This window comes from Lutra lutra, chromosome 3 (assembly GCF_902655055.1).
Source record: "Lutra lutra chromosome 3, mLutLut1.2, whole genome shotgun sequence".
Taxonomy (NCBI): Eukaryota; Metazoa; Chordata; class Mammalia; order Carnivora; family Mustelidae; genus Lutra; species Lutra lutra.
In genome coordinates this window covers 10,837,411-10,909,499 of record NC_062280.1, presented here as the reverse complement: position 1 = coordinate 10,909,499, position 72,089 = coordinate 10,837,411, and the positions used below count along the sequence as shown (strand labels likewise).

At 39.3% G+C, this 72,089-nt stretch overlaps 1 long non-coding RNA gene and 1 pseudogene across 1 annotated transcript; both read left to right on the top strand.

The window, feature by feature from the left end:
* Positions 1 to 40,313: 40,313 nt before the first annotated feature.
* On the top strand, positions 40,314 to 45,395 carry LOC125096033 (uncharacterized). Its single transcript, XR_007126035.1, has 3 exons — positions 40,314 to 40,378; positions 41,677 to 41,769; positions 45,240 to 45,395. It is a non-coding gene; the product is annotated as an uncharacterized LOC125096033 (long non-coding RNA).
* A 2,068-nt stretch (positions 45,396 to 47,463) lies between these two features.
* LOC125096498 (uncharacterized) lies at positions 47,464 to 47,623 on the top strand (annotated as a pseudogene).
* Positions 47,624 to 72,089: the final 24,466 nt, after the last annotated feature.

The window sequence follows — 72,089 nt, the reverse complement described above, 5'->3', positions numbered from 1 at the left end:
GCCAGGCTCTAGGTCAGCCTCTCGGTGAGACTTGCCACCTTCTCCCATTACCGCACAACCTCGTCCTTCCTTTCCCTACTGACTGGGTAAAGCCTGACCATCAGGGCAGCCCCAGCATCTCTTCCTCTTAGAAACCTTCCCTTACTTTTCTACGGGGATCAGAGACCTCTCCTTTCACTCTCTTTGCAGGAAACTTTCATGGCTCTGTGACACATTTATCAAACTCCTCTATAGTTATTTCGCTTTTCGTTTCCTACTGACCAACAGGGCCAACTTTCATGTCTGCATCTGCATTTCTTAGCTATCGTTGTGCCACATGGGCCTTTAATGAGTTGGCTCAGGAGAGGAGTGGATGATCAGATAGGTAACTAACAAATAAATTAGACAAAGAAGGAGTCATAAAAATACATCAGAAGATATTTTGGAAGAGGAGAGAATGGTTAATAGCATCATCTTACACCTATGTTACAGGCTCTGGGAAATGGGAGAGGGAAAAGCACTTGCTCTGACAATAAGGCTGTCAACGAGAGCTCTCGGGGTTAACGATCAGCAAGTGGTTTGACCAGAAGCCACAGGAAAGCTCAGGCAGCATGGTCAGGGCCCTGAGGGTTATGTGAAACATGGAGGCCTTGGATGTGTTTAATTTAAGAAGTCCAGTGACGATGAGGATCAACCATGACCTTGAGGTCAAGCAAAGACTTCTAAGAGTGTGTGCAGATGTGCATGGACACACACACACACACACACACACACACACACACACAGACACATGCAAGGGGAGAAGCAGTGATGAAAGGTTCACTAAGGAGCCACTACAGAATGAAAGGGTTCCTAGGGACTGGGAAGTGGGCTTATGTCCGTGGCACCAGTGCGCAAATACTCTACAGAAAGGATGGGATTCTGGTTATAAAAATTTCAGGTTGAGCAGAGAAGAGGAAGATGAAGCCCTACAAAAGCAGGAGGGGGGACCATCTCCAGGAGGGTGAGGTCTGACTGGAAACACCTGCCTCAGGAAATAGGCACGAGGCTGAACGGGGTAGGAGGTGGAGACTGAACTGGAGTGAGTACCTGGGAAGTGCAGAGTGGATTTACCGTCAAGTGCTTCCACCTATCACCACAGCTCTAGGGCTAGAAAGGGACCAAAAACCAGTGTTCAGCGTTAACAAGGCTAATCCTCCCAACCTCCCATGTGCTTTCCTTTTCCTTTTCTATGGAACATCTTTAGCACCTGTGTAGCTTCTGCGTCTTGCAAATCCGACCTGTAGAGAGTATCGGTGCTTAACCCAGACACTTGCCTTGGCTTAATGTTTAGTCTTCTGGGTTCACATCCCTCGATCTAAACAGTCACATGTCTGACCCTCCCCTGCCAATACACGCCAAACGTCACACATCGCTTATTCTGTTCCTCTGACACTGACGGCTCCAAATTTGAAATGACATACATTCATGTTTCTTACTTTGTGTGTCTGTGTGTTAAACTAGGTTAAGGTTGGGTTCTAACTCGCACCTTTGAGGGCAGCCATAAAATACTGTCTACGGATATTTTAAAACACCCTGTCCTCAATTTTCCACCTGTGCCTTCACCGTCTTATAGCATCTTCCCAAGATCTCAATAACTTATTTTGAAGCTGGAATGGGTGGGTGTTTCTCACAGGGTTCAAAGCAAACCTGATGTCGGTATAATCCACACTCTGCAGCCGAGCAGTTAATTCCTGACATCAGACTGGCTATGCTTAAATGCTGATCACTTTGCCACTTTATAGGAGTTTAAGCGTGACTCTTCCTCTCTCGGCCTCAGTTTCCCCATCTGTAAGGTGGAGACTAGAGTAGTGCTATCGCAGGAAGTTATTGCAAATATAAGTGAGCACGGTGCTGGCACATACGAGTATTCAACAACACACATTCCTGAACAGTAGAACAATTTTAATGTTTTCATGATTTAAAAGGCCAGCTTGCCTTTGTTGAGTGTCACTTTTGTAATGGTTTAAAAATAATAAATAACATAGATCCCTCTTCCTTATCGCTTAACCTGGTGGAATAACGGGTCACGTCATGTGAGGCCAAGACCATCAATGTCTGATACGTTAAAAAATCTGGAAAATGATGTTGCATATTTGAAATAGTGAAAATCTTTGATAGTGAAAATCATGTGAACCGTCACAGTCAAGGGTTCAGGATTTAGCATTACAGAATTGGGGACGCAGAGCCGCCTTTTCAAATACAGTTGGTAAGCACACACTGAAGGTATGAGCTGAATGACCACTGCCTGGTTTGATGTCATTTTTTAGCGGTTGCCAAAGAAATGAAAGCTCTGTAATTTAGGGTGAGTGGCCTGGGAAAGAATAAGCAAACTAAAAATTGTTAGTTGATTTCAGGGAATGAAGTCGGTCCCCTGGAATCAGTTCTCCCTAATATTAAGTGACTCTCAGTTGCTGCTCCAGAAATCGTGACAATGTCTTTGAATCTGGTTTCTGTGAAAAGGCTGGGACTTATTAAACCCACCACAGCCCCAGCTTTCAGGACCATATTAGGCATTCATGAGAGCCTTGCTCCACAGAATGTGATCTAAAGGCTGCCAGAGCGAGTGGCCACGCTGCTGTGTCTAAGGATATCATTACTGGATTACTTCTATCTATAGATTATTTTAAAAGGTTCTTTAAGCAAACTGTAATTTTAAGCCTATTTATGTGCCTGGCATTGAAAAACAGTAAAAACCTGGGTCACCATCAAACTTTCTAGAGAGAGCACAACATTTGCAAAAGTATCAACAGAAAGTAGCCCATTGAAGTATGAATACAACCAGAGATTAGAGAGCGAGGTCCTCAACTCTAGAGATATGTATAGGCTTTATAATAAAATCAGTTTGAGTACAAAACCATGAATATGTCATGATATATGGATATTGTCAACAACAACAGGCCAGATGATTTAAAAAAAAAATAAGAAAAAGTCCATCATCTGGTGTCATGGAACACCGTTTTCTGACTCCAGTTTCATTTACCTACCCATTATTTCTAACTCCAAGCTCATCATTGCAGAAGAATTTAGAGTTCTCACAGCATTCTCTTCTTTGAAGAAATGGAACAATTTTTTTTTTCATCCACTGAATAGGCCTTTGATTTAGTATTACTATTGCTGCACTAAAAAAGAATTTAACTACTTTCGACTGTTGGAAGATGCTGAGGCAGATTTTACCAAAGGCACATGGTAAATATCAACGAGCTGCCTGTGTATCTTAGAAAACTCCCTTTTAGGCAACTATCAGTGAATCATGAAATATTTAGGGACTCCGACTGTGTCGAGCCCAATGCGCGGCAGTTACAGTTACAGACATAACAAGACAGGCCCCTGGCTCCTGATACCGTCGAGCTCATCACCTCTTGAGGAGGGCGTGCAAAATCAAAGGATAAGCGAGCTAGAGTCTGAACTTGAGTTGAGCCCAGAGCACCATGGGAGCCCGGAAAAGGGGAATTAACCCATTTCCGGCAAAGAGATAATACCTTGGATGAGAAGCCCTTTAAAACCCTTTTAATGGGATTAGGGAATAGTTCTCTCCTGTACGTTGCACATAAATATCTCAAAGCTGTAAAATTTTTACCTGCTGCCTCCTCCCCCAAATGACTATTTCAGCTAGGCAATTAGTCCGACGGATCTGTAAAACAAACACCAATTCTTTCTTTTCCTAATAAACTTGAAACGAGAGAAGCGACCCCGATCTTGGTTACTAATGTCAACACTCGAGGGCTTGCAGCTGACAAGAAAGAGCAGCAAGTCATTCTAGAAGGTGTGGATCCCCGCGCCTGCTCCCGTGGACTCGTGGTGGGTGTCCTGCTATGGCCATCGATATTGTTCCTTTACCCCGTGACAAGCATTTAACTGGCAGTCTGATAAATGCCACCCACAAAAAAAGCCTTCGGTTCTTTCTCTCAGGGTTCTATCATCAATTATCTTACCGTTCAGAAGAGCCATAAAATATTCAGATTGCTGTGCGATAAGAAGCCGGGGATGTAAGCCATTGTGAGGTAGCATATGCTCAGCGGCAAACGCTCGGTGACCTAGGAAGTGCATCTTCCTCTCGGAACACATGCCTTGGACAATCTTGACAGAAGTTCTGAAGTGGCAACCAAAACACACTTCCTTCTCGACAGATGACGCATCCTGTCATTTCTTGAGGAAAGTGATTTAATCGTTTCAATGAAATGTTCTTTGAAACAAAATGAAACATTAGCAGTTTGTGCACTTTCTACCTGCTTCTAGGCTTCTTCCACTCCCGAGTTTTGGTGATGACAGGATACAGGGAAAGGACATCAAAAGCTACACTCTGGCTCTCTATGAGAAGTGTTTCAGAAATATATTTCTAAAGGTAAGTATAAAGTCATTCTCCTTCCTGGCCTTCAGTTTTTTCGTCTCTCGAATGGTTCGGAAAGGAGTCAGGGACTAGGTGAGCCGACCTTCTAGGCTTCCTCAGGACTATTTTTATGTGAAATAAATAATCTAAGAAAAAGTTTACTTAAAAGTCTTGCAGAAAGAAGACTGGCCTTTGTCTTAGGAGTCTGAAAAGTTAAAACTGAAGGGGAACTACAGGAATCCTGTGACTGCCGAAGCCGGTACTCACAAACCCGCCTCTTATTTGCAACGAAGACTGGTGGAAATGACCGGCTGACAAGGAGAACTAAAAGAGGCAAATGTGACAAAACTGGAATAAAGAAGCCTCAGGAGTCTGGCATCTTGGGTTCCCATGTGGCCTCAGACACCACTTGTGGCCTCGGGGGCTCCTGCCCTGTCAGAGAAATGAGAGCTCTCTCAAGGCTTTAGAGAAAGACGTGGAAAGTGAAATGAGAAAAAGGACAAGTAGGTTCGAAGGCAATATTAGTAACAAAACCAACGAGCAGGACTCAGAACACACCGCTGTGGTTCAGGACTTAAGAATTCAGGCAGCGACGATTCTGAACTTACACTTCAACTTTGGTACCTCACTCTGTTCATTCCGCTCACCTCTCTGTACCTCACTTTCCTAAACTGTCAAAGGGATTTAATAACATTTACTGCATAGGGTTGCTGTGAAGACTAACCAAGGTTTGCATATAAAACCATTCTGGGGAGTGCCTGGGGGGCTCAGCCATTCAGGGTCCTGGGATCAAGCCCCAATCAGGCTCCTTGCTCAGTGGGGAGCCTGCTTCTCCCTCTCCCCCTGCCCCTCTCCCTGGTTGTGCACTCTCTCTCTCTTAAGTAAGTTAATAAAATAAAATAAAACCGTTCTGGTAAAAAAAAAATTCTGCTATATCAAAATAGTATACATATCAGCATATAAAACTCATTCCTGGTGATTTTAAAACTGTAATCTCATAGTCTTATATTCAATTCACACTCTGGCCTGAGGTGGACCATGTGGAAGCAGGAACAGACCACAATGTTACACATTTTGGATACTTGTTTCTCCTTCTGCTTTCCATTCCCAAACCCAGACCCCGGAGCTCTCTCCCTTCACTTCCAAAGCATTTCTCTCCCCAGCTCCATTAAGAGGACAGGCCCATTTTGCCACCTGCAGGTGTGCCCAGCCTTCACACAACCTCCTCCCTGCTCTGCCTGATGCTGGAGGCCCACACCCCCCACCTCTCTTCAGCCACGCTGCTGCTGGTAAAGCCTGGGCCCTTCAAGCTCCGGGGCTACCTGAGAGAGGTAGAGGATTGAGATGTGACATCATTTGCCTTCTCACCTGCCTCCTCTGGGGAACTCTGCACCCTGATCTCTCTCCCTCTCTCTTTTTTTAAAGATTTTGTTTATGAGGGAAAACATGCTTACGTGAGCACAGGGGTGGGGGTGGGGAAGAACAGAGGGAGAGGGAGAAACAGATTCTCCACTGAAGTAGGAAGCCGGTCATGGGGCTCGATCCCAGGACCCCAAGATCATGACCTCAGTGGAAGGCAGACACTTAACCGACTGAGCCACCCAGGTGCCCTATGTACCCGGGCCTCCTGAAGCACCTTTGGCTTTGACAATTCCTGTGGAGTCTCACCTTGGGAAATCTCTAGACCCCCACCCCTCAGGATATGTCAATTTATTTCTAGCTTCTGTAAACTTGATGCTTCAAAATCTATCTCATGTGCATATGCCAGACATGTCTTGTTCCGACAACCAGATAAAATATACCCGAGTCACTTCGCCTCAGCCTCCCTCACTCTCCCTCACTCTCACCCTGCCAACACCTCCCCTCCTCCAGGAGGCATGCTTTTCATGTACAAACCAACTGATCCCGAGTCCACATCCCCCAATTCCCTCCTTAATTTTGTTCCCACACTCTGGGCAACTAGACACCTGTCCTTACTACCCCTGAGCCAGGTGCCCCAAAACCAGAACAGAGCTGATGTGCCAGAGCCTGTAGAATTATTCAAACTAGCCCACTGAGGCCTAACTGCCCCACCTCTTCTCTTCCTTCCTGTGGAAACCATCATAAAGGCTCCTTCCCGTACTTCTCCCCACTCCCTTGGCCCTGAGATTGACCCTACTGCTTCCCCATGTGTCCTTCAAGGTAGAACATGCCCCCTCCTCTTGGAAACTGCGAGTAACAAACTGTCATTTCAATGGCAATTGTCTCCTGGTCTCTTGATATTACTATACCTCCAATTTTCTATTCATGCACTATATTTTAAAGCACAGGAAATGTGTATCAAACATCCTTCTTCTCCATGCTGGGAGTGCTAGGGCCACATGTGTCTCCTACCCTCTGTTCATGTGGTTCTGGAGTGGCCCAGGAGGTCTGCAAGTCTGAAAGCATTTCACCAGGGAATGTGGTGGCAGGCTCTCCTTCTTGAGGGAACCCCCAATCTTTAACGATGGCCCCTTTCACTTAGATCTGGGTGGGAGGAACATGTCCCACTCCTTCCCATGGAAAGGTGATATAAATAATACACTCTCCACAAGGTCAACAAATCTTGCAGACTCTGTTGCAGGTAGACAGTGGCTAGAGATTGTGTTCTTACCAGGTCCTTCTGAAAAACGCCTGTGAGGCAAGCTGACTACTGGAAGATGCTTATACTGAATCTTACTCATATCTGGTGAAAACCTATTGTGTGACAGGCACTCATTTTCTTAGTCACAGGTGATACAGCAGCATGGTGGATATTTGGGGCTGATTACCAAGAAAACATCCTTAGCTCCCCCATCCTTTGTGTTCTCCCCTTGAGACCGAAAAATTAAAATGCTTCCTATCTCCAGGCTGGCACCTGAAGGTACCTGTGTCACTGACTTCCGGCTAAGATATGAGAAGACTTACTGGGTAGAGTTTCATCATCTTTGCCTTTGGTGTCTAATACATCTCGTGGGGTGGAAGGCACATGGCTGAGCTTCTCTTTTCGTCCTTGAGCTTGTTCATTCTCCAGGGCTCCCCTCTCCATCAGGCCTCTCACCTTCACGTTGACTCATCCAGGCTTCCGTAGCTGGCGTTTCAGGGAAGCTAAAGAGCCGAAGTGGCATCTGTGAAGCCTCCTGAGCTTTGGATCTGGAACTGGCACTTCCGACATATTCTTTAGTCTAAGCGGCCCAGAGGCAAGAAGTAGGGGGAAGGACTACCCGTGGATTCAGGGAGGTTTGGCTCATTTGTGATGATTTATAACAACCTAGCGAAGCTGTCCTCTGGCCTTGGTGATGCGTGTCCCCGCTGTGCAGATATACTCACCCATCTTCCAACTTCCAGTGTCTCCTCCCGTCGATGGTCTCTAGCAATTCCAAAATTCAGCCATGCACGAGTTCTCAGTTACCACGACTCAGGGAATGTACCTTAACTAAGGCCCAGATTTTGTTTTTGTGTTTTGTTTTTATACTTAGGAACAAATGGTTCCATAATCCAGGATATTATGTATCTGTTGCCACCCCAAAACAGTCCACCCCAAAACTCACTGACCCAAGCCAACAATAACTTATACTTTATTAGTGTTCATAGTTCTGTCCCTTGACAATGTGGCAGTTCTCCTCCTGGTCTTTCCCAAGCTCACCATGCAGCTGAAATCACCTGAGAGCAAGGCTGGTCTGGAGGGTCTAAGCGGGCTTCACTCACACACCTGGCAGGTGGTGCTAGCTGTTGGCTGGGACCCTGAGATCTCTATGAGACCTCTCATCTTTAGGTAGGCTTTACTGGATTTTTTACAGCATGGTTTCTTAAAGGTCTCAAGGACTAGAACAAGAGGCGGAAAGGTCTCTCGAGCCCTTTGCTCTAGAACTCATGTAATGTCACTTCTTCCACATTCCCTTGTGAAAAGCAAATCACAAGTCCAGTCCAGACTCAAGAAAGGGACTCTCACCTCCTTATGGGAAGAGCAATGTCACACTTGAAGGGACATGAAAAAAGCACCATGTAGCATACTGAGGGCCATTATTATAATGATCTTGGATGTCTTCCCTCTTTCCCTTTCTTCTTGTATGGAGTGCAAACCCAGTACTAGAAGAGAAGACCCACCTTGCAAACGTGAAGATAAATGCTATACGCTATGATGACCTGGGTCCTTCTTGACATTCTAGAATAGCTTCACCAATCTGGACTTGTTACTATCGGACTTCTTGTTTTATTTAAAAATAAACCCGGGGTGCCTGGGTGGCTCAGTGGGTTAAAGCCTCTGCTTTCGGCTCAGGTCATGATCCCAGGGTCCTGGGATCGAGCCCCATATCGGGCTCTCTGCTCAGCGGGGAGCCTGCTTCCCCCTCTCTCTCTCTGCCTGCCTCTCTGCCTACTTGTGATCTCTCTCTGTCAAATAAATAAATAAAATCTTAAAAAAAAAAATAAACCCATGTCTGGTTACATCATGAGGTATCCTTTCTTGCCACATGCATAGATTCAGTTAGGAATGATCTGGTTGCAAGAAAAGTCCCTCCCCTCAGGGACTATGTATGGATGTGACCAGCCCCCATCCAGGAGCCTACCCAGAGTCACCTTGAACAAAGGATGCTCTCATCACCCAGGACATTCCAAGAGGTATAGGAACCCAAAATAAAGATCAAATGTTACAACAAAAGATGCTCCTGTACTCTAGTCGCTTAGGAAATTCCAAAGGTTTTAGAGCCTCTGTGCCAGGAACCAGGACAGAGACCAATATATGTTTTCTCTATTGTCTCACAGCCATCATTTACCTCACTATAAAAGAGTGCCTAGAGTATTATTTAGTAAAATAAATCTATAAAATGCTAGAAACACTTTTAATTTTTGGAGTGTCAGACAAATATACAGTGTAGGTGTGTCTTTCTTACCGCATTTGAGGGCATGCTCTATAAATAACTTCATCTGAAAACAAAGTATACGTGGTTAAAAGTTCCAAATGCTAAGCAAGTCTGTGAGAGCACCATTAAACATTTCTGTCTTTTCACTTTAGTTTTAGAGAGCAAAGAAGCATGTATAATTCAGAGTGGTGGACTCTGCTTTGCAAAAGTCACATCAGTATGAAAAAGCCACATAATGATTTTTTTATGGGGCTTGACTTGAACTAATACTTTTCAAACGTTACCTAATTCCTACTTTCCCCTCCCCACCTTTCTAAAAACACATATGTTTCCTAATGCCTAATTTTTCTAGATGATGTCTTTAGGACTGGAAGAATTTTCTTTTTTTTTAATCTCTGGAATGAAAATAACAAAAGCCTATTTCAGTTTAATTTAAGCAAAATAAGCTGGTCTGGGGCACCAGATCCAGGAATTCAATTCTCATTCATCCATTTACTTCCCCTCTCCCTTCCTCTCTCTCTTCCCCCTCCCCTTCTCCATTTCTCTCCTCCCCTCTCTCTTCCACCCTCCCCCCCTTCCTTCTCTCTCTCTCTCTCTCCGTTCTCCATCCCCTCCTCTCCCTCCCTCTCTCTTTCTCCCTCTCCTTCCCTCCCTCTTCTCTCCTTCTTACTCTCTACCTCTGTCCCCAGGGCTAATTGTCCTTTCCTGTCACAGAGGGGCTTTCCTATGCACCAGAGATGGTCACTTAGAACACTGCTCTTCCAGATCAGTAACATGAGAGGAAAAAGTTTTGCTCTTGTTTTTTACTTTTTGCTCTTTTTCCTCCATCTCAGTTTCAGTTTGGAAGTCTAGGGAGCTACTTTGGCCTAATTCATGTTAGGTGTCCCCTGGGTGGGAAGAGCAGGGCAGCCAACTATCTAGGGTAAGACACTGTGGCAGATTTTTACAAACATGGCTGCCAACATGCTCTTCCATCTCTCCACGCATGGCACTCCCCTCATCTGGAGAGATACCTATTTGCCATCCACTTGAATCTACAGTGACAGTGTGTCTTGCAAAAATGATGCTGTGCCATCTGCTTGTCTACGTCTGAAGAGGTTTGGCACTTTCTGCTTTCACCTTCTTGGAAGCCCGCTACCATGTAAAGAAGCTTGGGAGAGTAGCAAATAATGAGAAAGCTGGTATTTAGAGGAAAACCAAGGCACACTGGCCTCTCCAGCCATCCCAGCTAAAGCACCAGGTATGCGACTAAAGCCATTTTGTGATTTTTATCTTTTGTTAAGCTCCCGGCTTCACGCTGCTGCATGGGTGACCCAGTCAACTGGATCTATACCACTTGGAGCAGAGACAAGCTGTCCCCAGACCAAAATGCAGAACTTGCAGTTATGTTTCGAGTCTGTAAGTTATAGAGTGGTTTGATATGTAGGAGTAGATAACTGAAGCAGAGAGCATGGCTAGCCCGAGTCATGTGCTTCCCTCTCCAGGGTCAGGGAGCAAGTGGTATCTGGTACCAGCAGAAAGGTGAGTCATAGAAAAGATACGGCCAATCCAAGACACAGCCAGCTTAATCTCTCCCTACCACAACCTGATGGAAGACAAGAGTAAACTCTGTGTTAGGGGCTGGCATCTGAATGTGGCAGGAGTATTACAACTGTCTGAAATGGAGATGAAACAGGGTACCTGTTTTGTCTAAGCTTGGCCCTGGATATGCTGCTACCTTGTTATTCACATTGCCATAGATGCTTCTATGTGTCAGAAAACTTATCCGGAAGGCACAGACCAAGAGGAAGAATATGTGACTTTCCAAAAAGTCTTTAAAGACACAAATCAAGATTTAGAAAAAATTTTATCTCCAAGTCTCCTATTTTTCTTTCACAGGTGTTTTAAATAATTATTAGAATTACATTTATTTGTTTGAAAGAGGTTAAGATTACTGCCGTCCATGAGTACCTACCTAACCTGGACAATAAAAAACTTAATGGTACTATAGATCATAATGCTTTCCCTTATTTCATATTTAATTTGCTATCAAAACCACCAGAGACCTTTATATTTATGCTGATATTTGCCAATAAGTATCTTTAAAAGAGTTATAATTAATCTCAGCATATAGCCGCATATGTAGTCTGCTAGATTTAAAATCACACCAAAATAAAACAACGAAACACCTGCTTAGTTTTTATTTGTTGCAATTTTTTAGATTTTTTTTTCCCTCCTATTCAAAGCAAGACACATGAGTTGCCCAAGAAATAAATATAATTGATAGGGACGCAGGCACCACCAACAGCAGATAAACTTGGTTTGCCATGTATAATGGTTCATAATTTTTTTCCATGGTTGGAGAAAATCAGTAGTGGGTGTGTAGTGACCACATAAAGAAGGTGGTAGAGAGATGTCTATGTACCTCACAGAGAGTACAGTCTTCTCTGCTACCCCAAGTAGAGCTTGCCCTCGAAAAACCAATTTGGGGAGAGCAAACCCTCCAAACTTCTTGAGTTGGGTAGTAAAGAAATCAGAAAACTTCACCCTATAATACAGGAACCAGCATTCAGATTATTGATCCAGGGACAGAACTGCTTTAGGTTTCTAACTCTTCTATTTTGAGGAAGACAGAACAGTATAAAATGACAAAGGAAACATTAAGAAAAAAAAAAGGAAATATAACAGAAGGGAAAACACTTTTTTAAGAAAGTAGGAAAAGAATTTATCATTGGATATATTTTTGCATTATCTTAAAGGAAGACCTTTTGACCAAGCAACTTAGATTTGGCTCTTTTGATGTTATCACTTTAATGTATCCATGTCAAAAGGTATGTTAATGAAATACTGTGGTTTGGTAACAACTGCTATGAGCAGCTGGCATTCCTAGCCTGTGCTCTATCTTTACTTCTCCCCCGCCCCATCATTAGAGGGGACATTTTGGGGTTTGTTTTGCTTATTTCTTTATGTGATGTGTGAATAACTTAATAAATATGTATTCTTTTTATAATTAGGTAAAGCAATAAGGACATTACACAGTCCCACACACACAGCGTTTAGAACTGAAGTTGCCTTTAAGGGTTAATTTCCTGCCCCCCTCAAATCATCATAATTAAAAGAGGTTTAGTAATATTTTTAGTAATAAATTATATGCATATTGCTTAGTGCCAATGGAACTCTTCAAAATGTAAGTGAGGCTTTTTTGTGTGGTTCAGATTGATGGGAAAGAGATTATGTTATTGCTCAATGATCTTTGTCTCCTTCTTAATCTAACACCACCAACACACACAGAACAGTGTTTAATATATGCCCAATTAAATAAGGGTGTCATATTCAGGAAACCTACAGAATTCTCTAGACTGGAGATCCAGGCTCTTGCTCAAGCCCGTTACTAAACAGAAAAGCTGTCGGTTGCAATAAAACCAGTATGACCATTAAAACTTCAGGAGAAATAACCGCATGATGGGAGGTGCACGCATTCCATATACAAATACATTCTCAGAGAATTCATAAATGCCTTCCTTGCTCAGGGATGCTGGATGGCAGTTTTTGCGTAATTAATAGTAATGAGCATAGAACTTCAAATAGACACAATTCACCTGTAAAAATGTCGCTCAACACCTAAAACCAAAATGCGTGCGGTTGGCGTTGGTTTTAGAAGTCGAAAGGATACATACGTCTTCTCAAGATACACAAACACACCTGTAAAACATTTCACGGCTTAATATTCCACTTAGGATAAAAACCAGTTCCCTGCAGAGGGACCCACTCCAGCTTCACATCCCCCCCACCATCCCCCCACCTCTCTTCTCTCTCCCCCTCACCTCCCTCCCACTTTCCTCCCATCTCCCTCGCACCTCCCTCTCACCTCTCCACTGTGGCGGCTCTCCTTCAGCGGCAGATCCCTTAAGCACAGGCCCCTCCTGCCTAGGCCACGCCCCCTGCATGCAAGGCTTCCTCTGCCCTGGCCACGCCCCTGGACTCATCACCCCCAGCCTTGCCTTAAAGGCTCTCCTTAACAAGTTTAGCCCTGCCCTCTCTTCACAACTTATTCCCTTCCCTAGGCAGTTTCTGCATTGTGCATTCTCATAGCTCTTTATTGCGGAGTTCACTGTTGCCCTTTGAAGCACTTTATCACTGTGGTAGTCTCACATTCATTTGTGTGACCGTTGGCTATTATCCGCCTCTCCCACAAAACTCTAATTTCCATGAAGGCAGGGACCATGCCTTTTGCTCATTATTGCATCCCCAGGGCCTAACATAGTGCCTGACACATGGTAGCCATTAAAAACTACATTAACTAAATGAAGGAATTAATTTAAATAATAATTGCTGTTATTCTAGATTTTAGGACTCAGCCTACACTAAAATTAATGGTGTATTTGCACATTTCCACCCACCAAAGTTCTGTCTTCCTTCTCTTTTTTTTCCTGACATCTGAGAATGTTTCATGAGAACTGTATACTAGGATTATCTTGCCTTTCCCCATTTATTTTTTAATGGAGTCACAAAATTTAACCCACTCTACAATTTGGATTGTTAGAGAAAGGAGAGTACTTTTAATTCTGTCTAAATTTAATCTAGTTGTCCTCTGCCAATTACCACCACCCCCATCCCAAACTCCCACACATTGGTTAGCAGGAAAAAAAAAAGTCAAATATGGTTTAAAGTCTGATCAGATCCAATTATTTAAATAGTCAGTTTAGATATCAGGCTTTCACGTAAACATGTGCAATCTCTCAGGTAGCCCCTGTCTTCTGTTTCCTTCCTAAAGTCTGAGTCTATGTGTAGCTTATCCAATTTTATAACAACAGAGATGAAGGACTTCACTCATGATATCTTGTACCTCCAATGGTCAGGAGGGCAATGTTCTTTGTCCACTAGTGTTTGCCTTGCTGACATTTGGGCCTGGGGTCTGATGCATGGCATAACTCATCATTTAGCTCATTGGCTCTGGCAGGGCCCAGCAGTGTTCTCTGTCTGGTAAACAAAACACCTCCTCCCTTATGTGTATCTAACTGGGTGATGGGTATTAAGGAGGGCATGTTGTGATGAGCACTGGGTGTTACATGCAGCTAATGAATCGGTGAACACTACATCTACATGCTGGCTAACTGAACATAACAGGACTATATGCTGGCTAACGGAACATAATAAAATAAATAAATAAATAAAGGCCATTTTTCATTGACTCTCTGCCAAGACTGTCATCAAATAGCTTGCTACCTAATTGACCACCTTGAGTCAGATCTAAAATGAACATTCTTCTCTAATAAAGGGTTAATATCCAAAACATATAAAGAACTCATATGGCTCATTAGCAAAAACCCCAAACAATCCAATTTAAAAATGGGCAGAGGAACTAAATAGACATTTTCCAAGGAAGATCTACAAATGGCCAGCAGGCGCATGAAAGGCTGATCAACATCACTAATCATCAGGGAAACAGAAATCAAAGCCAGAATGAAACATCACCTCATGCCTGTTGGATGTCTGTCAACAAAAAGAAAGAGATAACAAGGGCTGGCAAGGATGTGGAGGAAAGGGAACCCTCGTGTACCGTTGGTGGGATGGTAAACTGATGCAGTCTCTATGGAAAACAGCATGGAAGTTCTTCAAAAAAATAAAAATAGAACTACCATATGATCCACCAACCCTACTTCTGGGTATATGTCCAAAGGAAACAAAAACAGGATCTTAGGGAGAATTCTGCACTCCCATGTTCACTGCAGCATTATTTATAATAGCCAAGATATGGAAACAACCCAAGTGTCCATCAACAGATGAATGCATAACGAAGATGTATAGAGATACAGATATGTAGCTATAAAAATGGAATATTATTCAACCATAAGAAAAGAGCTCCTGTTATTTGCAACAACATGTATAAACCTGGAGTACATTATGCTAAGTAAAATAAGCCAGGCAGAGAAAAGACAAATACTTCATGGTATCACATGTGGAATCTAAAAAAGCCTAATGCATAACAACAAAGACTAAAATGGTGCTGATTGGGGCTGGGGTTGGGGGGAGGGAAGGTGAGACGCTGGTCAGATTACAAACTTTCAGCTGTAAGATGAGTAAGTTTGGGGAACTAACGTAAAGCATAGTGATTATAATTAAGAATATTGTATTATGTAATGGAACGTTGCTAAGAGAGTAGTCTTTAAATATTCTCATCACAAAAAAGAAATGGTAATTATATGGCCTAATGCAAGTATCAGCTAAGGCAAGATATAAGTGTATGAAATCATATTTTGCAATACATAAGGGTATCAAATAACCACGCTGTAACCCTTAAACTTACATAGTGTCATATGCCAATTATAGCTCAATAAAGGTGGAGAAAACCTTTTGTACAATTGTGTACTACAATTTTTTTTATACCACAATATACTATTGTGGAGAGGTCGACTTCCCTCTAGAGATTCTCGAACCTGGTCCACATTCTCATTGATACAGCCCAAACGGAACTTTGCAGCCTGCCTGCTTTTGCACATATTGATGCATAAATGGGAAGGCTTTCACTTCTTCCCTGGTTGTGGGACACACAACCAGTGTGTGTGTGTGTTTAAAGATTTTATTTATTTATTTGATAGAGAGGGAGAGAGAGAGAGAGCGCAAGCACAAGCCAGGGGGAGCAGCAGGCAGAGGAAGAGGGAGAAGCAGGCTCCCTGATGAGCAGAGACCCTGTTACGGGGATCGATCCCAGTATCGAGCCCCGTATCTTGACCTGGGATCTTGACCTGAGCTGAAGGCAGATGCTTAACTGACTGAACCACCCATGTGCCCCACATATATTGTTAAGTTTAGGATTTTATTTGCAGTAAAGCCAAACCAGGGTTAATTTGTGAGAGGCATATTTTTTTTTTTTTAAAGATTTTATTTATTTGACAGACAGAGATCACAAGTAGGCAGAGAGGCAGGCAGAGAGAGAGAGGAGGAAGCAGGCTCCCTTGCCGAGCAGAGAGCCCGATGCAGGGCTCGATCCCAGGACCCTGAGATCATGACCTGGGCCGAAGGCAGAGGCTTAACCCACTGAGCCACCCAGGCGCCCCTGTGAGAGGCATATTTAATAAAAGCTACCCAATCTGAGAAAAAGTGAGGTAGTATAGAGCTTTAAAAAGTCACTGGAGGAACTTTAGCAGTCATGCAACTCAAATATTTTACAGCTGATAAAACTAAAGTTAAGGGTAGTTAAGTGATTCATCTGAGATGACACAGGGTGTGAGTGTCAGAGCCTAGTTACAAACACGGGTCGTTCCACTGGCCTCGTTGGCCATTCCTGCGTACCACACTGCCTCTTGGAGAGGAAAAAAAAGAGGAAGGAAAGAAGGAGGGAAGGATGGATGAATGGATGGAGGAAGGAAGGAAAGAAGGAAGGAAGGAGGGAAGGGAGGAAGGGAAGGAGGAAGGAAAGGAAAGTGAAGGGAAGAGAAGGCAAAGGAAGGCAAGGTGAGGTGAAAGGGAAGAGAAAGGGAAGGAACTGAAGAGAAGAGAAAGGAAAAAGAAGGAAGGAAAAGAAAAAAGGCAAGGAAAGGAAAGAAGAGAAAAGAAAAGAAGAGAAAAGAAAAAAAGAGAAGAGAAAAGAAAAGAAAAAAGAAGAAAGGAGGTGCACGTGAAGTAGAAAATTGTGGAGACCCACAGTATCCCTGGCCAGCCACACCATGCTGTGCCAAATGCTTTCTTCTGCCCAAGTCAGGGGAAGAATCAGAAGCTCAGAGGACACTGCATCTAAAGACCTGTTCTGGCCCCGGAAGGTTGGGGTTGGAATGGCGGCAACAGGGGCAACCTGTGCGCCCCTCAAACTGCGACAGACCTGTGAGTATCTGGAGAGTCGTCAGGAAGCCTGAAGGAGCACACATCTGTACATTTAATTTTGTTAATCAGTTTGCATAGCATTTCAGGATTAATGGATGGAATGCAGTTTATAAATGTCAGTTATAACTATAATGTTTGCCCTGTGCCATAACTTAATTCAATGAAGCTAAAGGCTAGTAAATTTAGAACCAATAAAAGGAACTACTTCCTTCCATTGAACACTTCACCCCTCGGAGACCATTGCCAGGAGGTCATTGACATGGTGCCAGCTTCAAGAAGGAATTTGACAGGCTTCAACTAGATATATATCCGAGCCGTCAAAGAGAAGGTGATTTAAGAGTTATAAAATCCTATGCTTTAGCGTATTATCAAAAGTGTGCAACGGTTGGGGAAGTAGTTCGCTTTACTGTTTACACTGTTCAGCTTAAGGGGGATTAATCACAACCACTTTTTACAGTGAAGGAAAAACATAGTGCAGTTCGGAAGGGGATTCACGGTGAGGTCCAGAGTGGGATCATGGACAGACGCCCCTTTGCATCATGTGAGTGCTGAACTGCCCCCTGAATCCAGATATGCTGCTTTCAGCGGGGAAGGAAGCCAAGAGACCCTGTGGAGACCTCCTCCTCCAGCCTTCTGAGAAAAATCTCCCATGCTTCCCTGAAGATGAGGGGTTGGGCAACTTTGAGTCCATTTGCCACTCTCCCTTTAACTTCTGAACTGTGTGATTTTTCCCACTAGAGAAATCCACCTTCAAAACAGCTCCGGCTGCTTTCCACCTGAACCCTATGTCTGCACCAATAACATCCTTGGAAATTAAGGGATGGGGCAGAAAGCCCTAAACACTGTCCCTTCCCATTTTAGCTCAGACCAAGATCTAATGAAAGTCCATGCTAATGCCCCTGGACCTATCTAGCCTGGAAGACGTAGGGGGTTACCCACAGGGGCAGTTTGGAAACGTGGGGATTTGTCTTATAGAGTAAGCATCACCGGATATTTACATGTTCAAAAAGACTTTAATTCTATATTGTCCTTTATTTCATTCTCTTACTACAGCTAGGGCATTATACTGATTTTTCAAAGTTCTCATATTACCTCTGATTTCTTTTTTTTCGGTGGTGGTGGTATGGGGGATCTTACAAAATATCTGTTGTAAAGGGGGAATGTTAAATCTGAGGGTCTGAGATCCACAGATACAGAGCATGAGTTTTAATATTCGCATCCACTTGAGTGAAATTTTCCAACTGAGTATAGAGTTCCCACTCTGTTTCAATGTTGGTTTCTTCAACCTCATTGGTTGCTCACTGATGCTTCTACTTCTGTTAATAGTGACTTTACTGCCTTTGCTTACTTGCTATCTTCATTCCACCAAATTCTGAATTTCCCATTACTTTGAGGGCCCTATTCCCTTGTCTTTGTCCTGAAGGTCAAGGCCCTTCCTTGTGACCACTGGTAGGTCTTTTGGTATTTTAGAGCAAACTTGTGCGTGTTTTCTCAGGCAACAGTAAAAATCATTTATGTAATCAGAATTGGAGAAATAAGAATTGTAGAAATATTTGTTCAACTCTCCAGAAGTCAGAATTGGAGAAATATTTGTTCAACTTTCCAGAAATTACTTAATATCCCTCAACCTTTGTTTTCTCATCTGGAAAATGCTGACAATGATACCAACTTCACTGGGATGTTTTGGGATTAAAGGAGATGCCACACATAAAGGATTCGGTACTGTATAAACTGCAGACATGTGGAACTCTTTCTTCTCTGCTTTTAATTTATGGATGTGATTCTTTTGAATATCAATTATATACTAGGTTTTTTAATGATGCCTGTTCCTTTTTGTCACTAAGATTTCGTCATGAAGAACTGTGAAATTAATCAAGTTCAGATTTGAAATATACCTACCAACTATGGAAGACACATGGGTGCAAGTGTTTACTATTTCAATTTGATCTTAATTAGCAGAGTGAGAGATGCTTTTGATACAGCATGAAAGTGTTTAGTTAATTCTCCTATTCAGTACTCTCAAGGGTGAAAGCTTCTGCTTTAGTGCTTGGTCAAGCCTTAAACTTTATGTGTTTTGGCACTGCTCTGTAACAGAAGTGTTCATGGCTGAGACTGCCAAGTGCACAGAGTAAATATAAATTTTTATCAGTACAGTAAGTGTTCATAATTCTGACTGTCAGTGTAAGGCTATGGTATGCTTTTATGATTCCAGATATGATTCCAGAAGAGCATTAAGGCTTAGGAGTGGCTGTGCATTCTTTGAATGTAAGCTGCTGATACCCACAAATCATTATTGTACATATAATGTACATATAATGGTTCCCATGTTATTTAGCATGGAAAGAGAGAGGAACCGAGAGGCCAGGGGTCAGGATCTAACCCAAGCTTCGTGATGACTCCCTGGGAGACATGCAAAGTCCCCAGAAGTCTTATCTATAAAATGAGACTATCACTGGTAGATCAACCTTGCTACAGGCTTGCTAGAAGAAAAAAAAAAATGAGGTAGCACACGCAAGAATGATATGGAAGTTCTGAGGCATGACTGTACCATTGTGAGGGCCTTCATCCAAGTCCACTCCATCGTTAAAGAACCCAGAGATTTTTCAAGTTAGCATTTGCATTAACATGGGCTGTGGATGTGATGATACAGAATAAACAGTTTTGCACTCAGATCCATCAACTTCAGAGGGATCTTCAGAAATTGTGTTGCCTCTCTCAATCTACCTCCAGGCATTTTAAACAAATGCAGATAACAAACAAGAATCCTCCATATGCCTTCCCTAGGGCTGAAGACCTAGATTTCTCCCATCTATCAACTAGCAAATCCTGTTGGAGCAAAGATCTGGGCTGAGCTATGGGCTGTCTTCTAAGAGATGGTGGTACCACCATACTTATTGTGGGAGAGATTCCAGTATTATAGGAAGAAACTAAGCAAGATACAGAGGGGAATAAACAGCTTATGAGGCAATTTCTCCTAAAGCAATTTCCCATCTATTCCTCTTTTTTTGACCTGTCCTGTTCAAAACTGGGCCTGTGCTATCAAGAGAGCATTGGCACAAACTGCACCACTCTGGAACTTTTATATAAATATTAAATCCACTTGCTGTCCAAAAAAAAAAAAAAAGACTCCTACTCTTCTCCCTTTGAATGTTATTAAATTAAGTCTCAAAGTGCCAACATTTTTTTGGAGCTCCAAAAGATAGCTTGCTTAATCTAGGAACATTCTTGGCCAGAGAAAGATCTGAGGTGAAAGCAGAATGATATTTTCTACCCCAGAAGTTCTTCTGAGGTGTTATTATCCGGTCTGGTCTGCGATTCCTGGAGCCCTGGTGAATCACTCAGTTTCAAAACTAGTGACCTATGCTACCCTTGCATTGCTCTCTGATGGCTTTATGATTCTTCATTTTGTATTCTCAAGTAAAAAAGGGCAAGGGTAGCATCTTCTACTTCTGCCATATCCCCTGTACTACCCAACACAGAGCTAGCATTCAGTGCAATTTTAATACATATTTTGTAAGTTCTCCTAGGTAACATGAATAATTCAGTAACTCTTTTGTTAGAATGATCCTTTCATTCATTCACTAGCACAGGCTGTTTATACTTTTATTTAGCAGCAGAAATGCTCCAAATCTTTAAACTGGTAGAGCCCAAAGGGCATTTTATGTCTGGTTCATCTGGTTCATTCTTGGGTTGAGGGGGTACCTCTTGTTCTCCTTCTCTCTTTTCTCTTCTCACCATATCCAACTGGTCACACAGCTTTACCCGTTCCATCTACCACATCTCTCTTCCATCCCCTTCTTTCCCTCTACCCTTAATCCTGCTGCCATAATTCAGACCCTCCTGTCTTCCATGTGGACTGTTTCATAACCCTCCAAGTTGCTTTTGCCACATTTACTTCTTAATTTAATCCATACATATTTCTTGAGTACCGACAATGAACCTGGTGCTTCCTAGGCACTGGGGATAAGGACCAGATCTCTGCTGACAAGGGGCTTTCATTCTAATGCTTAGAGACAAACAGTAGTCAAGAAAACAAACTAGATCATTGCAGATGGCTTTAAGTACTACAAAGGAAATTATTTTATTACTGACTGGAGGGTATTAAGGGAGGATACTTTTTTTAGGAAAGGCATTTTGAGTTTGTAGCATTTAGCTGAGTTTTGAAAGATGAAAAGGAGCCAGCCAGCTGAAACTGGGTAGAGAGTCTCCCAGAAATAGACGGAGGCACAAAACTGAAATAGAGAACAAGCCAGCATGAACGGAGAATGGAAAAGGTGAAAGTGTCACAGCCGCTCAGATGGGGAGTTGGGCTGGTAGCAGATCACGTGACTTCATCAGCTACTGAAAGGAGTCTGGATTTCACTCTAGGAGCTTTAAGACGGTACTGGAGAGTTTTAAGCAGGGAAGAATATCATTAAATATAATCTAATTTTTGGTTAGTTCCCTCTTGCTGTCCTGGGAGCAAGCTGTCTGGGAGCAGAGCCTGAACCAGAAAGGCGAATTAGGAGACTATTCCAACAATCCAGGTAAGGGAAGATGGTGATGGAAAATGAAACGAAGAAAAAGGCTTTAGTAGGTATTTCGGATATGGGGACTGAGCCCAAATGAGAAGTAAAGAGTGACACTTAGGATTGGGGTTTGAACATTTGGTAGCCAATCTTCCCATTTGTTAAGATGGGTAAGAATGGACAAGGAGGACATTTGTCTCCATTCTCCACAGATAGAAAGAGCAGTTTCTCTAAAATTTGTGTCTGGTTATGTTTTTGGTCACTTAATAAGTCTCAATCATCTCCTTGCCAGGATAGACGCTAAGCTTTCTCTCATATGCATGACAATGCCTGTACCCATCCCTCCTACCCGGCCTCCTCTGCCATCGCTTCTCCATGAGGCCCCTGCAGCCGCGGCCATAATGAGCTGCCCACTTCTCTCCTGCAGAGTGGGCTTTCTCCCCTCTCCATACCTCAGCACTCGCTCTTCTTTTGCCTAGGATTTCTTTGACCTTCTTCCTCTGTGTTGCTACTTCCCACTTACCTATCAAAGGCATCCTGAGTGTTCCCTTTCCAAGCATAAGCTAGGCTCTTCCCAGCATTGTCATGCTCTCCTGAACAGCCTCGGGATTGGGTCAATCACACTGCTTTGACCGGATATGTTCTGACAGAGTTGGTCATCGGTAGGGAGTCTCACTCCTCCTGGTACCCCTAGAACACAACACATGACCAGGAAACACATGACCGCTGCTGAATGACTGAGTCTGAAGGGCATGACACCTCGAGAACCTCTAACACGCTACCTGCTAACACAATCGGTCTACACAGTTCTTCCATCTACACAGACAGACAAAGCCCCAAACAGGGGGTATTTTGAGGTCCACGATCTGCAATCTGTCATCCCCCCAATTGTCCAGGACCCAGGCTGAGATGAGCCTCACGATAAAGTCAGTCACCTTTGGAAAGTTATAAACCCTTTGTCAATTGCTCTGTAGCTATTCTGGATCTGATTTATTTTTGGCTTATTTTGGTCCCTTATGGGCATGGGCATGGATGGAACTGGAAAGGAAATTTCAATATGAATATAAACCTGGATTTTTGCCGAGTTCATGTTAGTGTCTCAGAGAGTACCAGGAGCCCATGAATGGGCTTTTGGAGCCACTGGTGACACAGCACTCCTCGGCAAACCACATTGCACAGCTCATTCCGAGGGCCACGGAACATGAATCTCACCCAGTGATCACAGTACTTTCCTCCTTTGGGGGAGCGGGGAGGGGGTCTCTGCTAATTGCTCATCTGTGTCTGTATCTGAGGCATACAGCCGACAACTCACCATACACTACTTTTACACAGTTGTGTTGGTAAAGCTTTTTTTTTCTTTCCCTTTAGCTAAGCCATGGACATTTAGAAACATGGAATATATTTTTGTACCAATAAATAAATAAATAAATAAATAAATAAATAAATATTTAAAAAAATAAAAACATGCCATCAGAATAATTATTTGATGGGTCCCGAGACCCCTGAGACTAGCCGATGCACTTTGAGGCAAGATGTTTCCTTAACGAGGAAGTCATTTTCAGCATGTTAAAGTCATAAAATCTAACACCGGCCCCTCCCTGTATTTTATACCATGTCTGTGCTGTGCTTGCCTACATCTGCTGCAAGTAGACTTATATTCTAATAACTTGATTTTTAATTAGTGAGAAACCAAGGCAGTACCAGTTAAATGTCTCACAAAGCATTGCAGATGACTCTAAATGCCTTACGATATAAATACCTTTAGCAAAATGAAAACACAAGTAGCTTTGCATATATTTATATGTTTTGCCCTTTAAGTTTTGAGTTTAAAGGCTGAAAGCAGAGACAGTGGTAAAAGGGAAGCAGCTTCCTCTGAAGATCCATGCATTAAATTAGTCTGACTCAACTCAGTGCTTATTTGCCAGGCACCTACTGTGTGTCGATGCGAGTGGGGTGACTTGCAGTGACAGTGGCACAGAGGGCCTGCCCCAAGTGGCTCTTCAAAGAAATGTATTTCCTGAGGGAGACTTTTCTGTCCTCTTGAGTGGTCCCAAAAGACAGGTCAGGCCACGAGTAGGTGTCCATTCTGGGCCCCTAAAGCATTTTGCTGGAAATTGGTAAATCAAACAAGTGGAAGTGATGAGCTTTCTCCATTGTGATTAATTTTTGAAAAGTCAATATCCACGTTCCCTAAGAACTTAAGGTCCTTTTTCAAGTAAAAATTTGGAAGTAAAATAATTTAAACAACTAAAACAGTTTAAAGGTTAAATTGTCTGAATGAATAAAAGAATGTATTCTGTGACATTTTAGCTCTGGACTAGAATAAAATTTCTGGTTCTTTTTAAGTCCAGAGGAGAAGAAAATTCCTTAGCAAGCCTGATCAAGAGTCTCTCATTTATTAGGGAAACAGAATCAGGTGAATTCTTTTTACATAGGAATCTGTCACAGAATCAGTGTTCAAGACTGGGTGAGAGCAGAGTTTACATAAGCCCTTCCTTCGTTTGTTTGTTCATTCATTCATTCCCTCCGCCAGCCAGCCCGCCAGCCAGGAGGGCGCCAAGCACACCCCTGTTGGGCACCCTAACTGTTTCAGGCTCTACGTCCCGTGCTTCCGTTTTCTTTTCGTGTTTCAAATACAATTCTTCCATAAGACAGCATCATTTTGGTATGTTCTCCCTTCACTTATGGAACAGCATGTTTTGTTTATTTTGTTTGTTTGTTTTACCAGCACTAGCATACCATCTGCATTCTGGGGCACTTCCTTCTTTTCCTTGAAGAAGTAGGAGTACCCTCCGGACTGATTTCCTACCCCCTCGCCCCGGCCACTGCCCAACCCAGTGAACGGTCAGAGCACAGACCCTTTGAGGAAGCCGGAGGTCCTGGGTCACCCTGAGTTGAGTGGTCAGCATTTCTCAGAGTCAGGAGGAGAGAGACAGATGGCTCGACGAATGCTGAAGAAGACTCCAGCCAACACTGTCTATTTCTTATTGTCACCACGCCTCTGCCATCTGGAGGATTCTGTTTGTCCTCCGTGCTGTCTTTGGTATCTCTCCTTGTTTGCTCAGGTTGCTGTAACAAAGTACCACACACTGGGTGCCATAAAGCAACAGAACTTATTCTTATACAGTTCTGGAGTCCAGAAGTAAAAAGTCACAGCGTTGCCACGGTCACTCTCTCTGTGACACTCGCTAGATCCCTTCCTGGCCTCTTCCAGTTTCTGATGGTCACCAGCATTCCTTGGTCTACAGAGGCATTGCTACAGTCTCTGCCTTTGACCTCATGCTGCCCTCATGTTGTTTCTGTCCGAATTTCCCTCTTCTTCTGAGGACACCGGTCATTGAAGTAGACCCCATCCTAATCCTAGTGCAATGACTTCATCTTCACTGGATTATATCTGCAAAGACCCTATTTCCAGTAGACGGACCATGAATTCGGAGGGGACACTATTTAACCCAATACAGTATCTAACTCCTTTTCCTTAACCCTTTAAGTACAGAGCCTTATTACTACCAGTAGTATTAGCTTAGTCCTTGATCATTTCCTTGAACTCATTCATGCAGTTGTAACTGGTGTACATCATGTGTACACTGTTCTCAAAATCACCTCCAGTTACCCAGTACAAACGTGACATTTGTGTGCTGCTGGGACCCCGACTGAAACACCTGTCCTCCCAGGTACCTCCTTCATTGCCTCCAATGTTTCAGCTTGTTTCTGCTTTTCACTTATTGTGGAATATTAAGGATAGAAATTACTGAGCCAGGAATGGTTTGCTTTGGGGCCCCATTACCTTTGCAGGGATAAGCTTCTGCTGTTAATCTGAACTGGGCTAAAAGTTTTTCAGATGTGTGTCACTGATAAAAAAGAACTCCAGAAAAAAGAAAGCCAAAAGGACGAGAAAGGAGATGGCATTAGAATACAGTGGGGCAGGAGCACAGATGCTCCCATACAGCCTAGGGAAATATTTTAATAACCACGGAAAAGCAGGAAAGGGACAGAAACACTAACAAATCAGATACTCCTTTGCTAACCTGGCATGAAAGTGGTTTTTTTTTTTTCCTTTTATCTGTGATTTATGTTACACATCCTTTAAATCCTAGAATAACTCCTTTTAGTATTCTTATATTGTAGTTTAACATAGGAATTCTACCTCTATTACAAATGACATTGGTTCATTGTTTTCATTTTTATGATATCAGTCTCTGATTTGAGATTAGTTATGTTAAATTTAAAAATGACGTGGGAAGCCTTTTATTCTTTATTTATGTTCTCAAACAGCTCAACTAGAACAGGATTTCATTGTTCCGTGAGAGTCTGTCTCTTGAAGATTTAAAAAAAAATTGCTGATGAAGTCATTTTGGCTTGACAAATATTTTGATAATCACTGACCAATTTAGATATGCCTTCTATAATAACTAATATAGTTAAGTTTTATATTGCTTCAGAGATTTCAATTTTATTAGAAAGACCCACTTCACTGAAAATTTAATATCATCAATTTAGAATTATACTTGATGGGTAGTTAAAATGTTTAAATTTTCCCATCTCTGATTATATCCTCCTTTTTTTCCCCATTATAATAAATACATTAGCAACTGTCATAATAATATCATTTGCCAGGTGCCATGCTAACCACCATACACCCCTTTCTTTTTTAATCCTTCTAATAATCCTTGGATGTAGATGCTGTCATTTTCCCATTTTTGGATGAGAGTACTAAGGCATATATTACGATGTTACATTTTTCTCCTCTGATGTATTAATATATAAAAGATAATAAAAGATCTCCTAACATTGAGACAGTTTTGTTCAAAGTCCCTTAGATCAGTATGGCAACATGCAATTCCATCCCGGCTGTCTAACATTAGAAACCACCAGAGGTTGGTCTATTTTATAGATAGAGAACTGATTCTTGGATTTATTAAAAATTTTACCCCTTCTCTTTTTAAAAATTTCACTCCTTTTGGTTTTTCTTGTTATACTTAGTTTATCTTTGTTATTTTTTTTCTTAAATTTAATTGTAGTCATTTTAATTCCTCCTTGTTTAATGATAAAAAGCACTTAAAACTATGACATTTTTCTCTGATTACAACGAGTAAGAAATCTTAGGTTGAACCATCTGAAATTGACATCAGTAGTTGACAGTTTTTGACATAACAAAAATGATCCTTTCATATGGTTCAACCTAATGCATAGTGTTACTGTCATAATTATTTTTTCAATATTGTATCATTACTGTTAATATGCTGTCTTGTTTCAAAGATTATTTTAGATCGAAGATTTAAAATTTGTAATGGTTTCATTTTTTTACTCATTTTTTAAATAAAGAAAATTTGAAACTATTTTCCAAAATATAACCCCATTGTTCTCCCTCTGCTCAAAAAAATTTGCCCTGATGTTTCTATGGTGACATTCATTGCCCACCGGTCTTCTTCTCAACATGGTGTGCCACCTGTCTCTGTAACCCTTCTACCAAGACTGCTAGGCTGAAGCCCCTTCCTCCACCACCTCTGGTTTTTCTCACATTCTTGCTTCCCTGCGAAGTGTCCTCTCCCTTCATCTGTACTTGCTGAAAATCCTAACCTTTGAGAAACAAAGCAAAGTCACTTCCTCCATAAAGACTTCCCTGATTCCCAACTTTTCCCACCAAATAATCTTGGTTAAATTTTTTAATGCTACCACTGAATTTCAGTTTACTCATTTATAAAGTGGAGATGATAATACTGCTTTTATAGGTTGCCATGGGGATTAAGTGATATAAAATATCTCAATCAGTAGGAAGATTCTAGGCATACATAAGGTCAATTAGTTTTTCCTGAGCGATACTCAGTGATTCCCTCAAACCACTGTCACATTTCCTCCCTCTCCTCCTGCCAAACTTCATGTCAGAGTTGTCTACACTCATAGTTCATTTCTTCAACGTCTCCTCATTCTCCATCTATTGTAATTGGGCCTCATGACCCTTTGTTGTACAGATGAACTACTTGCCAAAACTGCCAGTTTTCTTTTCCTTTCCATGTGTCCCTTTCATCTACCTCTCTCCCTCCTCCTTGCCTCTGTCTTCCCAACACTGGTCCCTGGCTCTTCTCATGGCCACTCCTTCTCTCTCATTCAGTCAGCAACTATGGTTTTCCTGCCTGCGTAAGACTATTGTTCCTCAGGCTTCCACTCCTTCTTCTTTTTCTCTTTTTACCACAAACTTTGTGTCATTTTACACATTTATGTAAGGCATTTATATTACTAGTTCTCTTTGCTTGAGCCTCAGACTCATTTTTCCAACTGCCTCGAGTTTATTGCGGAACAACAGAACACCATAGCTAAGACCACAGCTTGGAGACTTGGATGCCTTGGATCTAATCATCCAAAAATGGGAGACTTACAGGATTGCCGAGAGGTTAAATGAGATAATTCATGCAAAGAGTTCTTATCTAATATTTGGAGTCCGTCTGTCTCTTCCTCATTCCTGTCTTCTATCTCTCTCACAGACATTGAACATCTACCCCTAAGTACAAACTGAAATTCATATTTTGCAATATCATATAACTAAAAATCTAAGAATTGTCTCTAAATTACTCCTCAGACTGAGTTGGTCACTTCGCCTCTGTCTTGTTCTTTAATATCTTCCACGTGTACCAGACCCCACTCTCTCTCCTTTCGATGGTTCCAGTATGTTTCTTCTATCACCCAACTGGGCTTTTCTTTATTTCCCATTCAGTACGTTCTTTACACTGCTGCCTGAATTATAATTCTAAAACATAAATGAAGTACACTTTAAAGCCTTTTATAGCTCACCTTTGCTTAGAGTTTGTCATGCACAGGCCCTTAAAACATAGCTTCCGTAAGTACTCTCTAGTTATTCATTTGTTAGCAACTGTTTTATCAGTTGGCCCATGATTGCAACAGAACTTACATGGCTTTGAGTTTTTTGACATTAAAAGCTCTAACTTGTCCTTATAGCTTCCAGCAAACCTGTTACAGTGCTCTATAGGTGATCACCTCACTAGCACCTGTCAACCTGAATCCTGATGAGAAATGCTACTATTCCTGAGTATTTACTATGTGTCTTGTACTGTCTTGTGTGCTCTGTGTATACTATCTCATTTAATTTCTATGGAATAAATACCAGTACTATGAAAATGAAGGACAAAGAGATTAAATAAGTTGTCCAAGGACCTGCAGCTAGTAAGCCGAAGAGCTAGGATTTGAACCCAGGCAACTACGGGCCCTGCCTTTTAAATACCAAATTATTCACATAGTGCATATCAATGCATGACTGCTGACTAAATGTTCAAAGGCTCAAAGTGAAAGTAACTATATTTCTTAAAAAGTGCACGGAACTTATGGAAGGCACGTATTTCATGGAACACTGGGTGTGGTACATAAACAATGAATTCTGGTACGCTGAAAAGAAATTTTTAAAAAAAGTGCACAGAACAGGGGCGCCTGGGTGGCTCAGTGGGTTAAAGCCTCTGCTTTCGGCTCAGGTCATGATCCCAGGGTCCTGGGATCGAGCCCCGCATTGGGCTCTCTGCTCCGCATGGAGCCTGCTTCCCTTCCTCTCTCTCTGCCTGCCTCTCTGCCTACTTGTGATCTCTGTCTGTCAGATAAATAAATAAAATCTTAAAAAAAAAAGTGCACAGTACAAACCAAGTGACAGGAATGAAAATGCTATTATCAGCAAAATATTAAATAAGAATTGATTACATGCTTATCATGTACAAAATGATGCTGTAAGAGGAAATGACAATGAATTCCCGGGGCTCTTCTTCCTGAGATGGACCTATTTTCAATGTTTCTCATCCTGAAAAATCATGGAAAATTGAACCATTAGATGAATTTCTTCTGTGGTAATTTCTCAAAGTAAATAAGTCAACTAATTACATATTTCCTGATTACTTGTCTGTGTTAATGCTGGCAGCGTAAAAGAAATGTTTGAGTTGAACATGTCCCCAAACCCCCTTTCTCCAAATTGTTATTGTATTTGTGCTGAAGGACTGATTGTGGGAAAATTGCATTCTCTACCCCATCTCTTAACAGAAGTGTATTCTGTTCTTTCTCAAGGAGAAAAGTCAATAAAGAAGATACCAGGGTAAAATTCAAAATTTCATAGAGAGGTCTTGCAAATAAAAGGAGATCGAATCCATTCCCATATAGTGTCTGAAAGACTTGTAAAAAGAATCATTAGAAGAATAATTAGAGATACAAACTCAATGTCAAAATCCCCGGATGCTGGCTTGAATGAACCGGCTTTGTCTGCATTGGCGGAGTTTAAACGTGCCTTAGTCAGGAGGTCCTTCCCGCCTTCCCCTTCCACTGTGACCCAGATCTTCTTACTGGTCACACACACACCTTAATATTGTCAATACTGAAACTTACAGAATGAACATCTTACTCTTCTCTTTCTAGAATAATCTATTGTCACATATGCCATCAGTGAACTTTTGTTGATAGCAGTACTATAGAACAAAAAAGTAACTTTAATAGCCTACGCAATTTATAGTATTGCATACTCAAAGATAAAGGGACGTGATATAAAATAAGAACTTTATCAAGTAGGACTTGTTTTATGGGATGCACTGTACCCTGAGAAGAGTGCAAAGATCAGTCACAATGAGTGTCTGACTTGCACTGTAAAATTGTTGCTTCAATTGTCATTGACCAATTACTGTTTTATTATATTTTCTTTTTTTTTTTTTTTTTTTTTTTATGGTAGAGAATGCAGTTTTCCTACAATCAGTCCTTCAGCACAAATACAGTAACAATTTGGAGAAAGAGAAAGGAAAAAAGGAATCTTAGTTTTATCTGCACAAAGGGACCAATGGAGTTCAGTTGTGCATACAGTTGTATTTCAATAGAGAATTCTAAAGATATCTTCCTATTGTAAATAGTTCTTAGGGAAAAAAAAAACAAAACAAGAGAAAACTTGTTTTGACTGTGTGGTTTGGAAATATTACAATTCTTAGAGATTTTCTATTTTTCTATGCACGATAGATTTGCAGAGATGTAAGTGTGATAAAGTAGCACATAACACTGCTTATATTCCAGAGTTATCTTTTTGTGGTCATTAGGAGCACAGCCAGGGTTCTTGTTTAAAAGAAAAAAAAAGTTATTTGCATTAAAAAAATTTCTCTTAAAAATTACCTACTCACCGTTTGAATAAAGAAACACATCTATTTTAATGAGAGATGCTCTTTAATTTTTAATATAACACTTGTATTTATTTATTTTTTCCCATGCCTTATTTTAACTCCACACTAGAGAAGGGATGCCTTTCTCATATTCATAACCCACCTATTTTTTAGGGAAAATGTGGCAAAGAGGTAGCACAGCAATGGCGTTATTTTTGTTTCACTGGCCCTTCAGCACAGGCATGATGCAGTGAGGATGCGGGTAACAGCATAGTCAAGTTACTATTTAGCACTATTAAGAAGCTAAATTAAGCAATAAATGCCAAATTAGATGTTTTCTCCTTTCATCTCTTCTCCTGGTACTCCTTCAGGGGTGTCAATAGCAACCCCAAGAAAAGTGGAAAGTTGTGATATTATGGCTTAATAATGCCTCGATTAAAAAGAAGAAAGAAAGAAAGAGAAAGAAAGAAAAACAGACAAAAACAAAAAGAACAAGAAATAGAATATTCATCTCTTCCTGATAAATATTAAGATATGTCTAAACAAGTATACTTTAGTGTTTAGAGAATCTAATTTTATTTGCATATGTGTTTCCTTACACCAATGCTCACAATTATTTATAAAAAAAAAAATGAGCCCACATAATGCTTTTCTATGTATTTCAGAGGACATTCTAATGTGGTATGTTGTACACTCCCCCACAAAAATTGTCCTCCCATCACTACTTTGTGGGAACGTAATTTTATCCTGATAGAAAATTACTCCACAAATATGATATGTGGGTGGATGGAAGCACACCATATAATTATTTTTTAATAATAACTATAAATATAAATAACTTAGGCTATAAGTCAAGACTAAAAATGGTGAGGGTAGGTAATGGAGCTTTTTCTATTTTTAAAGTAACACTCTAAATAGAATACAGAGTATCAAAATTTCAACTTGTTAGATTGCCATCTGTTAGAAGATACTGTCATTTTCTTTCTTTCTTTTTTAAATATGTAAGATTTTTATGTGGTATTGTCTATGAAGCCTGAAGCAGACTTTGAAAGGTTACATATGTATTATAGAACGTTCCCATTTTTTCTAAGATAGAGCCCAAGTGAGATAATAAGATTTGGCTTTTATAACATAATGATAGAAAAGAAATACTCACATGCTAAAAATCCAAAGAACTTAAAACATGTTTTCATATAGTATATTTATTTTCTTCCTATATTTGCCTACATGTTTGTTAACTGATAAACTCTAAAATACGGTTCTATTTACATCTCTATCCGCCTCTTAAGCATTTTAGATAATTATTAAAGCACTGCCACAAATTTCTCTTTGGCATCAGAAAATAGAATATATTTAACCAAATAAAATACATCCTATTAACTTATTATTTCTTCCTCATCAATGACATGAGAAATTTCGTTTTAAGAAATTCTGCCTAGTGAATTAAACCAAGTTGTGAAACTTCAAGCAAAACATAAAAAAGGGAGGGGGCAGGAAGTAACTTCATCCTTTTGAACTTTACTTCTTCTAGAGAAGAGTACAAAATGTCCAAGTTTAGAAAAGGCTTTGTCTCTGCCCGAGAACACATCAGGGATAAAGACTATTGTTGAAGAAGTTTTATTAAGATTACTATTGGATAATTCATGCCGCGCATGAAGGAGAAGGTTGTTGGTTGTTTGTCACCAGTGGGCTACACCTCTCACAGCTACAAGAATGCCGACTCCATCCGTCCTAGGGTTTCCGCTGCATAGAAAGAACCCAATGCATCTTCCGAAGGAATCACGACTGGACTTCTGTCATGATTGGGACCTACAAGATGGTAAAGGTTGCGGGGAGGTCTACTCCGAGTTCTGTTTCATTTCATAAGCCTTTGGTTCTGACTTTAATTTTCTTCAGCTTGCCTTTGAGAGGCTGGAAACAGCAAGAATTCTGTTCACAAGTGTGTTCAGAATCTCTTTCAACCCACCCCAGCTTTATTTTCTTAAGTGACTTAATCAAAGGTAATTCGAGTTCACATTTTTGTATCAATGGTTGTATTTAAAGAGGTCTTATCTGATTTCCATCACCAATTACAGGCTTGCATTTCTTGTTTATATCCATCTCGAGGCTGACAAGGGCCCGGTTTGGTTTTGATAGGAAGTCAAGCCTTCATCTCATGTCAAAAGTCCCTAAAGCACATTTGTTCTGGTAAAATTATATCTCGGCAATGATGGGTTCTAATATGAAATGAAGATGTGGTGGCATGGGGTGGTCCCTGCCACTTTGTTTGAAAAATAAATTGTGAAACCTCAGTAGTAAATATTTGCCTGAGAGAACACAGTGGGAGGGAAATTACAGTGCTGGGGAATATTGCCATTAAGGGGACTGAAGTCAGAGGTTAACGTAACAGGAGTTGGTCTAGTCAGAAAGGTCAGAGCAGGTTGGCCCACTCAGCAGAGAGCTTCTAGATGACTTTTAACTATTTTTGGCAAGATAAACATCATATGTCGCTGCCTTTGGGAGCAAAGAACAAAGGTCAAAGACCCAGGGGGATTAACTTCTTAAAAAGAGATACAATATTTAACTTGGCTGCTCTCAAATGCCTTGGGTTTTCTGGCCGCCCTTCCTTAGCAGTGGAATTCCAGGTTTTGTTTTAGACAAATAGAGCGTCTTTTAGAAGTCAAGATCCTAATTCTGCAAACCTAATATGGCACGAAACCGTACGTAGGTTCTAAGTTAAATTTTAGACTCGTAGTTACTTGAGAGACACCGCGGTCCTATATGTTGTGGGGTTGTGGGCCACGCCCCAGCACCCCTGCAGGGCACCCGCACCATCTTGTGGTGTGGTTCCTAGCACCCTGCTCTGCCTGCCGTGTGCTGCGTCTGTCAACTGCTTGTCTGTCTCTTCCTGCGGACTCCAAGTTCCTTGAGCTTCTCTTAATTGATCTTATTTATTGTGAAATCATTTGCTTCAGAGAGTGATTCTGGAGTCCTTTTACCTGGGTTTGCTTCACTGTAGATAGGGACACTGGATATGGTATTTAACCTCATTGCACTTCAGTTTCCTTGAACCAGCCATGGCAATAGTCAAGAACAGTACCAGCTTCATAGATTAAAGTGGGACACAGTCCCTGAGTCACAATTCTGAAATTCCCAATAGACCCATTTGATGGCCTGAACTCCTGTGGCCTGAACTAATGTGAAAGTATAGACTATCTCATTTAGTGCATCTAGTCACACATTTCAGTACAGAAAAGTTAATGTGTTAGATTGGGAAGGGTGCCCCAGACCCTCACGGCTGTTTTAGGATCTTAAAAATTTTGGATTCTGAACCATAGCTGACTCTAGAAGTTTCAGATTAGGAATTTTGTTTCCTGGCACAATTGAGAAAAATCGGTCAAAATTGGTTCACTATAGTCATTGTTATTTGCACCCTAACACATGGAACGATATCTGACACAAAGAAGGGGCTCAATAAATCCTAGCACTGTTTATTCTAGAAACGAATGCTTATTGGTCACGTACAGAGCACACGAGGCTCTTCACACCAAGGTGTGGTAAGGTCTAGGTACTTGTCCAAGGTCACACACTTAGGAGGTGACGGAGTTAGAATCCCAAAACGGGCCAGTTAATTCCAAAGTATATGCCCTGGACTAGTTCACACACTGCTCGCACTAAAACCCTACTCATCTCCATCTCCTAGAACAAAGTTTTGGCTCCGCTGTGAATGGAATCCGAATGGTTTGTGTCCAAAGGCATTTTTAAGTTTGGTGCTTTCCATTGAATTCTTTGCTATCACTAATAAAAACAGGGACGGAACAATTATACAGTGAGTATCCAAGAAAGATCAATGACATATTGTGTGCATGTGTGTGTCTAGATACTTAGCAACTGCTCAGTTAAGATCCACTGATATAAATAAAAGCACATACTGCACAAGTTCTCTGCTGGTTCTGCAACCTAGGTCGGCAAATGTATGAATATTAGAGTTATTTAGTCTTCATCTTTTATCTTATTACTAAGTCTTGAACATATATAACACAAAAATAGCCTCGGCATTATATCAGATTTGAGTCTTCATGGAAAAGACAGACTTACTCTTTGAGTAATGGTATCCTTTTAGCACCATACCAATTCTTTTTTCTTTTCAAGATGTTATTTATTTGAGAGAATGTGAGAGAGCATGAGCTGGGGGGAGGACTCAAACCCAAGATCCAAGATCACTACCTGAGAGGAAGGCAGACCCTTAACCAACTGAGCCACCAAGGTGCCACAGTATCATACCAATTTTTTAGGGACAAAATGCCAGTGAATATATACGTTAACAATTAATTCTTCTTTTTAGTGCCAATTAAAACACCTTATTTGAAGCTTAAAAGAATGATTTCACTTTTACAATATATTACTTTTAAAATATTTTTTTGAAATAGTACAGTAATGGTAAGGGAGAGGTAGTAAGAGACTTGCGGAAAGAAACAAATCTGCCCAGAGTTGACAATTGCCACAGTCATGCTCTCGCCCAGCACCTTATGTATCTGTTGGAAGCATGGTGTGTATGATTATGATCAGCAAACTTAAATTCTGTTTACTATTTTATATCTGAAACAGACTGTTTTCACTTATGTATTAGAGAACATTAGTAATAATTATTTGCTGTGACAGAAAGAGCTTAGGAGAGGGATGACAGCTTCTAAAATACTCTGGTGTCGCTCAAGTTATCGGTGTGACTGATCATACTAAGGGTTCTACTTTTTCATAATTTCCAATATCCACACTCCTCGTGCTTACCTGCACAGACTCTGGCCTCAGATATAGGACTTAACGCTGATCAGTGAACACTAGTGAGTTGATAAAAACAAATATTTGAAAAAGTACATTTCCAGGACACCTCAGTCAGTTGGGAGTCTGCCTTTGGCTCAGGTCATGATCCCAGGATCTGGCATTGAGCCCCACATCTGGCTCCTGCTCACTGGGTAGCCTGCTTCTCTCTCCCCGTCCCTGCTCATACTCTCTCTTTCTCAAATAACTAAATACAATCTTAAAAAAAAAGAGTACATTTCCATTGTCTTATGAACCTTCTGACCACCTGTCACCTTGAAAGTATGTCCAGACCACCCACTGAAGAAACAAAAGAGGCATCTGGAAGAGAGCTGAGTCACTAAACTGAGGCCATCCCAGACCAGCCAGCTGCTAGTCAAGTCACCAGCTCACTGTAAATGCTCGAGCAAGGCTAGCTGGCATCACCAGATCCCAGCCAGAGAGCAGATATGCTAAATCAAGCCATAGACTTAAGATATAACAAGCAGTTGCTGCTTTAAGCCACTATGTTTTGCAGTGGTTTGTATTACAGTAATAATGATCAGAATTTGCTCTGCTGTGTCTCATTTCCTCTGTCCATTGGAACAGATGAGACAGAATTTCAGTCCAGTTTTGAAATTCTATACTAATTCTTCATATTAATTTTACATGTTCAAAGAATTATAGAGTTTACATTTCCATATTATTATCATCAGTAGCAATATATCATCATGACCACAGCAATGATTGAACATACACATGTTTGGCTTTAAATGGGACGAAGTAAGACGTGTTAAAGTAAAGAAATTCCCCACCATCTAGAGCAGAAGTTGGCAAACTTTTCCCGTAAAAGGCCAGAGAGCAAAGAGTTGAGGTTTTGTGGGCCCTGGGGTCTCAGTCATACCTATACAGCTCTGTCACTGGAGCACAAATGTGACCACAGATAATGTGTAAATAATTGGGCATGGCAGTGTCCCAATTAAAAATCATTTACAAAAATAGATGGCAGACTGAATTTGGCCCATGATACTAGTTTGCCAATCACTTATCAAGAAATCACTGAAACCAGACAACTCTACTATTGTTATATATATGGAACAGCAAATTGGCATAAGCATTTCATTTTTTTAAAGATTTTTTAATTTTAATTTTAATTTATTTGACAGACAGATACAGTGAGAGAGGGAACCCAAGCAGGGGGAGTGGGAGAGGGAGAAGCAGGCTTCCCACCAAGCAGAGAGCCCAATGTGGGGCTCAATCCCAGGACCCTGGGACTATGACCTGAGCCAAAGGCAGAGGCTTAACAATTGAGCCATCCAGGCACCCCACATCTTTTTTTTCTTATTGTGGTAAAAAAAACACAAAACATGAGATATACCCTCTTAATAAATGTTTAAGTATATGGAATAGTATTATTAACTATATGCACATTTTTCTGCAGATTTCTCTAACTTTCTCATCTTTCATGACTGAAACTCTATTCTTACTGGACAGTAACTCCTCACGTCCCTCTTTACCAGCCCCTGGAAAACACTGTTCTACTTTCTGCTTCTGGGATTCACTACTTTAGATACTTCTTACCAGTGGAATCACACAATATTTGTCCTATGACTAGTTTATTTCACTTAGCATAATATCCTTTAAGTTCATCCATGTGGAAGCCTGTGACAGCATTTTCTTCTTTTTAAAGGTTGGCTATTATAGTCTGTATATACGATGCTTTCTTTATCCATTCATCTATCAATGGACATTTAGTTTCCTTCTACCACTTGGATATTGCAAATGAGACTGTAATAAATATAGCAGTGCAAATATTTCTTTAAGAACCCACTTTCAGGGGCACCTGGGTGGCTCAGTGGTTAAAGCCTCTGCCTTCGGCTCAGGTCATGATCCCAGGATCCTGGGATAGAGTCCCGCATTTGGGCTCTCTGCTCAGCAGGGAGCCTGCCTCCTCCTCTCTCTCTCTGCCTGCCTCTCTGTCTACTTGTGATCTGTTTGTCAAATAAATTAAAAAAAAAAAATCTTAAAAAAAAAAAAGAACCCACTTTCAATTCCTTTGGATAAATACCCAGAAGTAGGATTGTTGTAGCATCATAAGGCAATTCTTTTTTTTTTTTTCCCCCCAGGGAATCTCCGTACTGCTTTCTATCATGGCTACACAATGTTACATTCTTCATTTTTGTTTTTTGTTTTATAATGGACACCCTAACGAGATGGTCTCTTCCTGTGGTTTTGATGTGCATTTCCCTGATGATTAGTGATGTTGTCCATCTTCTCATACATCTGTTGGCCATCTGTATATCTTCTTATTATTATTCTCTATCTCTTTTTTTTTTTTCCTCCAAAACACAAGGCTCAAACTCACAACTGGGAGATCAAGACCTGAGCTGAGATCAAGAGTCAGACACTTAATCCATGGAGCCACCCAGGTGCCCCAGCCATTTGTATCTCTTCTTTGGAAAAATGTCTACTTAAGTCCTTTGCCAATTCAAAAAAAATTGAGTTATTTGTATTTTTGGTATTGACTCATATGAGTTTCTTACATATTTTAGATATAGATTCCTAATCAGATAGATGGTTTGCAAATATTTCCTCCTGATTCAGGGGTTGTATTTTCATTTTGTTGATTGTTTCCTTTACTGCGCAGAAGACTTTTAATTTGATATAATCTTACTTGCTTATTGTGCTTTTGTTGTCTAAGCTTTTGGTATCAATCAATGCTAGTCCACCTGGTGGCTCAGTCAGTTAAGCCTCTGCCTTCAGCTCAGGTAATGATCTTGGGGTGCTGGGATCAAGCACCATGTCGGGCTCCCTGCTCAGTGGGAAGTTTGCCGCTCCCTCTCTCCCTCCCCTTGCTCATGCTCTCTTTCTCTCTTTTTATTCTCTCTCTCAAATAAATAAACTCTTAAAATAAATAAATACATAATCAATGGAAGGCAGGCCAATGTCAATATTTTTCTTCTAGGAGTTTTATATTTTTGCTGTTACATTTAAATCGTTAATTCATTTTTGGTTGACTTTTGTGTATAGTATGAAGGTCCAATTTCATTCTTTTTCCTGTGGATTTTCAGTTTCCCCAAAACCATTTGCTGAAGAGACTGTTCCTTCCCCATTGTATATTCTTGGCTCCTTTGTCATAAATCAATTGACCATATATACATTAGTTTATTTCCAGGCTTTCTATTGCATTCTCTTGGTTTATATGTATGTTTTTATACCAATACCATACTGTTTTGATTACTATGGTTTTATAATATAATTGAAATCAGGAAATGTAGTTCTTCCATCTCTTTTCTTCTTTCTTAAAATTACTTTGGCTATTCAGGATCTTTTGTGGTTGCATATGGATTTTAGGATTTTTTTTCTATTTCTGTGAAAAATGTCATTAGAATTCTGATAGGGATTGCATTTAAAGCATATATCCCTGGAAACTCAACACCCCCAAAACCAAAAAATCCAGGCAAGAAATGGACAAAGACATGGACAGACATTTCTCTAAAGAAGACATACAAATGGCAGTAGACACATGAAAAGATTCTCAACATCACTCATCATCAGTGAAATACAAATCAAACCACAGTGAAAGACCACCTCACACCAGTCAGAATGGCTAAAATTAGTAACACAGGAAACAATAGATGTTGGGAAGGATATGGAGACAGGGGGACCCTCTTGTACTGTTGGTGGGAATGCAGACTGGTGCAGCCACTCTGGAAAACAGTATGGAGTTTCTTCAAAAAGTTTGAAATAGAGCCATTCTATGACCCAGCGATTTCACTACCAAGTATTTATCCAAAGGATACAAAAATGCTGATTTGACAAGGCACTACTCCCCAATGTTTATAGGAGAAACGTCCACAATAGTCAAAATATGGAAAGAGCCTAGATGTCCATTGACAGACGAATTGATAAAGAAGATGTCATACACACACACACACACACACACACACACACAGGAATATCACTCAGCCATCAAAAAGAATGAAATCTTGTCATTTGCAATGACGTGGATTATAGTAGAAGATATTCAGCTAAGTGAAATAAGTCAGTCAGAGAAAGACAAAGACCATACAACTTCACTCATATGTGGAATTTAAGAAACAAAACAGATGAACATAGGGGAAAGGAAGGAAAAGTAAAATAAAATAACAACAGAGAGGGAGGCAAACTCTAAGAGACTCTAGACTATAGGGAACAAACTGAGGGTTGCTGGAGGGGAAGTGGGGGGATGGGGTAATTGGGTGATGGGCATTAAGGAGGGCACTTGATGTAAGGAGCACTGGGTGGTATATGCAACTGATTAACCACTAAATTCTACCCTGAAACTAATAATAAACTATATGCTAACTAAATTGAATTTAAATAATTAAAAAAAAAAAACTAAAAAGAAAAGAAAAGAAAGTCTATATCCCTGGGGAGCCTGGGTGGCTCAGTTGGTTAATCATCTGATTCTTGACTTCAGCTGAGGTCATGATCTTCCAGTTGTGAGTGTCATGAAATTGATCCCTGCACCGGGCTCCATGCTGGCTATGGCGCCTGCTTAAGATTCTCTTGTTCCCTCTCCCTTAACTGTCCCATCCCTCTCTCTCTCTAAAAAAAAAAAATAGTAATAAAAAATAAAGTATATATATCCCCTTGGGAAGTAGGGACATTTGAACAATATTAATTCTTCTAACCCATGAACTCAGAATACTTTCCACTTATACATTCTCAATTTCTTTCATCAATGTTTTATAGTTTTTAGTGTACAGATCTTCTCATGGGATCGCTGTTCTTATGGTGAACTATCCTTGTATTGTAGTGATAAATCCCCTTGGTGATGATTTACAATCCTTTTAATGTGCTGTTGGATTCTATTGCTGGTATTTTCTTGAAGATTTTTGCATCTGTGTTTATCAGGGAAACGACCTGACGTTGGGAGTTTTCTCCCACTTGTTCTGTGCTGACCCAGGAAGAACTATGGTGAGTAACGCAACCAGCACAAATCTGCCTTGTCTCAGCAGCCTCCAACCTGGCGCCCACCCCCGTCAGGGCTTAGATTGAGGCAAGACAGAAATTGGTTCCTTGAGCAGCGCCCAGAAAAGTCTGCGCGTTACACTTAGGTTTTAGTTTTCTCCTTCCCTCCCTATGGAGGAGCTGGGAGTTTTGTCACAATTGTGCCACGCTGAGCTAAGGGAGGGACTGTGCTGAGTGAGGGCCACAGATTATCCCGTTAGCTTCAATGTACCCGGATGCATGTTCACATGGGATGCAGGAACCTCTTGTTTCCTAGTTGTCTCACAAAGGGAGTTGATCTGTGTATCATTAAGTGGGTGTTTTCATGTGAGGATGGAGAGTCTAAGGCTTCCTTTTCTGCCATCTCAGTGACATCATCCCTTTGTTTTGTGTGCTTTCAGTGGAAGTCACGTTGCTCGCGTGATGTTTTCACCGGGCAGAAAAGCATTCTAAGTAAAATGAAAGCTTAGGAACAGGGACAGGTATAGGGATAAGAAAAAGAGAATAAGAGATACAGACAGGACAGTAAAAATCATGGATGATCCCTTCCCCCCGAGATGTCATGCAGTAACATCTCATGTCATAATTTTATTCATAATAATGTTTTTAAAAGCTTTAATTTAAATACAGGATCAACAAATATTCATCGCATAATGATTTTCAATACTGACTTTTAAAAAGCCCTCATTAGTGACAAACTATCAATTTGCAATCATATTTCACATTCATCTTGTCCATATGCTACAATGAGCATAGCTTCCATTTGTGTTCAATAAAGGTTTGATAAATGAGTGAAAAATTCCATTATTTTTTGGAAGACAGAATAAGAAAGAAGACTCTTTGCACTCTCGTTTTTTCTGACAAACTCCAAAAGAGACCAGTCATTCCACTGGCAAGTTGGAAGTAAAACTAAGTACCTACTGATTGAGACTTTGCTTAATTTTGGACATAAAGCAGCACCATATTTGATATTTAAAACTGTCTTTAATAGATATGGTTATAACACAAGACCTCGCCAAAAAATAGCTTTTCTATATATGTTATCAATAAGCCATTAGAAATTTTAATAGGAAAAAAAAAATCACAGTCTCAGTTGCAACACAAAGTATCATGATCCAAGAGATATAATCATAAAATATCTCAACAGTCCTTAAGGACAATGATGCTGGAGCCAGCCGCCTGGGTGCGAATCTCGGCTTTCGTGCATCCTGGCTGTGTGACCCTCGGCAACTTTTCCAAAGCCCTTCCCTTTCTTCATGTGTTAGAAGTGCAGACAATAGTACTAACCACTGCGGAGTTGCTGAAAGGATTAAATGAACAGATATGTGTAAAGCTGGTGGAAAAGTGCTGGGCAAAAAGTAAGTGCTATCTTTGGGTAAGTTTATAGTTTATTATTGCTATTATTCCATAAAGAATTACAAAATGGTAATGAGGGACATAATACACAGTAGATGGAAATCGAAATAAACACCATGTTCCAGGACAGATAAAGTCAAATTCAAATTAGCTGAGATAATAAGGCAGAAATAAAATAGGGCCCCTGGGCTGCTCAGTTAGTTCAGCCTCCTGACTCTTGATTTCAGCTCAGGTTCTGATCTCAGGGTCAGAAGATCTAGCCCCGTGTGGGACTCCACACTGTGGGTGAAGCCTGCTCGGGAGTCTCTCTTTCTCTCCTTCTGCCCCCTTCCACCTGCTTGCTCTCTCGCTCTCTCACTCTCAAAAAAAAAAAAAAAAAAAAGAAAGAAAGAAGAACAGAAGGAAATGAATAATGTGTACCTGAATGGAATGATTCAAATGAATCTAAGACTGAAAAAATTACACTAAATTAATCTATAAATTTAATGCAGTTCCAATCAGAATTCCAATTTGGTGTTACAGAAATTGATATGTTGATTACTAAGTTAATTTGGAAGAGGATTTTGGAAAAAAAATTTTGAAAAAATCCCCTGTGGTAATAATAATGCCCTGACAGGTATTAAAATATTCTGTATAACTATTTCAATTAAAAACATGTGGTACTGTAACAAGACTAGATAAGCATTAATAGAATAGAAGAGAGAGCAAAGAATTACACTCATCATACATGGAGTTTGGTATGTGATATGATGGCATTTTAAATAATTAAGGAAAAGATAGACTATTTAATAACTGGTATTAGATGTGGCTCTTTATATGGGGGAAGTAAAACAGATTTCTCTCTCACACCAAAAACCTCACATTTTATCATATAGAAACATAACTTTCAGAGGGATTCAAGGGTGACACGTTTAAAATTTACCAAAAGTAGAGGAGTATTGATCTATATTATTCAGCGTAAAGGAAAAAATCCACTTTTTTCCCACTGTGTTTCTCTCCTGTGTGTCTCCTTTACTACTCCCAGAGAACATTTCATTTTTTTTTTTTTTTTTAAGATTTTATTTATTTAACAGAGAGAGACACAGCAAGAGAGGGAACACAAGCAGGGGGAGTCAGAGAGGGAGAAGCAGGCTTCCCACTGAGCAGGGAGCCCGATGCGGGGCTCGATCCCAGGATGCTGGGATCATAACCTGAACCAATAGCAGATGCTTAATGACTGAGCCACCCAGATGCCCCAAGAACACTTCACTTCTGACACGGATGATGGTCACCAAATGTGTTCGGGTTTTTCCCCCACATCAGGCAATTCTCAATACCACCAGCTGGGGGTCCTGTAATTTAACTCTATTCTGGCAGTACCTGAGGATAGCGTCAGATTTCTCAGGTGAGGGCTTGCGCCCACAAGGCTGACCCGCCCCCCCCCCATGCCCCATCCCCACTGCAGAGCTGGGGCTTCTGACCAATCTGCTATAGATCAGAGACTCCAATTCCACCCCCCCCCCCAACCCCGCTCTCCTTGTATTCAAATAATTTGCTAGAATCACTCACAGAACTCACGGAAACACATTTACCAGTTTACTAAAGAATTTGATAAAGAATATGAATGAACAGTCCTATGAACAGATTACGAAAGGTCTGGGAGGGTCCCCAGTACAGAAGCTTCTGTCTGTCCCTGGGGAGTTGGGATGCATCACCCCTCCAGTGTGGATTTATCGACTTAGCGGCTCTCTGAACCCCATCTTACTGGGATTTTATAGAGGCATCCCCCCTATATGACCAATTATTAATCATGACTTGGTCTTGCCGGTGACCAGTCCCCATCCAGGAGTCCACCCCCACTGTCACCTCATTAGAACAAAAGATGCTCCCATAATTCTTATCACTTAAGAATTCACAGGGTTTTTAGGAGCCCTGTGTCAGGGATGGGGTCAAAGTAAATATTAGAACAATAGATGCTCCTAGTTCTCTTATCACTTAGGAATTTACAAGGGTTTTAAGAGCTCTGTGGCTGTGGGAAGAGGGGGCAGAGGCCAATGTATAAATTTTCTGTTATCTCACAACAGAACACAAAATGCAGAAGCCATTAAAAATAATACTGTCTTTTTAAAAACATTAAAATGTAAAGCTTTTATAATAAAACAACACATTAAATTTAAAAACAGGTAAAAGAATTGGAAAAATTGTTTCACATGTGATTCAAATGATTAATATCTATAGTATTAGATCATAAAAATTAATTTAAAGAAAAAAACAAACATAAACATGATTCATGAAAAGATACCCAACCTCACTACTAATCAGAGAAATGCAAAATTGAAAAAAATTATTATTATTATTTTTTGCCTATCAGATTACATGAAATTCAGAAGTTGTAACACTCTACTTAGCTGGTAATGCCCAAATGCACCACTGAGAGAAATGCAATTTGAAACAAAATTGTAATATTAAGAAGTTGTAAGAAATGGATTGGTTGCAGTAAAGGATGTCAGGGAGGTTGTAAAGGCACTTGTACTCATTGTTGGTGTAAATGCAAATTTCTAAAGCATTTTGGAGAGTAATTCAAGAGTTTCTAACAAATAATTAATATTGATACTATTTGATCTAGCAATTCCATTTCTAAGAAACTATGTTATAGACAGGCACATAAATGCAGACAGAAAGACAGACATACACACACAGAGATACTCATTACATTATGCTAATTGCAAAAAAAAAAAAAAAAGGAAAGGAAAAGAGCTAAAGTTCCATCTATAGGAAAGTAGTCAAATAAATTACTTCCAGGGTCGAGAATACTATATAGCATTTGAAATGAATATGATAGATCTTTATGGAGTGATCTGGAAAGATATAAGCTATATTATTACATAGAAAGAGGACATTGGAGTAAAAAAAATAACACTAATGCAATATTTATTTTATGCTAGGAATAATGCAAAGTTTTTCATCTATATAATCAATATGAGAAATAGAACTATGAAACACACACAGACATTTCTTACAAACATTCTTTGAGGTAAGTACCATTATTATACATCTGTGAAATGTGAGGGACCTGAAGCACAGAGGGCTAAGTGACTCATGGAAGGTTATAGATTTTGCATTCAGGACGTCTGACTCCTGAGTTTTAGGTGTATATGAGATGACACCTCCCTAAAAATGAAATAAAACTGCATGATGTCACAAACCCCACAGGGGTAGGTGGGCAGGTAGGTAGAGAGATAGAAAGACAGATATGCTATGAACACACGGTAGAAGACCCTCAAGGATACATATAAATTATTGGCAGAATTTGGTTTTGAGTAAATGTAGAGAGGGAGAGAATATCTTTTTATTAAATATATTTCTGTATTATTTGAAGTTTTACAACAAGCATGCAATCATTGAACATGTGTGTAATTTAAAATATTATTTGATTTAAAAATAATCATCTAACCATAGTATATACCCACATATTTCGTTTCGTCTCCATAAGATGTTGGTGGTTATTTGTGAAGAATGATGCACTGAAGATGACAACGATGTCTAGATTTTAAGAACTGTTGAGATCATCTGCTCCAAATTGTTTACTGATCAGGAAATTAAAACACATTCAAATTTCACTCTGTCGGGGCACTGCTGGATGACTGCACAATATAAAATATACTGGACCATAATCATATATACATCTTGATACACTGTCATGTTTACTGCTCTGATATCTGTGTTATTAAATAGTTCATCTTCCTTTCCACCATTTGTGGTTTCCTTTTCCTTTCCTGAGAATCATGACTTTTTTTATGTAAGTGGGTGATATTTTAATGGGCGACTAGCTTCTGTGACACAAAATCAGTTTATAACAGTGACAAATCTTGGCAGGCCAAGTTGCCTGGTTTTTAAATAAATTCTTTTATTCAAATGGACTTCTCATCCAGACCTCCAAGAGCAATCTCAGGGGTCTTGAGGCCTGGGACCAGGAACTGACCCGCTTCTAAAAAGAGTGCCTCCTTGTTATGCCCAAAGCAATTCAGAAAAGCAACCTGAGAAGACAGTTGTTTACCAAGCACAAGTTTCCTGTTTCAGAGACCCTTTGAACAGCATCTCATGGCAAAGGGGGCCCCTGCTGGAAAAGAAGGGGATGTTCTGATCAGTTTTCCTGGATAATTACAATGGTCTGATTTAATGCAGGAAAGATTTTTCCATACAAACATTAGACAACAACCAAGATTCTTTATGATACAATGTGATATGAAATGATTTTATGCAGACAAAAATTTAAGGCTAGCAAAATTCTAAAGCTTGATTGCTCATGGGATAATATTTCAAGCCTCCAATCATTCCATTTTAAAATACCTCAAGTTTACAATGATGAATCTAAAAAGCACTAACAAACCCTACTCATTCAACTCTAGTTCTTGAAATGGCATCTGCCTTTGAGCTATAAAAATAACAGATGATTTTTTGATAGCTTATCAGTTAGCAGACTGCTTAGTTAGGGTAGCACATTTTTATGCTAATGTCAGCAGAGAGGGAGAGGGAAAGAGGAAAGTAAAAACACAGAGCACTATGGTGGGGTAGAGAGAGATTTAAGGACACATTTTGATTAAAAAAAAAAAAATAGAGATTTTCTTTTCCAGGATTCTTCCCCCATAAGGTAAGGCAAGAACACTGACTTTGAATTGTTCGAACCTAAAATAGACCCTAGGGCTAGGTGAGAGAAGTAATAAAATGTGATTTAATGTTTAAATGCTATAAAATATGCCTTATACTGGGCACAAAATAAATGAGGAACCTTCATGGATATAGAATTCCATTGAAGTGCCAGTGAGCTAGAAGATGTATTTTTTGAAATGTCAATATGACATTATATTTTTAGAGTTAGGATTGCAATATTAATTCCAGGATCTCAAGCCTAGTCAATTGAGAAATATTGTTGAGGTCTTAATGTGTTTTTGTCATGTTAACCAAAGGAAAATAGAAATTGAATTAATATTAGATTTTTCTATTTTTTTTCTTATCATGATGAATTAGTTTATTTAAATATGGACAGCATTTACAGATCAACATGGAAAACTTTAACATTTTAGTTGGTCAGTGGGAACATGGGGCAAAGAATGTAAAGACATCAGCAAAAAAGGAAATAAATACCATTCTCTTGTGTGTGTGTCTTTTTTTAACGATATTTTTTTATTTAAATTCAATTAGCCAACATATAGTAGTGCCTCTTTAGTTTTTGATGCAGTGTTCAGTGATTCATTAGTTGCCTATAACACCCAGCAGCACTCTAAACAGTTGAAAATAAATCATAGAACCAAGGAATCTTAGGAGACACCTAGAATTATGTTGCAACAACCTCATATCCAGAGCCTCCATCCCATCTTCAATAACATAATCATAATGTAACACGTTATTAATAAAATATTTACTAGACTTATTGTAGTGGTCATTTCACAATGCAGATGACCTTAGAACAACACTGATTTGAACCAGGCATGTTCACTTATCCAAAGATTTTTTTTTTGACAAGTACAGCATACTATTATCAGTTATCTTCTCTTCCTTATGGTTTTTTAATTTTAAAGTAATTCTTATGTTATTTTAAGAATACAGTATAAAATATTTAAGACATACAAAATACATATTAATTGTTTGACTACTTAAGTCATTGGTAAGGCTTCTGGTCAATAGTGGGTTACTAGTAGTTCAGTTTATCAGAGGGGATAGCTTCCTGGCCTTTTGGCTAAGATCAAGTGTAGTTCAGTTTATGGGGAGCTGAAAGTTATACACAGATTTTGTCAATGCCCCTAACCCTGCACTGTTCAAGGTTCCAGGGTCAATTGTGTATTTGTTGTACATCTGAAACTAATATGTTATATTCCAATTTTAGCCCAATTTTAAAAATAATATATATCAAATTTAATACTTATTAAGATTTTTTTTATGTTCCAGACATTCTACTCAATACTAATCAACTGGGGGATCAAAGTATTTTAATGAGAATGGTGAATTTAAATTAAATATCGACGGAAGGGTAAAGTTCACCAGATAGATAAAGAGGTGAATGGCATTTAGGAAAGGGTAATAGCAAACATAAGAACTAAGGGAAAAAAAAAATGTTGTACATTCAAAGAATTTCAAGTAGTCTAGCAGGAGGAGAAGACAGACTGTCCCAGGGGGTTGGGAAAGTTAACCTGCGTTGGCCAATGGAAAACTTTGTGTGCCATGCCAATGAATGAGCCAAGATCGAACCAAATGAATATAGATCTTATTTATGTTCAGAAGAGATCATTTTGACAGTTTTGAAGGATAGGTTAAAATGATGATGATGGTTAGGTGATATTTCATGCAGCAAGAAATATAGATATAGGGCTACTTCCCTCTGATAATAGTCCAAATAAAAAGTAATTAAGAGCTAAACATAGCCAATGGACAGACAGAAGGCAACTGATCTGAGACATATTTAGTAGCTAATCTCTTCAAGTTTCAGGGAGAAAAGAGCCCAGGATTCCTCCTGAACTTTTGGAGCGAGTGATTGAACAGTTGTTTATCTTTATGCATGAAGATGACGAGAAAGCTTTTAGGAGAAAATACCAGGTTTGAAGGGCTCCCGTTTGTCCAGGTAGTGGCTAGTAAGATGTTGGGAATGTGTCTTCAGTGGTCTGGGCCAGAGAGATCTTGGAGAGTTACCTTTTTCAGTCTGAATTCCATGCAGGAATTAAATCTTTTTTTTTTTTTAAGGTTTTATTTATTTATTTGACACAGAGAGAGACAGCACAAGCAGGGGGAGCAGCAGGGAGAGGGAGAAGCAGGCTCTGCGCTGAGCAGGGAACCCAATGTGGGGCTCCATCCCAGGACCCTGGGATCATGACCTGAGCTGAAGGCAGAAACTTAACCAACTGAGCCACCCAGGCACCCCTGCAGGAATTAAATCGTAAAGAAAACGATTTCAATTACCACTTTCTCAATTCTCCCAAGGATGGTACATAGCTGGCATTATTCCAAATGCACAGGAAAAAAGTTAAGTCAGTACATAGAATGGACAACTAGGGCATTAAAGTTTCCTTCTCTTCGTGCACCCTTGTTGAGATGTTAACCTAGGGAATAAGTTAACCTAGGGAAAAGAAGAATCAAGAGCTGTGCCCACCTATATTTCAATGTCAAGGAAATAAAAGAACCTAAGAACATCCAAAAAAAAAAAAAAAAGACTCAAGATATTTGAAATGTTGATTTCAGAAATGAATTTATAGAAATCAGAGAAAGTTTCAAGAAAAATCAAGGTCAATTATGACAAAAATCTCATATTTTTGAATAAGAATAAGATGGTGTTATAACAATAACATTTATTGAGTATGCACTGAAAACCAGATGTAACATATTTAAGAACTGAATGTTTGCTTACTAGCTTCAGGAATTAGAAAGTCATTAATGGCATTACAAAGAACAGTCGACTGAATCATTAATTTAAAACATAGATGTGAGGGGCGCCTGGGTGGCTCAGTGGGTTAAAGCCGCTGCCTTTGGCTCAGGTCATGATCCCAGGTCCTGGGTTCGAGCCCCACATCGGGCTCTCTGCTCAGCAAGGAGCCTGCTTCCTCCTCTCTCTCTGCCTGCCTCTCTGCTTACTTGTGATTTCTCTCTGTCAAATAAATAAATAAAATCTTTAAAAAAAAAAAACATAGATGTGAAAAATTGGAAGTGAAAAAGAAAATATATAAAGACAGATTTTGGTTTAAATACAGGAAAAAAAATTTTCTTCAATAGCAAATTATTTTGGTGGGGCTTATGTCAAGTTCGAAATCTCTTACCACTGAAAAACAGTGCACCCCTAAGTAATCTGATGTTTTCATTTTTGGGTGAATTCTGACATTAAAAGTGGTGTTACTTACAGAGAGACAAATTCTGTTCTCATGTAACCCCCACTCACCTTGTCACACACCTACCCCTGAGCATCATGGGAACATGAGCAGAGACTTTCATAAAGCCTTCTTTTAAGTATTCCATGACCACCTTTTGTTTGCTTTGAGCCACACTGCTTCTTCAAGTTGAACTTCCCCAGACCCACTGACCAGTCATTTGGCCTATACCATGGTCCCCCTCACTCAGTGCTCTCCTTATGCATCCACGCCCCTGCTCCATCTTTATTTAACAAGTATCCTTTTGAGGTTTGCACATGGTAGAAGCAAAATCAAGGTATAGAAGAAAAGGACAGAATATCACTTGCTACAAGTGAGTGATATTTACTTTTTCTTTTTTTAAAGATTTTATTTATTTATTTGACAGACAGAGATCACAAGTAGGCAGAGAGGCAGGCAGAGAAAGAGGAGGAAGCAGGCTCCCCACGGAGCAGAGAGCTGGATGCGGGGCTCGATCCCAGAAATCTGGGATCATGACCTGAGCCGAAGGCAGAGGCTTTAACCCACTGAGCCACCCAGGCGCCCCGAGTGATATTTACTTTTTTTTTTTTGAGCTTATGAGAAAAAGAAAATGATGGGGTAACTATAAGTCAGGAAAACAAAACTTTAATCCTTAAGAACTATCACTAAATTGACCTTTCTGGATAACAACTGCAATGCTTATCACGTGTCAAGTCTCATGCTAACCCCTTATCTGATTTACCTCATCTAATTATTGAAATAATTCCACGGTGTACAGATTTTCCAACAAATGGAAAGACTGAGGACACAAAATAGACACCTTGCCCCAGTCTACACAATAGTATGTGACAGGCCAGGAATTTGAATCTGGGTCCATTGAACTCCATCCAATGTCTTCTTCAAAACAACATATGAGGAAAATGAGGTCCTGAATGTGACTTATTTGGAGTCACCAGCTAACCAGCAGGAGAATCCGACTGGCACCCAGGCTCTCCAATGAACAGCCCAATACTCTCTTATACCTACTGACAGGGGTTCCCATGAGGACACAAGGCAGCTATGACTAAGAGATCAGGTTTCTTTGAGATTGCTCAACTCATGTTTAGGAGTGGATAAGTTTAACAGTATTTATGAGAATAAGAAAAAGTTAAAATACACCTGAATATCTGTTGGAGTTTTATCAGATCTCTGGGGCAGACACCCCTCTGAACGAAAGGCTCTCCTGAGGACCAGAAGTCCTAGGTCACGCTGGGCTCCTCTTTCCTGCAACAAAACAGTCTGCATGTACAAAGCTGGATGAAAATGGAAGCCATGTTCCCATCCTAACATAATCTGTTGGTTTACATTTCTCTGGACGCCTTCTACCATGGTTTGAATTATGTAAGTGTATGGACTTATACGGTAGATTGTCATAGATTCCTATGTACATGGATGGAAGTTATGGGCTCTCTCTCCCTAAGAAGCACATTTGGAACCCATCTTGAGGAGGACCCTGTACCCCAGACAGTGCTCAACTGGTAGAGAAAATGGGGACGGAGCCACATCTAAGCTAAAAGTAGAGAAGGAAAAAGATCCTAAAAACTGACCATTTCAGATCTGACAGGACTACTAATTAATTTTAATGCAGATTTTTAACCCAATACCAAAAGTATTAATGTCAAGGATGTTTACGTTGGAGAAATAAAAGCTATGCTTTTACCTCAATAGTTTGCTTTTCATTAAACATGTGATAAATAATCAATGAGATGACAAGAGAAATACAACTTTGCCTCTTGATTTGGACTAAAACCTCCTCCACGAAATTACAAAATTTAAATTTTGCCTAACTGCAGGGGTTAATCAGAAACTCCTCTAAATGTATAGGTTTTAAAGATGGGCCATTTGGACGTATGAATCTAGTTTTTAAAATTTTGTAACAAGATTTGTGGATCTGTTGTAAACCAGTTGAGGAATTCAAGTACACCGAGCCTCTTGCATTTTCTAGTCAGAGCACGTCACACGCAATCACATACATTCAACATATTCCAGAACGAGTCTAAATGTGCTTGCTTCCCATGAAAAAACATATATTTTAAATGAATAATTTTACTGGCACAAGAGGAATAACCTAGTCATCACGTCTAGCATTATGTCCAGCCGGATTTCTGAATTTCATTTTGAAATATATCTGGGCATTGGAGGTAAACATACATGAAGAAAATAATTCAGCATGAAAAGGTAAACGAATATTATGCCCACATGCCTAAGGCCTTTGAAAACAATTATGCCACTTACATATTGATAACTGTAAGATAATACATTTTTACTTTGAATGGGTGTATAGTTTAAGCTTTGTATTTGCAAATCAGGGGACAAAAAAGGGGACGTTGGCATAATATTACCTACCATAATAAATCTGTGACTCCCTTAGTTTGAATAGGTCATCAAGCATACACCAATTTTTGAATGTTTGGTAAACAAATATTTCATCTGTAGCTGATAGGTACCTTTAAATATTGGGGGCTTTCTTCCATGAGCTTATCAGAAGCAGCCACTGTATGAAAAAAAGTAACCAGATATACAGGGAAGTGAATGTGGTTCTTAAGTGGAGTGTGTTACTCCTTCCCACTCTACTGAATGAACTGTTAAAAGACCAAGAAGGCTGTCATAGAGATATCACAGGAAATAAAGAACTCCAAGCCAAGGGTGTGTCCAATGGGGTTGGCATGGAATGACAGACCGCCCTCCCCACATGGAAAATCTCGTCACCCATCTGAGATATCACATAACGGTGGCAGCGCTCCAGAGACAGAATGAGCTCCACCTGTTTGCAATGTGTTTAGCTATTAATATTTATGTAGTAATTCAAGGGAGTAAAAAATGACAAAATGAACCAAGTTGTATCACTGTTGGTGCTTTCAACCAAGATTGCTTAAAAAAAAAAAAAAAAAAAAGTAACAGCATGAATCTGTCCCTCGCTGTGGGAAGAAATTGTGTGACATCCTTAGGATGCCAAGGATTGTTGAAGAGAAGGCAGTAGCCATGTCCTTGGCATGTCCAGAACATTTACTCTACCATTGACTTAATAAGACAATTTTACTATTCGTAGTTGTGCTCTGACTCATGTTAAAGCCATGTAAATCAGAAAAATATGTTTTCAGAGCTTGCTAATATTAGTGAGCCATTTCATTAAACTTAGAAAAGGCAAGAATGGCACACATTTCTCATGGCTCATCTGAAACAAAAGAAATCAGGAAGATGGTCATCCTTATCAATGTCCTTAAGGATATTTGTCTAAGGTCATGGCCATTCTCCACAACAGCAGCCTCAAAAGGTGAGTAATATTCCATGAAGACATTTTCTTGATATTTATGGCCCTGTGATCTAGTTTAGCTAAACTTATTTGCTGTTTTGGACACTACTGCATCTTAAGGAAATGAACTTCTTAAATGTAGTGGTAAAATGATGCATTCTCCTATTTATCCTGAAATGGCCTCTTTCAGGAATTGACCTTGTGGTGTATAGCATAGTGGTAAACTCAAAATTGGACGTAAGGGCATCCAACCTCCAATTCTATTTCTGGGCAGTCAGGTTGTTATGAGAAAATAATCATGAGCATTGGGGTCAGACTCATCTGAATTCTAATCACAGATCCACTCCAAATTAGCCATATGACTTCATAAATGTATTGGAACTCTTGAGCCATGATTTATTATTTGTTAAAAGGTTGATGATAATATTATCTCACAGAGTTGTGAGAATTGGGGATTATAGCATATGTCAAGTGCCCAAAACACTTCAGGGTTTCCCTGCGACCATGTTCCAGAGTAAGACTGATACACTGCAGGACCAGAAAACACCTAGAATTTATTTTATTTATTCCTAGCGTAGAACTTCCTCCAAGAGATCTAATAATTGTGAGCTAGAACCTAGAACAGTGCCTGGAATACAGAAGATATATATCTTGGTTGGTTTTTGTTTGTTCTGAGTAAAAGAACCATCCCCAGCATTTAGTGTGTGGTTCAAAGAAAAACCCTACTTTGGAAGTTTTAACCCATCTTAGTCAAACTGTGAGGAAATGCTTTAAGACAGAGTCCTCCACAGAGAGACCACAGAGAAAACTCCTTTGGATTTAATCTCCGTAGGAGATGCAAAATGGCATTGGCTTTTCTCTCACATTTCTTATGATCCATTTCACTACAAGTAAGCACTAAATTACTCCAAGAATCTTTGTGATAACTTATTCCCAAGGACCCTTCCAACACCTACATGGTGTGTCACAGCACAGTGACACAGGGTGCTAGAGTCATCTTTAGAGGAATGTTGAATGGTTGCTTCCATTGGAATTTAAGACTTAAATCTTAGAACAATTGGGACATGGAAGGCTATTTTATCTTTTCCTTCAACACTAAATATGTTAAGGACTGTGAGTAAGTACTGTAGTAGGTTGCAAACTGTCCCTCCAAGGATATCAGTTCCTAATCCCTAGAATAGTTAAATGTTATGTTATATGGCAAAGTCTTTGGTTGTGTGATTAAATTAAGAGTCTTAAGATGGGAAGGTTATCCTGGATAATGAGGGTAGGCCCTAAAGGCTCTTTAAGTGTCCTTATAAGAGTAAGTGTCCTTATAAGTGTCCTGTAAATGTCCTTATAAGAGAAAAACTAACAGGGAAGATGGCAAAGTGAAGACAGAAATGGAGAGTGAAGTGAGCAATCAGTCCATTGGAATGCCAGCAGACTCCAGAAGCTCAAAGAAGCAAGGAGTAAATTCTCCACTAGAGCTTTAGGAGGAAGGTCATCCCTGCCACCACCTTCATTTTGGGCTGATTTTGGAGGTCTGGCCTCCAGAATGTGACAGAATAAATTTCTGTTGTGTTAAGCCACAAAGTCTGTGGTAATTTGGTACAGCAGTCACACAAGTACTAATATATCTCCTGGATTCTGTTTCCTAACACTTTACTGAGCAGCTACTTTACTGCCAGTCTCCATGCTGGAACGGAGAAAGAGTATATGGGCATACAAAGGTGAATGTGGCTTTAACCAATACTGCAGGAATGTGTGAGGCTCATGACCAGTCTTTAGCTACTGAAAGTAAAGACTTACCACCTAAGCTTCTGCTGCCAACATGCCAAGCATTACATGGTCTTTCCTGATCCTTCCAGCCAGTCCTGGTTATTAGTTCATCCCTTCTCTGGTTGTCATGTTGTGGAACACTTCAGTGGCCTCTCTTCTCAAAACCCACTACTGCTTGGACCCTACTTGTCTCTCCCTCTTCATTGCTTGTCATTCTCTCTCTTCCATTATACCCATTTGAGTCTTCCAGGACTTTCAGTTCCTCCAGTCTGTCTATCTCATCACTGAGCCTGAACATTTATCAGTTCCTCTTCTAGGAACAATCTTTTCTTTTCTTTCATTCTTGACTTCTAGGTTAGATTAGAATCTCCATACTCTGTGTTCCCATAAACACCCTATCTATCCTCTAGGATTATCTTTATTATTATTTATTGTAATACCTGGTCTAATAGATTTTCCCCAGGAGACTACAGGCTCTGTGAAGACAAGGTGTGCCATCTTATTACTGGGCCCTTAACACCCAGTTATTATGTGTGCCTGGCTTTGCAAAACAAGTGTTCCAGGAATATATGTTCCTTAATGGATGATGGAATGAGTGACTAGAGGAGCCACATTCCTCAGAGGCTGAAGCCCCAGCCCACATGTTTATTTTCTTTTCAAAATACAATTCAATTATTTCAAGTCAATATGATTTTATTTTCACCCTAGGCACGTAGGCCTGAGCTTAAAAATATTTAAATGTTGCAATAAAGGCCCTGTTACCCAGATTTAAATTCCCTTACTCAATCAGCTCTATTTATTAGACGGTGTGAGATCTACGGCAAGTATATAGATAAGCTTTGCAGACTTGGCCCCACCTACCCATGAAGGGAGTCATTCATGGTTCCACATGAAATGAGATCTGTAAAAAGATCTATAAAAAACACATAAGACCTATCTCTACTAGTTTCAGAGAACATTCCTGAGGTGGTGTCGCCCTTGTTCTATTTCCACAGGCTCTTTGGAGAGCTACACAGAGCAGCTGAGGTTACTTCCATGACACCCCTGTGCCCTGCATCTCATACATTGGCCCATTATTGGAGTTGATGCCAACTTGATAGTGATCAAAACTTGCTCTTATCAGATGCCAAGTCTTTGGACCTTCTGGAATTAGTTAGTGACCATAGCTCATTTCTAGTGGAAAAGGCTGTACGCAACAGCCAGCTGTCTTATCAGGAAGGGAAATGATTTGCTTTTTCAAATTGGCTTTAAAAAGTGTATATGCTGCCAGACGGCCTCTGGGCATGTGTATGAAACATCGAAAACAGACACAATACACACGAAAAAGAGATGAATTCCCAAAGCAGGCTCCCCATGAAGTAGCCAAGTAGGCTCCACTGATTGAACGAAATAAGACTTAGAAACATCACTCTTTTCTTCTATAAATGACTTTTCTCTGTGAAAGTGGAAATATATGGGGGTGGGCGGGTACACACTAGAATCATTTTATGAATTAAGTTAAAAAAAAATCAGTGCCACACCTAAACTGCTTTACTATTACTATCTACACTGCTGTACTATTTTTAAGTCTGTTTTCTGTTTCAGAAAAATATTATATCTCAGAAACACTATCATTTGTTTGTAAGGATCCACAAAGATGTTGCAAGCTCTCTCAAAATTCAGAGATGCTTATTGACATTTAATTGTGGTACCTCTTTTTTTAAAAGTCCTTAACTTGCTGGTTTCTTTAATCAAATGATGCTTATTTACCTTCTTACTCATAGGGGAATCTAGAATTCATATTTAATGTTCTGATTAATGATCATAAACAATGATTTAAGATTTTTTTTTTTTACCTGTGTATAATCAAGCCATCTAGTTACCAGTAACTGCAAATGTCACAGATTTCAATGGTCTCTTTGGGATTTTGTATCTGTTTGCTTTTATAAAGAAGGTGATTTTATTTTTACATTAAGGAAGCATTAACATCATTAAATGGGCTCCCACTTTATGATAACTGCAAATGTCACATTGATCCAGAAAGATAAGAAAATGTGCTCATCTTTGGAACAAATATCCAAGGCATGAGCAGGCAACCCACACTATTTGCATTAAAAAACAAATTGTATAAATGCAAAAGATTGATGTACCATCTGTTCATGTCCTTCACTTTTCTGGCTCTTCTGTGTTGAGATATTTTTATGGAATAGTTACGTTATTATTTTGAAAATGAGCCACAGGTTAAAGAAGTTTACGATGGGTAATATAACTCAAAGCTACTGGTTTACTGTATTCCAGGTATTAAAGCTTGTATCATGTTACATTCCGTGCTATTAAATGCATCACTGTATCACTTATATAGTCTGATATTCAGACCAGGATAAAATGTATATAAGACTATAAAGGATATTTAGGATCAAAACCAAAATATCTCACTGAGATTGACTCTTTGCAAGAGAAGAAAAAAAAAACCTTTAAAAATTAATGACTTTTAAAACCACTGGAGTAGGCATCAACTTGTTCTGTCACTCCTAAATTAAAAAAAAAAAAAAGGATCAAACAGAGTAAATAAGTACCTCTTTGGGGGAAGTACATTGAAGTACTAGTCTTCCACTCAGGCACTATTTTCTTCTTTCAGTTTGTCATCTAAAAATCTCCTAGCCAATCTAACAAGAAATTTCATTTCCCTTTGCCCTTCCTTCCTTCCTAACACCAACAGTATTTACTTCCTTTTTGAAATTGAAAATGAACTTGCCATCAGAGTTATACTGTATAAAGTTTAACCGTTCCATGGTAAAAATGGTACATTTTTTGTTAACTGGACAACCAGGACAAAAAAAAAAAAAAAAAAAGAAGAAGAAGAAGAAAGGAAAGAAAAGAAAAAAAGAAAGCAATTGTGTAGAGTGAAGTTTGCTATAGTAATCGCCCTCTGGTGGCAACTGACTTAGACACCGGAGGCCAAATTTTTTCTACAGTAGCCTTCCAAATCACACAAGCTCCTTTTTTGCTGTGAAAACTCTATATTGTGTGATGTACATGGTTCAGTAACCATTTTCTGCACAAACATCATATTTGTGCATATGACTATGAAGGATTTACTAAGGTTGACACCCTCTCAGAATCTAACTTTATGCTTTTGTCATTCTTGGTTTCTGATTAGAAAAAGAACAACCAAAAAAAAAAAAAAAAAAAAAAGGAAATTTCCTGATTTTAAAGCAGTAAAGTCAAAAGCCTCAAAGAATTTTGCAACATGTACTTTCCTCATATTCCAAAAGATACTACTAACTGATTTCCTATAACCCCCAACCAAAAGGAGGTTGCTAGATTTGAAAAAAGATAAATGATGGAAATCATACAGGTTTCGAGTTTTTTCTTGTCTCAATGAACCTGTGAAAGATCCAAATTGCAGTAACTTATCACACCATCAGTAGTAAACCTTGCTTATAAAACTTAATTTTTAGTATGTGTTATTTTATTACCTTTTTCAAAAAAAAATCACCTTTTGATTTTTTTTTTCTTTTTGCAAATGAAACAATGGACTATGACTAAATAATAGAATAGTATCTGCTGAGACACTCAGTTGTATCATTTAGCATGGTTGGGCTTGAAAAGACCATGTATCCATGGAGGTCCTTTTGGATTCAGCCAGAGTCTGAAGAATCATAGAAAGTTCCTAAGTGAGGGAAGAAAGATCAAAGGCAGCAACTAAAAAGAGTCAAGAAAATACACAGAATGGAAGAAGAGAAAAGAGTGTGAACACAGAAAAAGGCACAGCAGAAGACTTTAAAATACCTGAAACAGCAAAAGCTTTCTTGACAATTAACTTGGAAAATAATTATGAGAGCTTCACAGAGTCTAATATACATTAATAAGAAGGAAAACCAAACACCTGATTTCTTTAAAGGTTAAAATTAAATCATTCTCTTAATTTTCATTTTCCTCAACTGCAGCTTTTTCTTAGAATTGTTCTCATTTAACCTTAGACAATAAATTGGTCTGCCCAATGACTTCCAGACTACCAGGATAAAACTGGAGATCAGGTTGGAAACGTGATATGGAAAACATTATAAAATAGAGTCTTCGCTCATTACAGAACATAAGTGACCTTCATATTGTATACAGAAGAATAAAATGTTGTAATATAATCTGCCATAGCATTTTGTAAACATCTGAGAAAATTCCTATAAGTCCATATTTATTCATGAAAAAAGAGAATCCATTCTTAGAGAAGCAATGTTTAAAACAATTTTGTAATTGCTAATATTGGAAACATGCAGAAAATATATAGACTCATATATACATATTTTCCCATTTTGAAAATCTAAAAGAATATTTTTATTTGAAACCATAAATTGATCAATGAAAAAGGGTGGAAGTGACTATTTTGACTCATTCTCTTTTCTATTTGCAAAATTCCAAACCAAAACTCACATTTCTTTTTCTGACTTAAACTTTGTTTATAACCTTTGTTTATAAATAATTCCAAATGCATTCTATCTGGGTACATCCACAGTGTCTAGTTCAGAATTCTTCATGTTCACATGAGAAGACACACACGGGACTTCGGGGACCCATTACATAAAAAGGATCTGGACACAGTTTTCTGAGTATACAGGAGCACATAAAAGATTTTGCCTAACCATTCCCCAAATCACAGTTGTGCATTTTTATTTTATGTCAAACACACTAAAATCTCAGCTTATTGAACTCGCATTCTGTTCCTCTTTTTCTTTCAGAATGTAGTATTTGGCTCTTTTCTCTCATGTTTTATTTAAAAATAATGGTATACAGCTGCAAAATATAGCTGGTATCCTTCCTTAGTTCACTGCTCTGTTCTTGATATGTCGTTTCTTAAATCATGTACATCTCTTTAAAAGCAAGATTAGAGATCTACCTATATGTTTTAAAAGACATAAAGAGGATTCCTTCGGTTAATTGTAATTCCTAATAGCACATTTGACTGTATATTATTCTTTCCACACTATTTTCAAAGAGCGAGTTACTGGGATTTTACAAACTACGGTTTTCCCTGATTGGAAGGAACTAATCAGAGTGTAGTCGAGTTTGCATTGTGAGTCCTAAGGTTACTTCAATCCACATGACTACCGAAAGTCAAAATAAAATGGAGTTAAATTCTGGTCGACCACTGTCTTGAGTCCCTTCCCAAAGCAAGGAGAGTGTCTTGAATCCATTAGAAAACTCTTCCATAAAACAATGGTGTACATCTTCTTTTTCAGACAACTGTCCGTTAAGTAGCTGGATTTTATCAGCATTAAAGTTGCAAAGAGGATACAACTTTATAAAACAAAAGAGGATTTTATCAGCATAAAGTTGCAAAGAGGAATACACTGTGTATTTCCAAAAAAAAAAAAAAAAGTCACCAAGCCTTCCTGTTCTCTGTAATCTTCTTCAACGTTAGCTTGAGCTTTGCTGAGATAATGCCAGGATCTGTTTCCTTTCTTTCTTTCTTTCTTTGAAACCTATTTTAATCAAGATATAGATCATGATGACTACTTTAAATATTAAAATCAGAAAAAGTTTTCTGAGTGTAAACCTTACATATTAAGGTATTTTCAAGTGTTTCCTTTGTTGTTTAAGCCATGGAGAACTGTCATGTATTTGTTTTTTCACAACAAGGGGGGTGTGGGGAAGAAAATCAATTGATATAACTGAAAGACTACACTAAATTAGGTAGTAATAAGACTGGCAAGTCTTTTTGAGTCTAGGTACCAGAGTACCTACCAGAGTACCTTCCTCACCAGGAAGTTTTAATACATGGGAACTCTGGACAGTACAGTAAGTGACAAACAGCAAGCTATTACACCCCATCTTGGGGTTATTCACCCCAAATTGGGTTACTTAGATGGTTAATCACCATCTAAGACCAAACATTCTGATGTGAAATGCCTTGAAAAAAAAGTAGAGCCACGCACTCTCCAAGACAGAACACTGCAGCTTAGGGCAAGAATGATATCACATCACTAAATGCTAAGCTATTGGCTTCTCGGTAACAGCATAAACCCCTCCTACAGCAAGGGACTATGTATCAAGTCCTCTCCGTACTGGTCAAATAATCTTCTTTAACAACTAAGTGAAATAATTCATTTAACTGGCAGCTAAACAGGGACTCTAAGAAGAAATTAAGTGTGTGTAGAGATGGTAGGACACAAGTCAGCCTGCTTCAGGTCCAGGGCCGGAAGTAACTCCGTGGGATACAAATTTTTTAGCTGAATGACGATCGGTATAGCACCATGCCATATAGGACAAGTAACAATAGGGCTCAAGCATGTATTTTCCTTTCCCAGGGCACCAAGCTATGATGCAAAATATTTAAAGTATTGTTTCCCTTTCCGTCTTTCCACATTTTTAAGTATAAACAAATTTACACAAAATTAAGCAAAATTAATCCCTACGACATGTGTGTTTTTCCGTACAGTGTGGTAGAAGAAAGAAAACAGATAGGTGGGAGGAAAAGCGTGGATAGTAAAATAGGAAATTTTCAAGTACACATACAGATCACATTTATTAAGTAAAGAGGCATAATTTTTCTTTCACATGTGTATGATAAATGGGACCATATTACTGTAAATACTAGCACTATAAAAGCTAATACTTTACAGTATCTATGGTTACTTGTATTTAGAGCATTCACGAAATAAATAAATTCTTCGAAAGAACAAGATGATTCTTTGGGGGGAAATAATGCTCAAGCTGGCATGAAATTGTTTCCTAATGCTTTCCAATGAGATCTAGTTAAATTTTGTTTTCAATTTCTTCCCGAACTTTTGTACTTTTAGACTAACACCTTGCAATGCCTTCCCTTGAGTTTGCAAAAAAAAAAAAAAAAATAGAAATTGTGACTTTTTATCATCCAAAGAACTTTCAGAATGCAATCTTGTCATGTTGCTCGTAAGACATGGTTTTGTGTGTGGTTCTGCTCTCCCCACACCATTCCCCCTCACGGCTCCTGCATACCAACCCAAAGTTGTGCTCCTTTTCATGCATTTCTCCTCTTGTAAGCACGGGGTACCTCCTCCTCCTAGTGATTAAGCACCAAAGTTATGCTCAGAATTATATAGAATATAAAATTAGATATTGTCCCTTCCCAGTGGGCTCACAGTATCTCCAAATTTGCTGTAAAATATGTCTACATATTGTATAACAGATGCACTTCAAGTGCTAAATGTCTGGAGATAAATCTATTATTGACTTCATCCTCTCAACCTTTCCAATTTCCTTTATCATTTGTCAGCTCTCTTTATGTACATGCCCAGGCAGACTGGTAATTGCAGAGCATGTCCTTTATTTTGTAAGGAGCGCCACGGTTCGAGCGCACCGTGACAGATTCGGGTCCTATGCACGGGGGCACAATAACGTTCTTGACCCCGATCCATGGGCAGGTGCCTCCCTACACTTATAGCAATGGCAAATATTCCAGAACATTCTAAAATACCCTTTCCATAGGGTCAGCATGTCTTCTATCTTGTTGAGATTCAGGATTCTGTCCATTTTTCCATATTTTATAACTTGTCTTGAAAATAATTCCCTTTTCATCTGGGCTAGAGGGACAGCTATGGAACTGACAGTGAAAATCCTGGAAAGACACAGGTGACGTTTTTGCTATGTGTTTTAACACATACCTAGAGTGGTCTACGTGTGTGTGGTGTGTGTGTGTAAATGTATCTTTACACTGGCCTGTTTATATTCTGCATTCCAATACAGATGCCTATTTGGTGCATACAAAACTTATACATTTAAACATATAAAAGTATCGCTTTCTTGATACTTCAGTGCTACTGCACTTTACTTGCATACTTTAATTACAGAACTATTGCTTTTGTAGACATCTAGGTAGAAATCTTAATTTGTAAGAAAGCAGCTTTGTAATGCTAGAATTTGTATCATTCATTCTCCTGACTTAAAAATCTGTGGATCGATGGTTACAGTTTAGTTACAGTTAGAGATTCCTAAGACTTTAGGGGTGCCTGGGTAGCTCAGTTGGTAAAGCATCTCCTTTGGCTTAGGTCATGATCCCTGGGTCCTGGGATCCAGTCGCGCATTGGATTCCCTGCTCAGCGGGAGCCTGCTTCCGCCTGCCTCTCCCCCTGCTCATGCTCTCGCTCTCTCTGACAAATAAATGAAATACTTTTTTTTAAAAAAAGATTCCTTCAGACTTTAGAGTTGAAATGTGAGTTTTCAGCCTACCTCAATCAACTTTTGCCATTTTTAATAAAAGAACAGTTTTACTTCTCTTCTTAAAAATAAAGCAAGAAAAAGTGTGAAATTAAAATATCCTCTTTCTCCCTCCCCTTTTTGTTTATTTCTGAGTCTTTTCTTCATTTCAAATGAGTTTTTAAACACATTTGGCAGTCAGTACCCCTAATCATTCAAAGAGTTGTGTGACAAGGGGGAGCTGGCCAGATACCATCAGTTCTTTTAAAATGTATTAGTCTTTAACCACCTGTCTTCTCCCTTAAAATTTAAATAGAAAAAGTATATATTTTGATGGAGGAAATCAGCTTAATGATTCTATAATGGCGCTTTGGGATACATACTTTAGCATATCTCATGACTTAAGACTTGTCAACGTGATGGAAATGAGCTCATTTGTTCAAAGTTTGGTCTTTTGGTAAAAATCATCCCTTTTACCACAATGAGCCTACATGGGGTAAATGAAATTGATTATCAAGATTGAATGTTTTTTATTGCCGGCTTGGTCTTATGGCCCAATGTAAAGCTATATTTTGGTTTCCATGCTAGCAGTCTGCTTCCGTCCCCAGGGTAAGGAGAGCACAATCTCACTGTTGTCATGCTGTTGCCAATAATCTCTTCTGTGTTCATTGACTTTTTGCCTCATAAAATATGGTTTGGCCATTAAGACACTAGTACCTGGTGTTCTATTTTATATATCCTCAGTCTGGCTACATTCTGTCATGTCAATGTCAATATATGCCTCATCCATTGACCTAATAGCTTGTTGGTGTTGTTGTTTTTAAGATTTTATTTAATTATTTTGTCAGAGAGAGAGGGGGAGAGAGAGAGAGGGAGAGAGAGAGAGATGGCGCTCAAGCGCACACAGCATGAGTGGGGCTGGGGGCGGGGGAAGAAGAGGGAAAAGCAGACTCCCCACTGAGCAGGAGCCCAATGGGTGACTCAATCCCAGGATTCTGGATCATGACCTGAACCAAAGGCAGATGCTCCACTGACTGAGCCACCCAGGTGCCCATGACCTAATAGTTTCAACTGAAAGGAAGTCAGTAGAGTTCTGAGACCAATTCTCTAAAGTCTGGAGACCATCATATTCTGAAAATAATGTGTAGCTTGCACGGACATAGTAAATCTTGCCCAGAGTGATCTGAAGTGATTTCATTTTAAAAGTACAGAGTTTCTCAAGAAACAAAAACATTTTTATGTAATGTTTTCCCAGCATATCATTAGGATTCCAAAATCTCAAAATTGCTCTGGGGAAGAAAAGCTGTGTTTCCTCCCCCAGAGATTTTGACACTTTCACTAGAGGTAGGAGAGAGGGTTCAGATCATGGAGTTGGGGTAGAAATAGTGCCGTGCAGTGTGACAGAAAAGGCAGAGCCAGTACTCTCTGGCTGTCCTTGCCCAGGCTAGCATTCGCAGGGAGGGGCAAGAGAATGGAAATCAGAGGAGGGAGAAATACCACCACCAGCCTGAGACACAAGGTGCATTTCCAGTTTGAGACATAGAAGGCGGATAAAAGTTGGAAAATACAGAAAAGAAAATCTAATGGTGATATCCCTTAATGAATTAACAGCTATATTTTGAAAAATCATAGCAATTACCCTGTGGCAGTCAGATTTCATTCATTAATAAAAGTGCAAAGCATCAACGAGGTACTGGGTATTAATGAGGAACTAACTGGGTATTACATCCTAGGGATGAAATGGCAGATAGCACATGATCTCTTACGCAGCTTACAGACTTGCGAATAAGACAGGTATGAATCAAATATAGATAGACCCGCAGGTTAAAATTCAGGTACTATAAAGCAGAAATATATGGTGCTGTAAGGGCAGATCGAAAGCACCTGGCCTTGAACTGAGACTTGAAATATAGGTAGAAGTACATTATTATTCCATCAACATTAAAAGTGTTGAAATGAAATAATAAAGTGGACACATTAATAACCAAGCTAGCTTTAGGTTTTGCGTATCTGAGATAATTGTTAATTCATAACCTCATATGCTATTCGGGATCTTACAATGTAAGGCTCACAGGCAGTAGTATCTATAAACTTCAGTTTTCAGTTGAAAATCTCAGATGTTTCCATTTGCATTTAGCTAAAAATTGGCAAGAAGATTATCATCTCTGATCCAATTTTTTTAATGGAAAACTAATTTTGATTTATGGAGTGGCAAAAAATATAAACATTTTAGATAATCTTTTGCCAATTTCTAGATAAAAAATGGTTTTAACTGTTAACTTTGGCCTTTTGAAGGATTATTTTTAACTGAACATGTCAATGTTTTACCCTATAATGTTTTTCTATATAAAGTCACACAGTATTACCTTGTTCTGTTTCACAGTACGTAACCCTTTTAGGAGACCTTGCACTTGTCTCTTCCTTAGCAAGAGTCACTGTCTAATGAAGCCAGAGTCTTCATATCATTACCATCTTTTCAGGCAAGACTGTGAGAGTTATTAGCACATTACGTTAAATATGGAAGCTCTTTTAAAATAAATTTAATATCTTCTGTGATTGCTTTTATGAAAAGAGAGATACCAGTGAAAACCACTCATGATGATCAGTATTAGTGTTAGCGGTTCATTTGTTGATGGTCTGGAGAGATGCAGTTAAAAGATGATGCTAAAAGGAGGCTTATTGAGGAAAAAAAAATTCTGAACAGTGTCCTTTATGGAAATTAATTAGAAAGCAAGTTAAGAACACCCAAGCCTTTTGCAGTTTCTGAAAAAGAACTAATTTGATTATTTCTAATCCTTGCTTTTTAACTTTATTTCTTTTTCCTTTTCAGAACTTATTTTTACTAAGCAAATAGACATTAATACTGAAAATATTTCCCTATTTTTTAAAAAAATAAATCATCTGGTACTGATAACTTCATCTGACTCTTTCATAGCACTCTGGCCTTTCCCTTTCAAAGCACTTATCACAATTTGTAATTATGGTCCTATTTATTTATGTGTCTTCTTAACTATGGGGAACTATTTTAATAAGTGATATGCTACGACAGCTGACCCTCGTCAGTTTTAGAAGTCAATCTAGTACGTCTGTTTTAAATGATTTTAGTACTCTGTGCAGAAAAGTGCTAGTACCTTTTGATTATTCTCAAGAATAATCTATTTCAGATTTATTGCTCACATTAAATATGAGGGGAGGATTTTTTTTAAGACCTCTGAAATTCTAGGTTTACATTTCACTTTTTCAAATGTGATATACATATGTACACATACATACATATATACATACAATTATATATAATTTAAGAAATTAGAAATGTCTTAAAATATGTACATGCATTATAGTACATACACATATTTTCATCTGTTCATATAGTTGTTTAAGATTATATATATGTATGCCTGTATGTATATTTAGTCGTACATGTATATATACATTTTAACAAATTAGGAATCTTAAATATTTTTTGATTTAAAATAGTGTCAAAATCACAAAGTTTGTGGCAACTTTTACAGCTTCGTTACAATGTGATTATGTACATAAATTCAACAATTTTAATTGTACATTTGTATTTACTTTTAAGAAATTTTTATTATTGAAGAATGGTGGCCATACAAAGTGATATTAGTTTCAGATACACAACCTGGGATTGACAGATTCTGTGTACATTTTACACTTTTGAAAAATAATGTATTTGGTTTCACCATGACCACCATGAAAATCAAGATATAGACCCTTCTATCGCCCCTTCTGTTTTTTGTATTTATTTATTTATTTTTTGGGGTGTGTGTGCCCATTTGCAGTCGACCCCCTCCCTCTGTTTCCATCACTGTAGTTTTACCTTATATCTAGGGTTTTGATTTTGTTTCTTTTCTCTAGTCATCTATCTCCCCCCAAAGGCTGTACACTCTCTGAGATCACGGCTAGGTTAGTTCAACAGGAGACTGGATTTTGTAGAATTGAGAGGAAAGACTGCTCAGACATGTAGACTTCCTGTAGATACGCTCTACTGCTTAAAAGGAACAAGGACCTAAGATAACATCAGGTTGGATGCGTGGGATCCTCTGCTCTCTCTCAGCTCCAGCAGGAGACACATCCCGGTGGTTGTGAGAACTAGGTTTAAATGAGATGAAGGTGCTGTCCCATTGTACAAAGGTACTTAGCACTCCTCTGTTCCCTGCCACATCGCCCTGAAATCATCCCCATATGTTTGCATCTCGCTTCATATTTCTACTATAGCTTCATTCTGTGTTACATTATTCTCAAGTCCACGAGCATCTTCTAGACTTCATGCATGCAGAGGTGCCCTGTGAATGACCCAAGACAGACTGGATGCCTGTGCACTGATGATCTGGATCAAGACTTGGCCCAGGAGGGACTGGGTAGGGCAGGTCTAAGATCTATCTCAGCCTCTGATTCATCGCCATGAATTCAGTGCCCAGCACAAGTCCTATTCAGAAGTTATCAGATAGATCTGTTGAATGAATAAATGTGAAGTTTCTGTTCACTCCTCTATAAAACAGACCCAAACACAGGGTCTACTTGTTAGGTAAAAATATCCATGGGATGCTTATCTTGATGCCTGGCACATATTTGATAAACATGGATAAAATGTTTATTGCTATGATTACTAGAATAGCTCTACAAATTAGAAGTCTAGATTAATTATCAGAAGCCGCAAGAAGGATTTCTGCAACTTGTCTTGTTCTAAATTTTCCTTGCACTCAGAGAACTCAGCTAATTGAACGGTGGCAGGTGTAACGTCGCACAAGCACAGTGTCAGGTGCTGGGTCATAAAAGCCAAAGAGCCCTTAGACGATTCTCTTAAGGACTTGACAATGAAAAAGAACCTTGAGATTATCTAGTCCAACTCCTTAATCTATCAGAGGAGAGATTAGTAGATTGCCCCAGGGAAGTTAATGGTAGGACTGGAGCCACCAGGTTGCTTCCATTTCTATCCCTACTCTGCCTCTGTTTCACTTTCTCCTGTCAACTGCAGAGGCATAAAAATCCCCTACAATTGCAATATGAATTGTTGTCTTTTTTTTTTTAACTAGGGGATTTATTTATTTATTTAAAAGACTTTATTTATTTATTTGACAGAGAGAGACACAGCGAGAGAGGGAACACAGCAAGGGGAGTAGGAGAGGGAGAAACCGGCTTCCCACCGAGCAGACAGCCTGATTTGGGGCTCGATCCCAGGATCCTGGGATCATGACCTATGCCGAAGACAGATGCTTAAGGACTGAGCCACCCAGGCGCCCATAGGAGACTTATTTTAATAAGGCCCATTAAGAACAGTCAATGTGAAGTACATAATTTGTATACCTTCTGTAATGTAGCAGCACGCTGTTCTTATTAGTTAGATCCATACCAATATCATCCGATAAGGTCATCTGCTTCCGGAGAAAGGAGAAACTAAATGTTTATGCACAATTTCCCACGAAAATTCAGATACAAACCAAACAAGAAGGAAAAGTGAAGGAGAAAGGAGATCCAGTATGAGATATTGAACTTCCTCCATGCCTAATCTCTGGTTTCTTTCAAACAATTTTTATATGCGATGGTTACAAAGATTATAAACAGAATAAAACCACCGCACTTGCTATCAAGCAGTTGAGGTTTATGCTCCTATTTCGTCTTCAATGGATTTTTATTTTAGTGACTTTATTACTTTTTTTCATGATGTGGTTGCAAAGGATGAGAGTTGGAGAGAAGAAACCTAACAAGAATTGGGCCCTGGGAGAAATAACCAAAGGAAGCAAGCTTCTTCTGTGCAGTAAGTTCTATAAGGTGTTCAGGTGGGAGTGCCTCCTGGGCCATTGTCCCAGGCAATTCAAATAAACCACAACTGCATAAATAATACACAGATAACAAACTTTATATACATAGCAAAAAGAAAAAGTCCTGTAGTTGAAGGAGGCCAGGGCATGGAAGATGGGATTTAAAAACATAATATCCATGTGAAAACAGGAAAAAGCTTTAGAAAGGAAATAGGCAAGTGAAAGCTCAGAAAGAGAGACAGTGTGACACACTGAAAGTCAAGTTTATAGAACTGAACAGTGCTATGAAAATGTGAGTGACAGAAGGTAATTTTAAACAACGAACAATAACACTGGAAGTATTACTCTGTCTTAATTAAACTTTTTCATTGTCAAACGAGACCTGTGCTGGGTTAAAAAAAAAAAATGCCAATGGATGAAATGCATAAGGAAGAGTGTTTATCCACCATAATCCCTAATTCCACTTCCCAGAAACAGGCACCAGTGTTTTCTCACTCCTCTTTTATCTGCCTCCTGAACGTTCGCCAATGCCCACTGAGGGCACGTCGCAGATGCTTGAGAAAATATTATAGTTTCAAAACGATGCCTATGGAAGCAGACTGATTCCTGCAAGCCCTTTAAGGAAACCTATACGTTTTTCACATTTCTAGGGCATCATTTCATAAACCTACACTAAAATCATCCAAATTGAACATATTGGAGGCAATCAGCCAAAAATCAAGACTACACCATGTTAAGCATTAAGAGCCAAGAAGAGTGACTGGATGTCATGTGCAGAGCTGTGAAAACCCAGCCCATCTTGACAAAAAATAGATTTACTGTATCCCGTGTACTGTAAATGGCAGCATGTGGAGGGAGCAATCACATAAGCTAAAAGAAACTCTGTGACAAGCCACATCGCAAGCTTTGCGGGGCTGAGAGGCAGACGGACTTTTTGGTTACCTCATCTCACACACACACGTCTTTTGGGTACCCTACGTTGGAGCAGCTAATGAAGGGTACGGTCTCCGACTCCTGCCAGCTGCGCCAGGCCTCAGAGCACCCGGGTCTGGGTGAAGTGAAAATGTTTAGCTCATTTATTTCGGTTCTCTCTGAGCAGGAGGCCTGTCACATCCTGGCATGGGTCAGACACGAAAGTACTTCGCAATCCCAAGAAATAGCAGCATCAAAATAGAGTTAAAACCTTAAGCTTTAGATGGTAGACACCCTGAATCCTGCTACCTGGGGCACTTTTATTCTCTTCATCTCTCAAAGGGAAGAGAGTTATTAAACAGAAGGTAAACCATCCATTCCCAACCCGTAGCAAAAGGTGATTGAGAAATGATCCTGGGAGGCTTAAGGATTTTAGGCCATTTATTCTTTGCATAAGACACAAAAGAGTAACTATCAGTTATTTGCCTTTTGGCCATCATAGATGTTTAGCACAAAGCCAAGAACTCCTGACCCTCCAGAATGTTCAGCGCTGCTGAAAGCAGGCGGTGTACATGTCTTTCTCCCTTAAGGAAAGATGCCCTTTTAAATTGTATTTTCCACTTGAGAATTAAACAACACATGATAACTTCACATATAATTACTACTATGGTGTGCTGTTGTCATGGGTTAGTGTTATCAATATACTTTGTAAACATTCCAAGTGTAATATGTTATATAATATTAATTAGATTGTAACATAATTAATCATATTAGCTACGAAATATTTTCGATTACATTCTCTTATATATTTTATTCTGTATTATATATCATGCCATATGCATTAAACATACTATATCTTATATTATGCCATATATACATATATTTTATGTCATTATAGCTGTTGATAATGTATCTATATAATTACTAAATAAAAACACTACCTCTCCTGCTTAAACCCTTTGGATTCAAGTTCACAGGTTCTTCTTTAAAATCAAGGGCATTTAAGCACTGTCAGAGATATTGATCAGTTAATAACAGTGACATTCTAATTTAGATATTTAATTCGAAAGCTTCAAAGTTTATGTGTTTCCTATGCAGGGGGCTGTTTTCATCAGCAATTACTGAAAATCCAGTGCAGAATTACATTTTGTATTTTAGTATGAACCAAGGTGATATTTTCAAGAAACCGTAAGACTGTTTTCTGGTATATTTGTGTAATTACAAATAGAAGTCTTTAGGCACTATTATAACTTTATTGTATGGCAGCTTTCAAGAAAATAGTATTTATTGTGAAAGATGATTTCAGTTTCAATATCTGTTTCCTCTTATTTAAAAAAAAGAAACATATATTTAGCCAGATACCATGTACACTAAATTTAGTTCACTTGGAAATGCCTCTAACTAGCTTTTTCTTTATGATCTTTATATTTAAAATAAATCCCAAATAAGCTCTAATTCAGTGGACACACAGAGCAATAATTATACATATCCTCTCCTAACAGAAAAGTATATAATTACAAGGATGTTATCAATTGTTTTAAGAAAAATACATAAGGTATTGAAACTGTGTAGGAAAAAAAAAAAAAACTACATTGGTCTTAATTGTATCTGAGAACAAAAAATGTTGGGAACCAGGGGTAGTTAGAGAGAAGAAACCTATCAAGAATTGGTTCCTGGGGAGAAATAGCTTTCCCAGTAGCTTTATTATAATAAAATGAAAAGAAAGTGACTAACACAGCATTTCTTAGTAACAAGGCAATGACACTTGAGATCTTTCCATATTTAAAACCACAAATGTAGAATGGATGTACTTTATTTCAAGAAGAGATTAAAATTTGGAGAATGTACCATCCAGCATGATGGCCATAGTTAATAATACTGTGCTGCATATTTGAAAGTTGTTAAGAGAGTAGATCTTAAAAGTCCTCATTACAAGAAAAGGAAATTTTTGTAACTGTGTAAGGTGACAGATGTTAACCACACTTATGTGGCGATCATTTCATAATATATTCAAAGAACAAATTATGTTGCACACCTGAAACTAAGAGTGTTGTATGTTAATTATACGTCAGTTTAGAGAAAAAAGATTAAAATTTAAGCCTTCCTTTCTTAGCTCCTCCTACAGAGGCACTTAGAGGTAAGAAGTAAAGGGCTACTTCTCCACCTCCTACCACACGAGAGTATTTTCGAAGTTCATCAGAACTGTAGCTTGACCATGAATATGGCATGTGCTTCGCAGAACACAGATGACTTATCACCATTGCTTTCCTATTTTAATCCATTTGGATGGGAACAAGAAATCTTTCTGTCCCACTGCCTCAAATGCCTTCAAAACAATTTGTTTTTTCTGCTACCACTTTCTTTATAATTATGCTATGTAATGCGTATTGGACCAAATTAGCTATTTAGAGTTCAAATCTGTTACTATGCTAACACATCCTTTCATCCATTTCTTTCTTTCTTGAGTCAGGACTCAGAGCGGTTCCTCTGGGGCAAAAGAATGTATCCTTCTATTTCTGTTTTTGTTTGTAAAGACAGCCCTCTTTGTAAAAACTGCATCTGTCTCCCAAACTGTC